General features: G+C 37.2%; 1 protein-coding gene across 1 annotated transcript; it reads right to left on the bottom strand.

Annotated features, from left to right (window-relative positions):
• Positions 1-2106: 2106 nt before the first annotated feature.
• slc35a2 (solute carrier family 35 member 2) lies at positions 2107-57941 on the bottom strand. The gene is made up of 5 exons (XM_028813339.2): positions 57609-57941; positions 33917-34099; positions 33558-33709; positions 13422-14131; positions 2107-3903 (listed from the first exon to the last, which is right to left on the bottom strand). The coding sequence occupies exons 1-5, from the start codon at positions 57688-57690 to the stop codon at positions 3876-3878; spliced, it is 1155 nt and encodes a 384-aa protein (XP_028669172.1). The 5' UTR covers positions 57691-57941; the 3' UTR covers positions 2107-3875.
• Positions 57942-60948: the final 3007 nt, after the last annotated feature.

The raw sequence follows: 60948 nt of genomic DNA, 5'->3' as shown, positions 1-60948 counted from the left end.
TTCTCATTTTGTCTCTCATAGTTGAGGTATACCTATGATGAAAATTACAGGCCTCTCTCATCTTTTTAAGTGGGAGAACTTGCACAATTGGTGGCTGACTAAATACTTTTTTGCCCCACTGTATGTATGTGTGTATATTATATTATATTATATATATATTATATATATACACACACACACACACACATACATAAACTGTATTAAAATGTAAGTAGATTTACTTTTTTAACTGCAGTTCTAAAATCTTCAATTTTTTAAAATTACAGACTGCCCATGTATAAACTTTTAAAGGACAGCCAGCCAATCAAATGTGTGCAAGCTCAAATATCCCAAAGCCAAACACAAATTTTTACCTTAAATATGACTCGTCTATGGGACTGGAGGAGGCGATGAAAGTGGATCATAAGAAGCAAAGTCAGCGATCAAGATATGAGACCATAACATCTGGACATCAGAGAATGTAAATACATTTTGTAAGCCTAACATATCCCATGAAAACAAATTTCTCCGGAATGCAGTGTGGGTACTACCCATCTCTCTGCTCTGAAACCACACCACTGAATAATTTCAGATCAACCAATCTGAAAGTTTTTTGCCAGTTTCAGCCAAACTTCTTTACATTGTTTAGTTGGTCATGGACTGTGGCACTTTAGCATGCAGTTGTACTTTACTTCTACTTACAGTGACTAATTCATTTGTCCAACTTTGTATTATTGTCTTTTTTTTTTTTTTTTAAGATGCAACAGAGAATCAAGAACCTAAAGGTTTTGAGCAATGATCTACTGAACAATGATTTAATGAATCTTAGCCTACAGTAAGATTGGTAACAGTTAATGATGCACAGATTTTAGATGTTAATAGCAAATGCAGAATATCATGTTAAAATTTTTTTTTATATATATCAAATATATTTCCTTGAATAAAATCTTTTCACTATATTTTTTATTTACTCATTTAGAAAAATTAATTAAAACACTGGTGTTTGTGCATTGCTCAAGGGCAAATTAACTGGACTGTAGTCACACCAAATTGCAAAATAGCTGTTAACATATTCACTCTTTTTTAGTACCACTTTAGACACAATTTTATTTAATAATCCTCTTCATGTGTAGTGCTATATGAATACACTAAGTAATAACCATAGTTTTGCCTGCAAATTAAGTTTCCGTATCCATTATAGAGGAGTGAATTAATCTTCAGTTCATAAGGAAAATAAACTAGCATACAATTTCACAAAGGCTCCCATCTCCTTGACCATAAAACAGGGTTAAGATTGATCAGCTAATGGATGGATAGAGGATTACATATTAAAACTAAAACATTACACAGTTAAAACTGCAAACTTACAGGGTTTACACATAAATTATTTCTTCCAGAAATAATACATTACAATGAGTTTATACTATGCAACTATGCAAGTAGTGTAAACATTACTGTATTATTCAAAACAATTAGAACAAATTTAAACTGATCTCTCTAAAAATGCTGAAATGTAGGGAAAATTTAGTAACTGTTGAGAATGCTCAGTTGTTTGTCCGCCAGTCAATAAAGAACTTTTTCACTGCTTCGTGTTAGGCAAATGTGGGGTTTTTATGTAACAATTTTTTCATTGTGTTATAGTAGGTGAATTAAGATACTTTCAGTCGAGCATGATAACATAATGTGTACAAGCTCTCAAAATAGATACTGAAGGTCATTAAGCAGTATTTCCTTACACCACACTATAAACATAGTGGGGCTTTTTTCCTGATAAAGGATAAACAATAAAACAACGAGTTCTGCAATAGCTGGTTTAGATTCTACAGGAGGTTGTCATAATTGAATTGCACCTCGAAGACATGCTTGCTGAGTGCTCTGAAGACCTAAATAAATCTGGTATGAGTGAGTATGACCTGCAATGGTTAGTAGTCCAATCCAATTGATTCTTTTCTTGCCCTTTATGCAATGCCGAAATGGGATTGATTGGTCCAGAAAAGGAGCTTTGATAAGTTCTTCTTCTGGAAGACTGTAGGATTTATGCTTGCATTGTCTTATTGTAAAAGAAAGGAAATTCAGATATTTTCTGTAGATGATTAATGAGGGCTAGTTTGAAATCCAACAAAAGAACCAACTCTTATTTTCATAAAACAATGCTGATTTAATTTATTAACCTTACTCATTGCAATTTAATAGATCCAAAGTTCAAAGAGCAGAAGGCTACTTTTAGTTAGACAAATACATTAAAAAGAGACAACATCCGCAAAAATGAAGACTCAATTCACATGGCACTAGACAGTTAATGAAATTTTTAAACATTAAATTTTGAGGTAATATTGAAGTTGTATCATACACATGATAAATAAAGCAATATAAAAATATCTAACATACAGTATAAAAAGCCTCCATAACAAGAAATAATATCTAGCTGCTAAGGTAGTAAATCACCCTTGTAAGAGGTGTTGCACAGTTTTGTTAAACATTTGAATACATATTTTTAGGCAAACTGTTACATGCACATGAAACTATGCCTTATACTCAGGCGTACAGTAAAGGTAATAAGAGTTCTACTTGTTGTCAGAGTACTTGGGACTTTTATCCAGATGCTGTATATTGCCTGTATTGCAACTCTACTTTACTGGAGAAAAAATGCGTTAGCAATTAATGCCTGTAACAGAAAATAAATAGCACCCTCATATTAACGGAAGTATAAGAATTTAAAAATTCATCTTTACTCCAATATGCATTGTACAGGACATGAATGGAACAGTAACTTTCAAATTTACTTTGATCAATCATGTTGTCAGATGATACATACACTTTAGTATATTAAAGACAGATCTTTAAAGCAGTCTATACAAGCAATGTAATGCATGGCAGAAAGTTTTGTTTGAATAGAATTCTGATCATAGTCCCTATTTCACTCCAAAATTTCTTCACAGTGCTGCTGATACCACGTGCTGCCACACCCATCCCACGGACAAACCACCTCAGCATCCCAAATTCGATGCACACCTTATACATTGGAGAACTTTGGTCTTTCCAAGAGAGATGCAATATTAACTGGGGGACAATGTGGGGGCTGCTAACGTTTAGCTTGACCTCACTGTTGCAAACTGTTAGTTAATTTGAAATGAGTTGCTGTAGCACCAGAATTACAAAATAAACTTTGTTACTTCCAAGTGATTTGCAATTGGCCTGGGTGTTTTTCTATCTTTTTAAATCTGTGGCCACTCCAAACAAATGGATCACAATCTACTAATCATTTTCAATTTTCACGGACTCTACGCCTCAGGAAAACCTTCATCTCTTCTAAATATTTTTTTTCCTAATCTGGGAGGTCACAGGTCACTATTTTAACATAATTTTATTATGATGCAAGGGCCAACTAAAGCTCTCCAACATTTGGCATTGAAATAAGAATTACATTTTACTTATTTTCTATAACTTTGCACAACTTCCTTAGTGAAACAACCTCTAAAACTGCCAAGCTCTACAGTCCATAAAGCATTACTGTCAGTAAAAAAAAAAAAAAAGTTAAAAGTACAAATTCTAAGGTAGCTAAATTTATTAACAAGAGACCATAAAAAAGATAAAGCTTCTCTGTTCATGGAAGACATTTCATTATAAAAATGACACTTTTGTAGAATATTAAAAGTACCTTGCATTCACTTACAACTTTAGAAACTTCATATAATACGTAACCTCTGGATGCCGTTTTGTCAGCTAAAATAAAAAAGACATTCAGAAATGCTTGACCATATATGAGACCACATATTCTGAAGTAGAACCACATATGACAGAATCCAAATGTATATTCCTGAAATATCTTTGACAATGATCACTTAATGAAGGCATTTTCCATTGACAGATGTTGCCTCTAACCTCCTGGCCAAGTTCTAGCATCCTTTTTCCTTGGTTGGATTTCTAAAAGGAAAAAAAAATAGTAATAGGGAAAAATAATTAATTTCTTTTATAAACAAAATACAATTTATACTGGCTAGCTGTTAGATTTGTATTTATTTTTTTTGGCATGGCTCAAAATTCTACATGTAAGCTAATGACACCCAACTAAACATAAAAATGACTCCAGGATGGACAATTGTAATGGAAAAGTTTATAGTTAGCCTTTAAGTTATCACAACATAGCTGTTTACTTAATTTGCATAGCTCAGAATTAATAAACCTGGACTCTTTAACTGATTCTTATATCTGAATCTCTGCTACACTTAATGCCTCCTTGCATTGACTATGATTGAATCCAAACTGCAAATCTCACTAATAGATATCCACAATTTCTCTTGAATTCTCCCCTGCATAAAGTATTAATAGACTGCTACCAATTCAAAAGTGAATTTTTCTTAACAAGTTTTCTGAATGTGCTATCACACAGGCTTAGAATGAAAATGTGCAGTATGTACATGTTAATTAATGCATGCTGATAAAATGTATGACATATGGTGATGTGTTTTAGTAGCAATTGATAGTTTGAACTAATCAAGACAGAGGTAAACTAGGTTTATAAAAATGTTACCCTATACCCGTGAATAATCAAAGTAGTTTTATCTGAGCTCAGAAAAAAAATATTTATATGCAAGTTTGTAATTACTGATAAAAGTATTTTGATAAAAGAACCTTATAGAACAATAAACTTCACAAAAACATGTAAAGAATAGCATGACTGAGAAGTATTAAGTAAACATGGTTTAGAAGATTATTCCAAGGTTGTAGAATATCAATCATTTCATTATTAATTACAGGAATGTGTCTGAAAGAAAATAGTCAATATAGAAGGAAACTTGCCAAATGTGCTACAGAGAAAATCAGCAAGAACATTAGAAGATCTGCAGAGTAAAATGTCTTAAATATTTACCCAAATGACTGTCAAAAAAAACAAAAAAAAACATGCAGTCACCGTTTCATTGCAGGGCCATGGGGTGCTGAAGCCCATCAGCAAGACAAAAGCAGACTTGGATGGACCTCTAGTTCATCACAGGGAACACTTGCATGCACATTTCCACTCCAGGACAATCCACCATATCATACTATTCTCAAACAAACAATACAATTCAGGATTAATGGGGGCGCTTGAGTCTATAGGAGGCAGCACTGGGCGCAAGGCAAGAAAACAACCCTAGATAGTTTTTCAAGTCAATTGCAATGGCCAACTCAGCACTGACCCACACTCTCAATCATGCAGGGACTACACAGTTTCCAATAAGTCTAATGTGTGCATCTTTGAGAATGTGGGAAGAAGATCAGACGGTCCAAAGTTGAACCCACACAGACAAGGGAATACCTTGCAAATGGCACACAGACAACAACCAGATATGCTTTCAAAAACAAGATGCAGGATCTATGAAGTGGCAGCATTAACTACTGTGCTATTGTGCCATCCAATTGGACAATTTAGCTGCCAATTAATATAACATACAGTGTAATCACATGTAGAAGTAATGCTGCATATCTGATGAGACACTGAATGAACTATCTGAAAACAAAACATTTATACTGGTGATCACCAGCATAAAACAACAGCCAATTAAGTTTGGCAAGCTTCTCTCAATTAATAAGACGATGTAAAGCAGACGCCAAAGCTACAGGAAAGACTCACTGACACAGCAACAAATGCAAAAAAAAATCTCACCTTTAGTAGTACAATTATCAGTACAATTAAACAATTAAAAAATAAATACTGTCTAATGTTGATCCATCAGAAACAGTTTGTGTCATTTTGGCTGAAGGAGGGGGGGGGGGGGGGATATCACACAGTCTTAGGGTTAAAATTTGGAAGACAATGATTCAAGATGACTCTCAACAGTAATTCTTAAAGTTACTTCCCCCAAGTAAGGATATATTGAGAAAAATATATTTATTTAGGACATCACTGTATTTAACTTTACAGATTTTCTTAAAATAAACTGGTAATATCCTTTTATGTATAGAAAAACTATTATTCTTCTATCAAAAATGACACTAAAGGTTAATTACAAGTTTGCAAAGCACTGTAATTATCATTTATCTTTTAAATATCCAAAGCATTATAATCTAGAAGAGTGGCTTTCTTAATGATTCGGTTTAAAGTAGAAACTTGGACTTCCTAAAATACTTTACTTACTTGAAGTAGTCCACCATTGTGCACTTTGCACCGATTTTCTAAAGCAAAATCATTTGTCACTGCATTTATCATAAGAAAATGTAACTACAGATTTTACCTGCTATTCTAGATAATGCAAAGAGAAAAAACAATGATTTTTGGGGAGAATTTTTGTAAATTAAAAATATATCTTCAAACTATGAAATCAAGCAAATAAACTGTTATATCCAAGAGTTTACATTTCTTTCTTTATAATTAAACTTCATATACCTAAAAATGAGCCAAAAACAGTAACCTTACTCCCTGTCAAAAAGTCAAAGTGAATGGCATTATCACAGAAAAACTTGGAAGTCAAAAGAATTTATCGCTTACCTGGGAAGCATTCACCATGAGCTTTCATTGTCAAAATTGATAAACTCCAGGAAAAAGACAATGTGATATTCCATGATAGAGAGAAAGGTGAAATCTTTTTTGACAGTAATTTACTTTATATCTTTCCAAACTTTACGGTAGAAACCGCTTAAAAGAGGACCTCTTATAACAAAAGTGGTGCATGCTCGCTTCACCTACACCTTTAGCTCTTCTGAAGAAGACAGGTGGGAAATGAAAAAACTCTATCTTCAAAACCTGTACAGCATTTAGCAATGAACTGGAATGTGGATATAATGGATTTACTCATAAAGCTTGCCAGGTTTTAAGTAATATGTGCCATAATCATTTAGATACAACATTCATTTGAGTAAGTTAAACCTGACTGGTGGAAAATAGCTTTTAAAGTAAACTTACTTTCTTCTATTTTTAGGTGAGTTCATATATAATTCAAAAAGCACCTACTGTTACCATTATATATGATTTACCCCATGAAACAAGTCATCTTCCAGTGGACCAATTTTGCTTGAAATTTTGGACACTTATTCTTCAAGGAAATTTTTAAAGAAACTTCTATTTTCACTGAGATATGTGTAGTACTAGGGTGTTGTACCGTGTTAGCCATTATGAATGTAGTGAGAAGTCAAGCAAACGACACCTTTTATTGGCTAAATAAAAAGATTACAATATGCAAGCTTTTGAGGCAACTCAGGACCAATAATAATGGAAAACAGATCCTCAATACAAACTGGTGAAATGCCAGGAGAGTTGCATGTAAATCGGTAGGGCTCAAGGGAACCTGTCATGCCAGCACAGTTATCATTCTGCTTGAGGAAAGTTACCCCAAAACAGATGTAAATAAATAAAAACTCGCTTATCTAGACGTGAATAGAAGAGTGAATAAACATGTGGTCAGTATTTAATTCACACCAACAACAACTTCAAAGCTGTTTTTTCTGACGATTATAATGATTTAATATTTCTCTGACACTATAGCCTATAAATAAACTACCACAATGGCATGCTATCCCTCATGGTTCATTGCAGACAACAATTTTATCTGTAGACTTCAACACAGATTTTCTCTCTTCATCGAGTGTTTCTTTAAAAATGTTTATGTTTAAGAAATATGAACTACAATTGTCCATAAACTATGCAGAAACAACAACAACAACAGAACAAAATATTGCATTTTGACATAACTTGAGTTGCACACTGGTGTCTGTCTCATAAAAAATAAATTGAAAATTAGACATCAATGGGTTGATAAAGAATATGCAATCTCACCCATAGCAACACTACATAAAAAGACTGTCACTATAAATAGAATTTAATCTTCTAATTACTGGGGTATTAGAGAAATTAATCTATAAGTCCTAACATTTTAATTATGAACATGGAGAAAAAGCTGGTAAGAGCTTAACTGAACAAATACATAAAGAATAGCATAAAACACAATAGTAGACATTAAAAATGTACATAGGGTCAAATTTGGGGTCTATAAAGCAATAATAAATGTATTTCAGGAATATTGTAAGATTTACTTATACATAAGAGTGTAATAAAGTAGAAGGCCATGTTAATCCTTCCTTTGATAAATTAGAACTCCAACTTAATGCACTACTCGCAGAAGAACTACACAAACCACTAAGGTTCATCAAAATTCAGAATGCTATGACTGTCTTACGAAGTGGGAATGCTACAGGCCTGGATTGTTATACAATGGAATTTTACAAAAGGATGCTTACTTATGTTGGAAACAGCTAATGCAGACAATCTTTTACCCCACACTTTACACTACTTTCAAAGAAGAATAAAGACCCCTGGAATTTGCACCTTATACCAATTTCATTACTGATTAATGACATTAAGGTACTGGCAAAGGTTCTAGCCAAAAGTAATGAGAAAGTGCTCCCTATAATAATATCACAAGATTAAACTGAATTTGTTAAAGGCAGTCAGCTATTATCAAACATTCACCGCTTGTTGACATACAATACACTTCCTCAGGAAATCCACTTCCAAAAAAGCATTTGACATAGTAGAATCTCGTAAAAGTATTGCACAAATTTGGATTTGGTCCATATATTTGTGCCTGGATCAAAATATTGTACTCAAGCCCAGAAGCCCCTGTATTGGTAAACAATATAAATTCACATTATTTTTGATCAGAATGTAATCCAGTGAGGCTGTCCACAGATTAACAAGGCTGACTGCAATTACATTCAAACTCCTGGTCATTTGGTTGGATGGATATTACAACATAAGGAATTTAATAAAAATAATCTCTCTTTATGTGGACGAAATGGTCCTGTTCATCACTGCCACAAATGCGTCATTGCTGATGAAATTAAACATCCTTACATCACTTCTTACAAATTCTGTGTACTTAAAATTAATTTGGAAAAAAATATGCATTTTCCAGTAAACTTACTGGTTCGACATGGTATGTTTAAATGCTGTCTGCTGACCATTACAGAACATTTGAACTGTTTTGGAGTTACTGTAACAAGGAAATTTAAAGATCTTTTTAAAGTTATTTTTTGGTTATATCTCTAGCAGGTAAAATATATTTAGTTAAAATAAATATCGTCTCGTAAGTTTATACACATGGAGGACATAAAGACCTCATATTAAAAAGAAGAAATTACACTGATCGAAAGCAGAAAGTGGCGTGGTGCTACCGAACTTCCAGCCATACTACCGGCATTTGAATATTTGAAATTTAAAATACTGGAAAGAAGTAAAAAGTGCTGAAAATGCTCCTGCTTGTTTAGACTTCGAAAGAAAATCTTGTAAGTACTCCACTTTGTGCTCCAGTCAACAGTAATTATCACCAATTTAATACTACTTGGACAAAAGTTTAAAGAAGTGAAACTTCCGTCTCCTGCTTCGTTTTGAACTAACTCTGCATTCGACTTCACATATTTGACTTGTAGAAGTCACTTGGTATATCAACCTTTAGAAACCTTTATAATGATCAACATTTGCACCTTTTGATCAACTCAGGGGAATTCCATATTTACAACCAACACACATATCTATCAATCAATCAATCAATCATGACCAATTGCTTGGTGGGACCAGACAGACAGATGTACACACACACACAGAGTTGTGTTTTACTATATAGTCGATATGCTTGTGAATAATTGCAATCTGGCTGTTGGAAGTCTTCTACTAGCTCACTAGTCTTGAAAAAAATGTAACTGTTATTAAAGTATTTCATACTAAATACACCTCTCCTCTATATACTCCTGTGTTCTGACATTTAAGTGTCCATACATTTTTATCATTATTACTGCAAACTATATTTCTATGGCATAAAATGTCATTATATTTTAAAAAAAATTTAAATTTCACAGATTTTGGGAATAAAAAAGGCCTTGTATAGTATTTGAATCTTGTTACACAATAAATAATGAAATATCTGTTTTAACAGGAGCAATGTCCAGTGCTTTGGACAGGCATAAAACTGTTGCATTTTCAATGGCTGGTAGTCTATGGCAAGGGTGGGCAATGTCGGTCTTGGCGAGCCGCAGTGCCTGCAGGTTTTTGTTCCAACCCAGTTTCTTAATGAGAAGTCAATTATTGCTGATGATGCACATATTGCTTAAGTGACATTTTGATGCTTCATTTTAGTGGTCTCATTTGCTAAGGTTCCCCGCCCTTAATTGCTTATTTCAATCTTAAACAGCTGCATTCACTGTTTTAATGGCTCCTTATTAGCAATAAGATGTAAATGGCAAAGCAGTCAGCAGTTCACCATCTAGCTTGTTTCGATTTACATCTCTGTGTGTACATCATACACAGTTTGATTTATTAAAACACTTAATTGAAAATGTGACAGGCTTCAAATCATTTTGATGATATCCTTGGAAAGGAAAAAAATCTACGATATAAGAACCTTACATTGCAGACTAACAAGCTATAAAATTAAATAAGGTCTGAGATTGGAAAGGATTGGTTTATAATTAAGCAATTGGGTTGGAATGAAAACCTGTAGCCAGAACGGCTCTCCAGGACCGACACTGCTCACTCCTGGTCTATAGCAATTATTCATGACTAGCCCCCACAAAAACATTGAAAGCAATTTAACAAACCTCTGAAGATTCAGGCTGCTAAAAAACAGGTGAACACTCATCCTTCTCTCTCTCGCTCTCTCTCTCTTTTTAAACAGATTCCTGTGCCCATTCAGACCAATTAAGCAGATAAAGCTTTATTTGAGAATGAAGCTTGTTAGAGTTGACATGCAGTTAGTTTGAATTGTAAATAAAAGTTTTAAAATTATTTTCACATAAAAGCGCTGTTCCTGCTGTTCCACTGTTGAGCTTAAAGATCAAGTAGAATTGAAATATTGCTTTCAGGAAACACATTCTATTGATACTCATTCTCAGATCTGATAGCAGCAAACCCACATTCCACCAGAGCAAAAAATTAAAAAAAAAAAAAAAAAACTAAATAAAGGCTATATCACTGAATGTTATACAAATGATTTGTGTATCTTTCTATGATTGATAAAGACTGCTTTGTAAACCAACTACGCATGAGGAAGGAATACAAAATTGCACAGAAAAACTGCAAATCATGCTTGTATTAAGTTTAGACAATAGCTTACATCAAAATGTGTAAGGTTCCACCTATATGTGATTAGTGATATTTTTATGCTGAAAAATTATATTAAGTGTAAGCACACAAATAGTGTCAGCATATAGGAGAGAAAACCACAAGGATCTTAAAAGAACTTGGAAAACATAAAATGTGCTAATTAAATAATTATCTTATTATATGGTACTTTCTAGATAAATGTGCCATGTGATTTGCTTTGTAACTCTACATGGCTTTTCCAGTTTTTTCCACTCGTAACCTTTATTTACATAATCTTAGCGAGTTATGGACAGTCACAGCACATGTCCATGACTGGCAGATGTGTAGTGGGATATCCTTAGTGATTTAGTCATGGTGCTTTGTGATGAGCCATGAAAATAAATCAAACAGGGCCAAGACTGAGGCAGAACTCACCATACCGTGATTAACTTCAAATAGCCCCCAGTACTGTCAGGCAAAAAGTTAATTGGCTTTAAAAATGCAGTGAGCTTGTGATAATTTCCAGTAAACATTAATTTCATCCAACAATTGTTTCTAGTGTTTATTGTGCTCATGATGCTGTATGAATATAATAAAACTATATAGGTACACGGTAAGTGCTCAAAATATATAGGGGTGATTAACTAATGAAAATCATTAGGCAAAATGGCACAAAAATGCTGCAACACTCGAAGCATCCAGATATTATAAAAATAAACAAGTTTAGTGCTTCAACAAGAAAATTATGTAATAATTTTGCTTGAAAATGTATACGAATAAGAAGCATAAATAATAATGAACAAACAATGTGAATTATTATATAAATATGAAACAGTGGTGCAGCATTTAACAATCGGGTATAATTTCATTTTATTGTAGATCACAGGTAGGACAAATTTTAAGACTTTCATGTGACTTCAATGATTTAATACAGAGATACAGTACTAGTAGACAGCAAGATGATCAACACGTACCATACAACTGTACTTTTTCAGGTTGGCACTTTTTGGAAAGTCTTAATCTGACTGATGAAATTGTCAACTGACATTAAAAGCTGCATAATTTGCAGCTAGTGAACTTATAAATTTTCTATACAGTATTCCCATAAATATGCAATTCCTGTTTAATAAATCAGCTTCCAAGAAGCTCATAATTATTGTTAATAATTTCTTTACATATATATTATATATATTTATATAAAAAAATAAAAAACAAGTCACTGAAAACCCACTACTTTTGACACTTGACCTTTAAACTCATAGCAGTAAAAATCAGGACCATAAAAGGTCTAATGATTTAAGTTTTTCACCCCATCCCCTCCCCTTGCTTTCATGAAACTATTTACAAGTTAGTATTTTATTCAAACAATGGTAACTTCTAAAAGGCAAAGCATCCCATTTTTGTGAACAAGAAAGCTTTCATGTTTGAGAATTCTGTTACAATTGCTAAACTCTTGCAAAGATAATTCTGAATGGAACTGCAGAATTAATAACTACTGTAAATTCCATCTAACAAGGCATAAAATGATGTGAACCATTCAACCCCAGAAGAACCTGATGATTATAGAAATATGACCTTCATGTTATGCATCAGTAACCATTAAGGCATTGTACTTCTTAGTATATTAAATGTAAAATGTGAAAGCTAAAATGAAATGCTGCTACAATTATTCTAATTACTGTATGGCAGTATACTCTTAAGTCAATATACAACTAGAAGGTTTTATTCCATAAAACAAATTCACATCTTTCAAAATCTTCTGATCATCAGCCTTCAAATGTTTACAGTTATTTACAGTTTGCTCCCCCAAACATTGTTTCCTCAATGAATTTCTTACTATAAAGTTTTAAGGCTCTCTACTACATTTCATTAAAGCAATTAATTATTCTCACACACACAAAAATGTAAAAATGTGATGCAAACTATATATATTAGTATCATTTACCAACTCAGAAAAAGGTAGGGATTTCAGAGAGTTGATGTTCATTTCTAAATGTAGGAACAGAGAGCCAACATTAATGTTAGAAGTGTTGGTGCAAGTAAACATGCAGTATAGAAAAGGCAGAGCTCTTTCTGTTTCAATTATTAATGCATAATCTCACATGTACATTCAGAGTGTTTGCAGCAGACATTTTAAATCACAAAAAAGAGCATCTTGATTATGAAGTGTGTGCGTAGGAATATTCCACACTAATAAAATGAGGTATATGCCATTTGGTTGCAGAGTAAAAAGGTCACAAAAAAAGGATGCTGTGGCTTTATGCTTAACAGGAAAATAAGTTAATAAAATTAAGCATGTTGGGGGGGAAAAAAAAAAAACAAAAAAAAAAAACAGCAGAAATTTTAGACAGACAGGCTATAAAGTAGGAAGTCTCATTTCACCAGAACTGACTTGGGAAGGAAAGGATCTGTTTCTGGGTCTTTATCTGATGTCTGGTTCCTTACGCTGCCTGAAGGATTAGATGAAGATGATGACGACGAAGATCCAGAGGCTTTGGGCAAACTATACATGTAGACAGCTCCAATCACTAAGCCAGCTCCTAAAGTAAACAGCAGGTCCACATGAAATCCAAATGCGTAAACTGAAGCAACTGTTGATACAATAATAGAAAAGGATGTAGCAAAGCCCTTCAGGATGTTATCGGCATATTTGACAACCACAGCAACTAAAAGGCCTCCAAAAGCTTGGTTTAAGATGACACACCACACCCAAGGGGTATAACCAAAGAAGAACCCTTTCTCAGTAACTGCCACCCCATCATTCCACCACAGGATTATCAGTCCAAGAAGAGTGCCAAATATTCCAAGCTGGATGTTCCTCATCCAGACTGAGGCAGAACTTCCTTTAAGTATTCTTTCAAAGTAAACACCAGCAAAGCCAGAAGACACACATGACATAATAACTGCTGCTAGGCCCACTTTGTAGTTCTGACTTTCACTGGAGATGGATGCCTCCTTTTGACCTCCTTCCTGTTGTACCTGCACAATGGCTACACCTGTAAACAGGAGCAGCAGAGACACCCACTGAAGGCGAGACAGGCTCTTCCGTAACATTAGGACGGAGAATATAGCTGTAGTGAGGATTTTCAATTGGTATGTCACCTGGAAAACATAAATAACACTATTGAAAACAAAAAACAGTTTCTAAAGTTTACAGCTGTCAGTTTATCTGTGATTTGAAGCATCACTCTCAATAAGTAGATGAGTTAGGGTAATAAAGTTTAGAGGTTTAGCTAAATTAACCCATACAGCAATACCTGAGGAGATTTGGTGTGACATGGAAATTATACAATATTACAGAACAAAATAACTAATATTTGATACTTTTAAAGTTTTATAAGTCAACAAATTTCAACATAATGACTTGAGCTCCAGACTAGAAGCATGGTGAGAGACAATAATATTGTGCTTACAGAATTTAACAAAGGTTATTAAGCTACTGATAAAAAAATTATAATCAATTCCTGAGTAAATATGATGTACAATACACCCCCAAAATTCGCTGGGGTTACGTTCCTAGAGCACCCACGAATTCTGAATAACCGCGTATTTTGGATGTGGTTAAAAAATGCCTATTTTTATAATTTAAACCCTAAACATGCCCCCAAAACACTTTAATTTCAAACTCAGCTTAATACATTACCTAAAAAAAGAATGTAAAGGTAAACCTGTATACTGTACTGCTATGTCTCCCGCAGTGCTACAATGTTACCGCTATATGTACTGTAGTTCATGCAAGCGCGTTTTCATTGCCAGAAGCCTTAGAAGGTGCAGGGCATTTCGACGGCATCTTGGGGCTTTAACCTTAAACTGCCACATACTTGGGGGTTAAGGCATCCATCCATCCATTTTCGAATCCGAATACAGGGTCACGGGGGTCTGCTGGAGCCAATCCCAGCCCACACAGCAGGAACCAATCCTGGGCAGGGTGCCAACCCAGCGCAAGGGTTAATGCATCCCTGGACGCCAAATACTTTTTTGCTGCACTTTAAGTAAACGTCACAATTCACAAAGAAAAAGTGAAATTTTAATAGAACACATTTTTTTCCATGCAAAGAGCATCACAATTACTGCAACACTGATCATTTTACACACTGCTAATGAACTGTAAAAACTATTTAAAAAAATCACTGGAACAATATGTACTAAGTGCAACTGACGCCATGGATGATATTAAGTAAATCACAGAGCCAACTGTGCTTGAACTGGCAGCACGCAAACACACAGAGGTAAACGCTGATGCTGTCTCAATCCCAGAGACAGTGAGGCTGCAGTGTGTCACGCTTGGGTCACAGAATTGCACAGAAACACAGGAGATTGTAGACAGGAACTTTATTCAAACACTTCAAACAAACAAACATGTCTCTTTCAGAAGTAAAATGAGCTCCGTATGCAGTTAGTTATCGATTAAAGAATAGACAAACATCATAGGGGAGCACAACCCCCAACTGGAGCAGAGGATATCTGGGGGAGGAGAGAGAAACAAAGCAATCAGCCAAAAAGGACAGATGCTGTTCAGGCTTTTAAGTCAGCTCCTGCGTGCTCGCAAATGGCACTGGGAAACGACTATATCTGGTTGTGGCGGTTTAAGGGTTAAGAGGAACAAAACGGAAAGCACAAGAACACTCAGCTGGCGATACATCACAGTCAATCAGCAGCAAGGAGAAATGAATAACGCTGTAGAGGTCCGGTGCCACCAAGATTCACAACGTCGAGAAGATGGCGATTTATTTTTATGGTGGAGATTCCAGGGATGCACCCAGCCTTGACCCGACCCACACGCACTCACAGAGATAAAAACAAAGCAATTCTGGTAATCAAACAGCAAATAAAGAATGTAATGAAAACAAATGAAATAAATTAAACAAACGATACCACCCCTGCTCCACTTATAGCGATTACACATTAAATACAACACAGCACCAACAAAACACACACAGTAAATCATGAAAAAAATGCAACGGATGAAATGTAATGATGAAAACAGATAGTCCTACTGTTAGTTCCTGGAAAGGTGAAAACGGGAGTATAAATGATGAGTGAAGATTTGCAAAACAACAATAAAGTTTATCAGTTTGAACATTCGATATAGGTTGAAAAGGATTTGCAAATCATTGTATTCTGTTTTTATTTACGTTTTACACAACGTCCCAACTTCATTGGAATTGGGGTTGTACTTTGTAAACAAAAAGCACTTTCATTCAATCAATATACAACACATATGTGATGCTCAAATGTATCTGACGAATGTTATTGCAAGGTGTCCCAGGTTAAACCTTGAATCTTTTATTATTATCAAATAGTAGCATAGGAAATAGACTTCAGGGTAATGTGTGACAGTTGACTTCTTAATAAGTAAGCCTAACTGATAGGATTGCAATTAAGTTTAGCACATTATAAAGATTTCTTTCATACGATAGTGGGTAACCTCTCATGGAACAGCCCTTTGCATCACACACTAGCCCACAAACACCACAACAGAGGTCATGTAATGAAATAAGCTCCTGCAAACAGCCAGTGACAGAATGAACCAATAGTTTATTAACCTCCTTAGCGTTGCATGTTATTACAAAAAAACATGTAAACACCACTGAATTTTTTTGCCATGAAAAATTACATTTTTATTAAATCTCAAAAGAATAATAATGCTACAAATATAAATGATGAATTAAAAATTATATGAAATGAACAACAACAACAATAATAATGATAATACTATTAATGATGCCAAAACAGTATAAAATTCCAAAATGAGTCCTTTGTGTGGTAAATCTTAAAGCACGGTGAAAAACACAACTCGGCATCACAGTCGGGACAATAACCGTGTTTTATGGATTTTCTTTCCAAATTTATCAGTTTTTGAACATCACACTGCACAGGTATGAGTTGGATTGGTTTTTTTTCTGTTGGGGGTATACGATCAATAAAATGTCTACTGATAAGACAGTCTGGATTGATCTGTGATGTGCTAGGTCGACCATGTCTCTTTAGCAGTAGTGTGGATGGTGGATGTTAGGCAGTTATTTGTTCTACAAGCTTACATGTAAAGTTTGCATGAGATACAGCTATGCCAGCTTTTTGTTTATATAACACAAATGCATTGTTCCACCAGATGACAAAATATCTTTTTGTAGAATTTCTTTCGTTGCCTCCACATAAAAAGGATAGAAAGTCAATTCTTGATCCACACAATTTACGCTGCCCATCATGCTATTGTAGTCGACCACAGCACAAGGCTTCGTAACCTTATTGTTGCCTTTTGCCTGTACAGTGACTGTAGCTGCACTGTGTACAGCGCTAAGACAAACATCTTCCATTTCAGCACAAGCACCCTTTTGTGAAGCAACTAGCACACTTCCCTGTAATTTAGGTCTGCCACGATGGTTAGGACACACTGTTCCATATGCGTTAGTCTTTGCAGCAAGATGTCAAATAGCTCCGGGGGTGGGATGTATAAAAATTGTCCATGGGTTACACAGTAACCTTGATCCAGCAGAGCATCTATCATAGTCAGCACTGATGATGTAGCAATGCCATACTGATAATATTTTGGGTCAAACATTGCCCCTTTCCCTGTGTACAGAACCAAATGTATCCTGTTTTAGATTCACAAGGTTAGTGAAGCTTTATGCCAAATCTTGCACTTTTTGACGCAATGTTCTATATCCATGACTGTCTGCCCTTATAAGCCATGAGACTTTCATCGATGCTGACATCACGGTCTGGAATGTAAACACTCCAAAATTGTACTACAATTGCCTGGTATATGTCCCAAATTTTCTTCAATTTGGGTGCTGGATGGATATTCTCATCAAACTCTTCATTGTTGGTAAAGTGCAGCTATTTCATAATTAGTGAAAACTTGAACTCAGACAATTTCTCCAAAGAATGACAGCACTTTTACAGCCCAAGTGATTCTCAATTCTGACGCTTATGCAAGACACATCTGTACGGTTGCCCGAGTAACACTCGGGACTAACGCTTTAGCATGGTTTTCACAGCCCAATTAACACTCAGGTCTAACGCTAAAGAGGCTACAAGTTGATGATGTGTTTGAGTTTTGTCGAGTGGCACACTGCTGTATAGCCCTAAAAAGGTTTGTCACATTCGGATGGCACGTGAAATACTGCAAAACATAGTGCAGAAAGATGGACTTCTTCTGCCACTTAAAACAGTCCAAGATGAGCACATGGATGGCCCAGACTTGTCCTTCAGGACATCAGCACAATCACAATTCAACTTGTTGAAGTAGAGAGATTTGTATGTATTGCAACACTGATATTCACTTGGCAACATTTTTTATAATAATTTATAATTTTTTTATATTTTATTTTAATTTAATTTAATTTTTTAATTTATATTTTTTTACAATAACAGCCTGAATCAATTGTTTTTGTGTCTACAAAACTTCACCTGTCAGCACTGCTAGTGTTCTGGGTACTGCTTAGAAGCACTCTGCTATTGCTGTGTACATTCAGCAAATTGCAATCAATGAAATGATAAAATATGTAAGGGCAAATGTTGGCCAAGTATGTTCATTGGAAACTTATACAACAGAGCTGTGCTCCATATAGATTTGATAAGTGCAGAAGATATTAAACACTTTAAAAATGTTCACACCCAATTAATCTACATCAGAATCCTCATTACATTCTAGCAAAAAGCCACCAAAGGCCATTTTTCCAATGACCGCTGCAACTCATTGGTCAAAGGGACTAAGGTCAAGTGTACCAGTGTCCCAACCAGTAGCATGCACACTTTGTTTTGTTATTCTCTTTTTAACACTGACCTTGTTATCGGACCATTTTTTTCACCTCTGCAATTGAAAATTGCTCAGATTTTGCTGCAATTACAACTGCTGTTACTTACTCCCACTTTTTTTTTTTTTTAATTTCATTTGTGACTCCTGAAGAGAGACCAGCAAAAATACCTCAAGTTCACATTCACTGAAGCTTCATTTTTCTGCCTTTTTCCATCTATTCTCCCATGGTTTGTAGTAAAGACATACCTCAGGAACATGGACAAATTTATATGGTGATTAGACCATAAATGTTCAAAAATTCAAAAAAGGCATTTTAGCCATACATGGTTACTGGCAGGTGGTGTTGGGGGAGTCACTGACAGCATAGTTTTAAGTTGATCTTAAATTTATACTAGGGGGCTTCGCTCGCCAACCCCCGTGTTTGGTTTTCCAGATACACACTTTTAAGATTTTTTTTTCTTTGAATTGTTGCTATTTCATTAGTTTCACTTTTATTTCAGAACTTCTGTAAAAACAATATTTGTAATCTTGTGAGTCCCAATATGCTGAATCTTTTTAATGAGGTCAGGACAGGTTTCTCAGTTTGGAATTTCAGCACAGACAAAACGATCTACATCATCAGCAGTTAATAATTTTTAAGTAAAAAAGTAAGTAGAGTTCTGCATTGGACTCCTGTCTGTAAAGTCGTGCTATTTTCCTCTCACAGTTCCAAAAGTACATGGGGTTACCAAGGTGATACCCCAGCTTTTGTCTAGGATTTTGTACAAGGCCTAGACAGAACGTTTTTGACTCCTGGGGTAAATTTAGCTTTTTAAATAAGCAGACAGATAAATATATATACACTAACAAAGTAACCAATAAATGCATGTGCGGTAAACTCCGTTTTTGAAATTCTCAAGATTCTTAATTTGTCACATGCATAGTTATACAGGACAACACGCAGTGAAATGCATCCTGATCCGCTTATCAAAAACTGTGCAAAGTTAGAAAAATATCAGTTAGATTAACAAAAAGTCATAGATTGAAAGATAACAGTATAGTAGAACATAATAAATAAATAAAATTATATGAATAAAGTAAAATTAAGTGTTAAGGTGCAATAGTGTAGTAATTATTGTGCAAACCCAAAGTTAGACTGGTGCATAGTTAAATGAGGCAGTTTGTTTGTTTGCACTACTGCGATCTTTACTTTCTTTTTTTATATTTTCTAATTTTCCTACTTTCATATCCTTTAACTTTCTCCACGTGTATAGCGCCAGTTTTTTTTTGTTTTGGGCATTTCTAATTTCAGTGGTTTCATAGTCTCTAACCTGCTCTGCATGTGTTTAGCGTCAACGTTTGTAAACGTCTTTATGAAGTTCTACTTTGTCATTTTACTCATTGTCTTTTAATTCTGAGCTGTACAGTACAATACATAGAACAGAATAAATCCTCAATACAATATAAAAATAAAAATTCTAGAAGAACGGAGTAGAATTTCACATTAGATGATATCACATAATATGATTGGATTTGTTTTAAGTCCTGGAGACCTCATTCATCAAGCTGCCTCCCCCATTTTGCCATTCCACATCTGAAATAGCGCTAATCAAATGAAAGGACCCCTCAGTCCCACGTCCCCATTCATCTGGGAGGACTTTACCTTAGGCAGGCAATCTACAATTTAAAGAGATTGTTATTTTCTTGTGAATTGTTACATATGCATTATTTTCACTTTTACTTTAAAAACTTTTGTAAATACAATACTTGTCCTTTATTTTCGGCCACGTGCCTGGTTACATCTCTTTCTTCCCAGACGTATAATACTGCTTGTGTTGTGAAGGGTGTTGTGGCTGAAGTGTATGCTAAGGATATGCCTTTGGATCATTTGCTGTCTTTTTGCTGCTTGCTAGCTGCCTCTTCTGCCTGTCACATGTCGTTGTTTTAAGAGCTCGGAGCACATGATGCTTGCCTGCCAAAAGCAATCCAACAACTGCTAGCTTAGGTCTGTTGACTTGTGTTAATTGATGGCTCGTTGCCTGGTCTCGCGTGACGTTGTAAAAGCAATACCTGTCTTTTATTACTGGCCCCGGGCGTGTTTGAATTCTTTCTTGCAGGATGTATAACGCTGCTCGCATGTGGGGGGGGGGGGGGGGATAATGGTTATAGCTGCTGTTGCGCTGCCCTTCAATCTGTTTAAAGCCTGTATAGCCGCTGTCCTTTTTGCTATGGCCCTGGGACAATCTCTTGGCACCAAGTCTCATGTTTACGGTCCCCGCGAGACACACCGAGGCAAGTCTCCTTGGTCTCGCGGGTCTTTTAAATGTCTTTCGAGATTATCATGTATCGTAGCCTTGCATTTGCTTTCCATTCCAGGATTTCCTTTTATATATAGAGAGAAAGGAACTTGGTGTGTCATGTGCCACGGTTTTATAAATTCGATTTTTTTTGTGCATACATCATTTTTGCCTTTCAAGCATAACCAAAATTTTAGTATGGATTCTAAGTAAGGTTTTATGCAAGAGGACTGGCTATTTTAGATGCAAATGCTCCATGAAGGACACTTCTAATAAGACTTCTTTGGACTATAGATGAGTATACAGTGTCTCAGCAGTTCCTGCCAATTCTGAACGATTAGACATCTTCTGAATTCAAAGGGAAGTAAGCTTTACCATTTCTCATTTGCTGTACTGCATTTCTGTGGCTGACCACTTTCTTTCCATTCTTCAACCTTGCCCATTTGATTGTGCTTTTGCAGAAGAGCACAAAATTTCTGCTTGGGAGAGACCTTGATTATGCAGGATGACCACTTTCTGTCTTGTCATTGTGCTCATTTTCCCATGGTTTCTGATTTACAGTGCATCCGGAAAGTATTCACAGCACATCATTTTTTCCACATCATGTTACAGCCTTATTCCAAAATGGATTAATTTTTTTCCTCGGAATTCTACACACAACACTCCATAATGACAATGTGAAAAAGGTTTACTTGAGATTTTTGCAAATTTATTAAAAATAAAAAAAATTGAGAAAGCACATGTACATTTAAGTATTCACAGCCATGAATCTCAAAATTGGGCTGAGGTGCATCCCGTTTCCCCTGTCATCCTTGAGATGTTTCTGCAGCTTAACTGGAGTCCACCTGTGGTAAATTCAGTTGATTGGACATGATTTGGAAAGGCACACACCTGTCTATATAAGGCCCCACAGTTGACAGTTCATGTCAGAGCACAAACCAAGCATGAAGTCAAAGGAATTAGTCAAAGGAATTGTCTGTAGACCTCCGAGACAGGATTGTCTCGAGGCACAAATCTGGGGAAGGTTACACAAAAAATTCTGCTGCTTTGAAGGTCCCAATGAGCACAGTGGCCTCCATCATCCACAAGTGGAAGAAGTTCGAAACCACGAGGACTCTTCCTAGAGTTGGCCGACCATCTAAACTGAGCGATCAGGGGAGAAGAGCCTTAGTCAGGGAGGTGACCAAGAACCCGATGGTCACTCTGTCAGAGCTCCAGAGGTCCTCTGTGGAGAGAGGAGAACCTTCCAGAAGGACAACCATCTCTGCAGCAATCCTCCAATCAGGCCTGCATGGTAGAGTGGCCAGACGGAAGTCACTCCTTAGTAAAAGGCACATGGCAGCCCGCCTGGAGTTTGCCAAAAGGCACCTGAAGGACTCTCAGACCATGAGAAAGAAAAGTCTCTGGTCTGATGAGACAAAGATTGAACTCTTTGGTGTGAATGCCAGGCATCACGTTTGGAGGAAACCAGGCCAATACGACCCCTACAGTGAAGTATGGTGGTGTCAGCATCATGCTGTGGGGATGTTTTTCAGCGGCAGGAACTGGGAGACTAGTCAGGATAAAGGGAAAGATGGCTGCAGCAATGTACAGAGACATCCTGGACGAAAACCTGCTCTAGAGCGCTCTTGACCTCAGACTGGAGCGACGGTTCATCTTTCAGCAGGACAACGACCCTAAGCACACAGCCAAGATATCAAAGGAGTGGCTTCAGGACAACTCTGTGAATGTCCTTGAGTGGCCCAGCCAGAGCCCAAACTTGAATCTGATTCAACATCTCTGGAGAGATCTTAAAATGGCTGTGCACCGACACTTCCCATCCAACCTGATGGAGCTTGAGAGGTGCTGCAAAGAGGAATGGGTGAAACTGGCCAAGGATAGGTGTGCCAAGCTGGTGGCATCATACTCAAAAAGACTTGAGGCTGTAATTGCTGCCAAAGGTGCATCGACAAAGTATTGAGCAAAGGCTGTGAATACTTATGTTCATGTGATTTCTCAGTTTTTTATTTTTAATAAATTTGCAAAAACCTCAAGTAAACTTTTTTCACATTGTCATTATGGGGTGTTGTGTGCAGAATTCTGAGGAAAAAAATGAATTTAATCCATTTTGGAATAAGGCTGTAACATAACAAAATGTGGAAAAAGTGATGCACTGTGAATACTTTCTGGATGCACTGTATAGGTTAAACCGCTACATCTACAGCAACCTCACCTTTTTAGTACGGTTGTAATTTGCCCACTTTTACTTCCTTTACACAGCTGTTTCACTTTCAGTTAATCTACTTTGGTTCAACCTACACATTATGTCACTGATCATACGTACCTGTATTATTTGCACATTATATATTAATGACATTCAAATATCTTATTGTATTGCTTCACCTTTTGCAAACTAAATATTTGAAACTCCGAAATATGCACATTTACATTGTCATACTAATCCAAAAGACATAAAATAACTTTCTAAGACAAATATTTTTCTGAACAATTTAAAGTGCCTAAGACTTTTAACAGTACTGTATATTAGACAGAAATACACAAGATCAGGGTGGCAAACTCCAGGCTTAGAGTGCCGCAGTGGCTGCAGGTTTTCAATCTTACCATCTTCTTAATTAGTGACCAGTTTTTGCTGCTGATTACTTCTTTTAATTAACTTGACTCAGGCCCCATAGTTGTTTCTTTTTCTTTCATTAGCAGCCAAACAATAATGAGACACAAAACAAGCCACCACATGACCAGCTCCCCTGTGCCCATTACACAATATCTGAAATTAAAGACAGGTGATGGTCTTGGTAAGGTTGATCTCTCAGGTCACCAAAACATTTTGACGGTACTCTTAGAAAGAACAGGAAAACAACAGTTTTCGAAATGTGTGCTGTGGCAAAATGAGAGCAGCAACAAGCCATGGAATTAAATAACGTGTTTAATTAACAGCAAGAATTGGCTTCTCATTAAGAATGTAATTGGAGTGAAATTGGTTGGAGTTTGAAGTCCCAGTTTAGCTGGTCATCTGTTAGCTCGTTTCACATCTCATTTCTGCTTGGCTGTCATTTAATGAAGAAGGGAATCAATTCAGAGGGCTGAACTCTTCAAACAGGGCTAATAAATTGATGGGGAAAAAGTTAATTAGCAGTGAAAACTGGTCACTGATCAGGAAAAGGGTTAGAATGAAAACCTGTAGTCACTGCAGCACTCCAGGCCTGGAGTTCGCCACCCCTGCACTAGATGAATACAGACTCCCTACCACCATAATAAAATAACCTCTATGAGACAAAACTCTGCATTAGTGGCCACAAAGTAACTATTTAGTGAATTTAAATTCCCACACTCTTGGCCTTCTTATCGTGAAAGTTAAAGTGAAAATTGGTACCACCAAAGTCTCATTTTTAAGTGAAACACAGATCCTTACTTTTTAACTGAATCTCCTGCAAACATCATCTCTGCCCTCAAAGAGGTCAGATGTATGAGAAGTTTTCCTCTTAAGATTGTGTTTGACATCTTTACCGCTCCAACTTGTAAAACTGATTGATTAATCAGAATTTTATTGTATTTATACTCTGGGAAACACTTCCAAAAACTTGAGAATTTTAGCTTTATCATGAATTTCACACCTCTTCATACAAGGGCTTTACAACTAAAACATCAATGCATTGCAAAACAACCAACATAACTCAGAAAAAAAATGTCAAAAAATAACTAGTAGTATTATTTAATTTACTTTATCATGAATTTCATATCTATTGGTATCTAGCCTTACAACAGCTAAAACATTAAAGAATTGCAGAACAGCCAAATGAACTCAGAAAAAACAGGCAAAAAAAACTAGTAGCATTTAACATACGTAAATGATTACAACATCACAAAACGTATAAAAATTTAGATGCCAGTGTTTTTAAGCTTGTTAATCAATGCTTTCATTGGACTTGGATTAAAGAAAGACTCAAGTTAAGAGCAGTATTTCTTGCAGCATCAGGTGCCTTAAGATGTGCAGTGGCTTTATATAATTTGTGTATACTGAAAATGATTGTAACCAATTAAATTTTTCCAGCAGAATGCCAACAGGGAATAAATTCTACTTTTCCTCCGTGCTAGCTCACTCTTTTGGGGCCCACACTACAGCTTCAACACAACAAGATTTAGCACACACTGAAATGTTGATGTGACTACACCCATACTCGTATAATAAGAAAAACAGAAACATACACAGAGCACCGAAACACCATGCAGAAAATTCTGGGTCAAAATTTGAATGCTAACTATTTCACCAACACACTGCCCTCTTACTTTTCAAAGATTTTTCTTTTTAATTTGAATTCCTGTAAATAACTTTTGTGGTTTACATTGTACTTGTTCAGTTATAGCTTTGTGATAATTATAGGATGTTGGAATAGATTTTGCTATGATTTTATTTCTTTTATATGGTATATGACTCCTTCTTGTGTATCGGTTCACACGTTAGTTACAGCCTTCACTCTCCAATTAATTTAAATAACTAGAGATGCAATGCTAATTATTTCTATTGCTAAATAAGACTGCAGACTTTGTGACTGAAAGTCAAATGATTCCGAATCTGCTTGGTGATTTCAAAGAGCTATACGAGGGGTGCCTGATGGAAAGTGAGCCTATCTATGAAGGAGTAACAGAGGTGTGTGAAATGTCTTTTTTAATTAGATCAGACCTTGTTTGTAATTCCCGCTATTTTTAACACTAGAATTACCAGAGCCTACGAAAAAACTCGTATATCCCGCCCACCTTAAATCGCTTCTTAAAACCTTTCTCACCTCTCCGCCAGCGTCTTTTGTCATCTAAATGTACTGATAAAGACAAGCTGCCAGCAGCTGGCTATTCCATCCCCCCCAACGACTTAGAACGTAAACAGGCTTTTCCCAGCTCTTGCCTTGATTGATTACCTGGGAGTGAAGTGGAGTTTTAGAGTAGAAATAATAAGATTGTTATTTGAAACACACGCATTTCATATGTGTTGCATTTCTACAGTAATCTGTGTAAACACATTGTTAAAACAGAAACGTGTTATATATTCTAGTAGCAATTGACAAAATGTAGGCATAAACTATATAATGTATGAAGCCTGAAGTCCAAATATCAAAGAAACACTTTCACAAAAGGTACAAAAAAAAGCCACCGCCAAAAAAACCCGCCTTAGTGTGAGACATTGATATGAATTAACTATCGCTGCTTCCGTGGCGTAACAGTATCAGTTGCTGACTGGGAATCAGAAGGTCATGAGTTCGATCCTGCACAACTCCCATTTGAGAAGTGTTCTTATTTTCACTATTTTAGAATAAAAAGATACATTTGATTTCAGTCTGTAACAGCTGGTGTAATTTATGATATTTGTAAAGGTTAGCTTTATTTTTTTTAAATTCACTTTTCATTGTCTCAGTCGCGTTCAGGATCCATCCCTACCGCCCCCCACCTGACACTGCTGTTTTTACATAAAGACGCGCTATAGTTCTGCAGTGTATCACAATACATACGACCGCGTGTTTTTTTCCCCCAGTATTGCCAGTCCCCACATGTTGCTGTATGCTGTTTCTTTTGTACTCCAGGACATGCAGAGGAAAGCATAGTAAAGAGCAGTAACTTCAGCGCTATATGCAATCATCAGACACTCCCCATCTGATGCTGTTTTCACATAAAGACGCGCTAAAGCCCTGCAGTGTACTTGTGACTGCATTGTCGTACCAATGCTTGCGAACTGAAGTGTCTGCATGCACTTTTCGTGGCATTATACGTGCATTTTTTGAGCATGCCCATGTAGCTCAAACACAGGAACATATGTTGATGTAAAAGTATAACAAAACAAGTGCACTTTTATTCAAGACTATAACCGAAGAAAAAAGAAAGCAAGTTACAGTAGGCAGTTGATATGACAGCTTGCATGGTGGAATGCTAAGAACTGCTGATTTCCATTCTGTGCTATATAACTTAACATTTGAATCTGATGATTGCATATAGCGCTGTCTTGTTTAGTGTGCGCAAGAACATGCAGGTGGCCAGTTGCTGAGTGCTATAACGCACATTTTAAAAAAAGAAAGAGACAAATAGATGTGACGTTTTGAAGAAATCATTTTATGACGCGAATAGTACCAATCAGAAAACATCGTCGAAGTAATGCAATATTATTTGAAAACGAACAGCGTCAGGTTGGGTGTGAAGTTATACTGGCGCTGTTTGAGTCAGATCAGAAGCTGAATAAGCTGAAAAAGCTCCTGTTCTGACTCCAAGTAAAAAAGCATGAATTAATCAACAGAAATAACCGCGATTGACATTTTAAAGTTAACGATTTACAGTGCATACCAATTTATAAATTCAATGTCCGTTTGAGGAAAAAAAAAAACACTTTCTTCAAAGCTGGGAATCGAACTCGCGTCTCTGTGGCACAGTAAGGCAGTGGTGCTCCAAGTCAGCAAACCGTACTTATAACTTATTTTTTTCAAGATCCATAACACACAGACAGACAGAGCACTGCGTAATACAGAGACAGACAGGCAGAGATATACAAACAAACAGGGAAGGCACATGTACTGAAAGAAAAAGCACTGAATAAGCTCACCCGCTCTAACATCACCCCTCCCCCGATCTGACTCTCTAAGTAACAGCGCAAGTACAGACACAAATCAAGTGCATGTGTGTACTGTATAATATTAACAAAAAGAGCAGCTTACTACTGAAAACGGCAAATATAGGAGTGAGTGGGGATCGAACCAGTACTCCTGATCACACTTGGTTTGCGTCTGTACTTGCGCTGTTACTTAGAGAGCCAGATCGGGGGGAGGGGTGATGTTAGAGCGGGTGAGCTTATTCAGTGCTTTTTCTTTCAGTACATGTGCCTTCCCTGTTTGTATATCTCTGCCTGTCTGTCTCTGTATTACGCAGTGCTCTGTCTGTCTGTGTGTTATGGATCTTGAAAAAAATAAGTTATAAGGACAGTTGTTCATGTTAATTGCAGTCTCAATTGTTAAAAAAATATTTTAAAAGGAGCATCCCACATGAAAATATAACGATCTCATTAACTGACAGTGCATACCAATTTACAAATTTTATGTCCATTTGAGGTTAAAAACAAAAAAAAGAAGTAACACTTTATCCCCAGCGGGGAATTGAACTCATGTTTGTGAGGCAAAGAAAAGCTACTCGGTCTGAGAAGCAAATCTTAGCGCACTACGCCACGGAAACTGTTATATGGTGTGTGAAGCTTTTGTGGAAGTGTTTATTTGATCTTAGGAACTCGGGCTTTACACATTCTACATTTTGTAACATTTATTACTAAAATATGAAAAAGTTTCTGTTTTAGCAATGTGTTTACACAGATTACTGTAGAAACAGAACACGCATGAAATGCAAGTATTCCAAATAGCGATCTATTATTTCTATTCTAAAACTCCAGCAGTTCAGTCACTCCCAGATAATCAAACAAGCCATGAGCTGGGAAAACTTAGTGAACGTTCTGCGACGGTGGGGGATGGAATAGCCGGCTGCTCGCTGCTCCTCTTAATCGGCACATTTAGAAGACAAAAGAGAGGTGAGAACGGTTTTAAGGTGGGCCGGATCTATGAGTTTTTTCGTAGACTCTGGCAATTCTAGTGTTAAACCCCGCAAATGATTCTCATGCCAACATTTGCTAAGAAAAAAGTACTAAAAACTGTCTTAGTCCTCTTTCATCACAATAAAGTAATCCCTCGCTATATTGCGCTTCGCCTTTCGCGGCTTCACTCCATCGCGGATTTTATATGTAAGCATATTTAAATATATATCGCGGATTTTTCGCTGCTTCGCGGGTTTCTGCGGACAATGGGTCTTTTAATTTCTGGTACATGCTTCCTCAGTTGGTTTGCCCAGTTGATTTCATACAAGGGACGCTATTGGCAGATGGCTGAGAAGCTACCCAGCTTACATTTCTCTTTCTCTTGCGCTGACTTTCTCTGATCCTGACATAGGGGGATTGAGCAGGGGGGCTGTTCGCACACCTAGACGATACAGACGCTAGTCTAAAAATGCTGAAAGATTATCTTCACGTTGCTATCTTTTGTGCAGCTGCTTCCTGAAACGACATGCTGCACCGTGCTTCGCATACTTAAAAGCTCGAAGGGCACGTATTGATTTTTGCTTGCTTGTTTTTCTCTGTCTCTCTCTCTCTCTCTCTTTCTGTGCTCTTGACGGAGGGGGTGTGAGCTGCCGCCTTCAACAGCTTTGTGCCGCGGTGCTTCGCATACTTAAAAGCCACACAGCCCTATTGATTTTCCTCTGCCTTTATGACAGTCTCTGCTCCTGACTCCTTTGAAGAGGAAGATATATTTGCATTCTTTTAATTGTGAGACGGAACTGTCATCTCTGTCTTGTCATGGAGCACAGTTTAAACTTTTGAAAAAGAGACAAATGTTTGTTTGCAGTGTTTGAATAACGTTCCTGTCTCTCTACAACCTCCTGTGTTTGTGCGCAAATCTGTGACCCAAGCATGACAATATAAAAATAACCATACAAACATATGGTTTCTACTTCGCGGATTTTCTTATTTCGCGGGTGGCTCTGGAACGCAACCCCCGCGATGGAGGAGGGATTACTGTAATGCTCTACCACACAAAGTACACATGACAATAGGAACATTGCAAGAATGCAACTTTGAGCTGTTGACCCAGCCTCCTTATTAGCCAGATTTAGCACCTACCGATTTTCCTCTTTTTCTCTCTCCTAAGAGATGAAGAAATTCCTATGTGGTTGACATTTTGGCACAAATGATGCTTTCATTGATGAGGTGCTGCAGTGGTGTGACTCACAAGAAGTTTCATTTTTTTCTAAGGGCACCCAAAGTTTGGAACACCAGTGAGAGAATACATTCACATTAAAAGATGAGTACATTGGAAAATCCTAAATCGGCACTTCCTTCCCATGAGAAATTCCTTGTACTATCTTCAACTGTCAGGTGGACAATGTATATCAGGATAACACTAACATTCAGTATTTCATGCATTGATTGAAACAATAAAAACTTTGCAGGACTAAAGAAACAAGCCACTGTAAATGACATTTTTCCCATCATAGCATCAATTTTCTTCCCTGCTTAGTTCAATTGTTTTTCACAGAATGCTACAGCCAATCTCTCCATCTTCATTTGCTATTCAAGAAACTGTCGAAAACATAACATAGCAAACAAGCCAGGATGCACTGTTGAATTCACACAAATTTGATTAATCTCTCACATATATACTGTATTATATACTGTATTATACATATATATATATATATATATATATATATATATATATATATATATATATACATATATATATATATATATATATATATATATATATATATATATATATATATATATATATTATATACATATACATACACACACACACACACACACACATATATACAGTGGAACCTCGGTTTGCGAGTAACTTGGTTCACGAGTGTTTTGCAAGACGAGCAAAAATTTTTTATAAATTTTGACTTGATAAACGAGCGAGGTCTTGCAATACGAGTAGTATGTATACGCTTTGTCATGTGATCACAACTGAGCTGATGGTTCTCTCTCTCGCTGCGGGATTGTGGGCAATCATCTCATATTCTCTGTCTGAGTCGGCGTGCCTCACTCATATAGTCAACATCCATACGAGTGTATACTGTTTACTACAGCATTGTGACTGTGTGTGTGTGTGTGTGTGCTGTGACGTGCGAGTCCCTGTCTTGCACCCCAAAACACGAAGCTGAGTCTCAGTACTTTAGCAACACCAGCTTTATTCAGCCTGAAACAGCAACAGCACAGTTATTTATTGTAGCGGGATCTGCCATTCTCCTATACACAGACACAGCAGTCAGGCAGGGTCGTGGCCAAGTAGTACTGTGCCCTGCGCATTTATAATGTTCATTGTTCCTTGTATCACCCATTGACGGCAGGCGCTTATAGCATGTCCGTGATCTTTTCGGATTCGCTTTTACGGCGAACTGCTACAGCGCTGGGAGACTGCGATTGCTTTGGGACACTCTTCCGTGTGTCATCCCGTTGGGTAAAATCCCACAAGAGTTTAGAAACTCACTCACACCAGCCATGATTCTTTTCAAAGGTAAAGTGCAGGTTAATTTGCTTTATGTATTTTTACTTTATATTTTGTATTAATCATTTTTATATGAATAGTTTTGGGTTGTGGTACAAGTTTTTTTTGTAGGCTTCAGGAATTCTAGTGTTAAGTAGTTTATTTAGGATGACCAGATCGAAACAAATGACAACTCATGTTCAAATGGCATAGCATTTTCAAATACAGGCAGTCCCCGGGTTACGTACGAGATAGGGACTGTAGGTTTGTACTTAAGTTGAATTTGTATGTAAGTCGGAACAGGTACATTACTTTAATAAATGTTATTGTTGACCAACTGTAACCAAGTGCTCTGCCAATGAATGATGGAGTTTCACCTCTTTCTGACCTTTTTTATTATTTCTACTTTATTTTCAATGGACCTTTTTATTATTTCTACTTTATTTTCAATGGTGATGGTTTTTCTCTTCTTTACTGTAGCACCAGCACTTGCATCAGGTTTGTGTTTCAGGGACATTCTTGAAGGATGAAGACAAAAGGTTAAGATGAGCTCTTCTGCACAGCACTGTACACGCTATCACAGCAGATTATGCACCAGTCAACACGTCTGATGTATAGGGTGGTCCAGATCTAATTATGCAATTTTCATTACACTATAACTTATTCAGTTTATTACATAGAAAATCACCCGAAAAATCACGGACCATCAAGAAGTGTGCGAACTGACAACACGAAGAATCGTCTTTGCGCCGAACTAGAATTATCCCCGTATAAATCAAAGTCATCCAGATGATCTGGATCTGCAGAATTAGATCAGGACCACCCTGTACTGACAAGAGACAACTTCCTGCTATGTGCATAACAGTACAAGCAGGCTTGCTATTGAGAATGAATGGGGTCAGCGAGGGGCGGTTCATCACCAGCCCACATCACAGTCACCTCCACTACAGTATGCTGCCTGCAGTGTCCCGCCGCACCACCACCCCCATTCAACACGCAGCCATCCGAGGCACACTACAATGCTACCCCCCGCCTCCCTGTTCACCCTCAATGGCCTCCGTTCAGCCACGACAGGGTCACCACTTGCAGCGGGGGGCGGGCAGTGAAACCGCTTGCCGCCGGGAGCTGCCCGACGGACACTATACGAGCAGCGAAATCGACCCCCTCTAGCCTCCCTCCAGCCACTGCTTGCAGCGTCCCCGGGCCAAAGATGACGGAGCAGCAGTTACTGAGGCACATGCATCACAGCTGCGGCGCCGTTCGTATGTTGTATGTCGGGTGTCCGTAACCTGGGGACTACCTGTAGTGTTCTTCCTTCTCAGTGAGGTATCTGTTTTACTTAGGAGAAAGCATTTTCATTAACTTATATTCCACTATTTAAAAAGGTGTACATTTAACAAGATCAAAACACGTGCTCTTGACGTCTAAGTATAGAAAAAATAAGATATATTTAACATGCATTTTTTTGGTTTATAATGTGTTGTAACATTAAATTACCCATAAATAACAATTAGTAAAAAAAAAAATTGTACTGGCCAAAGCAATGGCTGCAGTATAAGGTGAAGTTTGAATTTTGATAAAAATAATTTATTTTATAGAGTTATTAATTAATGCAGGACCAGATACACTACAATGAAATAGACCAGAAAATATTTACAGAGAAAACAAGATCTCTTAACCAGTATTATAGTAAATATAATCAGGAATTTGACCTGCATATGAACTCCTCTTATATACAATATTCATTTCAACAACCTTGTGCCATCTATTTTTAAATTTTTTTTTACCCAGCTGATTAATGAGTTATCCTTAACTCTTTTAGGGTGGGTGTCGACTTTTGTCGACAGGAGGGGTTGAGGGCGTCGACATCCAGGGATAGAGGGCGACAATCAGCTGTTAATAGCGACAAAACACACTGTTGCATCACAGGCATTCCCTCTCTGCTCGGAGGAATGTTAGACTCATTGACTCGGCATCTAATCCTTGCGTGTGCGTGAGTTGCGAAATGTAAACAAAGGCAAGATGGCATCGACATCTCACGAGGGAGCGAAGCGAGTGCAGAAAAGAAAATACTCAGCAGACGTGTTTTAATGAATCTGACAATTTCAACTCAGTTTACTCTTTACACTAACAAGGCTGCATTTCATGATGCAGTGCTTGAATGAAAGGAAGCAGCTGTACATGCTAGAGAATACATTCTTATTACTTTAAAATTGTCTAATTATAAATTAGCATACACTTAATTATTTAAATACTTGAATAAAAAAACAATATTACCCCTAATTGTTCATATATTTGAACATATTCGCACCAAAAACAAACAATTCTAATTACTTCAAAATGAATAGAAAAATAAACACAAATTGAAAAAATGCTGAGGCACTACAGGTTAAATCATATAAACATGACTAATTGCTGTTACCCACCTGAAATATGGCAGCTGGCAAGTTAGATATAGCTACATATTGCAGATTGTTCTGAAACGTGTAAATTAAAGAAGGTACAGCAAGTTTAAGAGTGTCCAGGTACTGGCAGATAATGGAGTCATAAAGCAGCAGGGAAAATTCCTTCACATTGCCTGTAATAAACATTCAAACATAAGTATATTTAAAAAAAATAAAAAAAAACTAATATCATTACTGTTATTTCATATGACAGATAATAATATAGCCAATTTTTAACAATTGGGGAGTCAAAAAGACTTTACATAGCTGAAAATCCATAGAGATGCCTCATGAGATGTATTTCTCATTTGACTAAATACTGAATTTGCTTAACGACTAACCTCTTTTCTGTATCATGATGAGTACCAAGCAGGTGAGTAATTTCAGTATCTCAGCCATGACAACTGCAGAAGTAGCAAAGAATTTATCTCCAGGTAATGTGCGTACATATCGAATACTAAGAATGAGGAAAGCATTCTGAAACACCAAAAATGCTAAGCTGATGTATTTCAACTTCTTGTTTCCTACAGGGGGTAAAAAAAAAAAAAAAAAAAAAAAAAAAAAAAAAAAAAAAGAAAACATCATTTGGGACATGGACTAGGATATTCCAACACTTTCAGGCAACATCTATGATTCTAAGATTACCAGCAACACAGATATAAACAGTAAAACAATTCATTGTTGGAACTGTTTGCATTCTGATCAACCTTCGTACTGTAGCAGCGCTACAGATTAACAGACTCCATTTCCCAGCTGCCCCAAGGGTATTGCCCTGATGGGATGTCTGCAACAGGCGCAGGGGCTACTGGGGACAAGAGGGGCCAGCAAGTTGGCCAAGCAGCAAAGGATTTGTTTGTATTCACCCATTTGTCTCTTCTGCAATACCACCTGTGGAATGTCGGTTTTATCCTGGATCATCGAACATGTAAGGATGTATGGACTATCTTGTGCCTGTCTGTCATGTGAGTAGTGCTAGATTGGTCATCATATTTCATCTGAGGGAGCACTCCCCAGATCTCTTCACCCCTCACTGCATCAGGATAACATTACTTACAGAAAGCTGTTTTCCTGGATCAACATCTTTTCCTCCATTCCAGTTCATCCGCTACCATTGCATTTGGACTGTTTATGGACTCGGCCATTAGTGTTTATTTTTAGATATTTACTGTAGTTTTCATATTTAGTATTGTCTTGGGGAAAAGGGAGGGTTAGCTGTTTATTTGTTGTTTGTGTTTTTGTTTCATTCAATATTCCGCATCGTTATTCATTTGAGTTACTGTTAATTCGTGTCTCTGTGTGTGAGTGATGCGAGTCAGACCAAGGTTCCTGGGATCCTCACAAAAAAAATAAATCACCATCCCTACAACAGTGTGAAACAGAGCGGCACCAGACCACTATACCCTAATAACGAGCAACTAAGAATACCTTAAAATACACCAATATTTACACATTTATAGGATCATTACTATCACATACATTTATATCTGCATCCCATTAATGCTTAATTACAGTACTGTTCACTTGGAATTTTACAGTATCTCAATGGTCTACATTTTAACAAACCTATTAATATTTATGTCACCATTAAAAACTGCACTACATTGTTTTAAAACACATACAATGAAACACTGTTAAATTCTGTTTTACTTCATAGTAGGTGAAAGTGGATATTGTCTGTACCTTAGTCTCATTTGACACACTACTTTTGAAAGCTCTGCCAAGAAGCAATTTAAATTACAGTGAATTAAAGACTAAAATGGCACAAAATCATAAATAAAAAATAATTCTGTGAACTTCATCTATTAATAATCACCTACGGAACATGAAGCCAGATTACTGGATTGGCGATTTAAAATTTTACATTAGTCAATTAATCTTCTTTCGGCTACTTACATTAGGGGTTGCCACAGCAGATCATCTTTTTCCATATCTTCCTGTCCTCTGTATCTTGCTCTGTTACATCCATCACCTGCATGTCCTCTCTCACCACATCCATAAATCTTCTCTTAGGCCTTCCTCTTGCCTGGCAGCTCTATCCTTAGCATCCTTTTCCCAATATACCCAGCATCTTTCTTCTGCATGTGTCTCGCCTCTCGGACTGTCTCCAAACTGTCCAACTTAAGATGACCCTCTAATGTACTCATTTCTAATCCGGTCCATCCTTGTCACACCCAATGCAAATCTTAACATCTTTAACTCTGCCACCTCCAGCTCTGTCTCCTATTTTTTGGTCAGATCACAATTTCATCAGCAAACATCACAGTCCACGGGGACTCCTGTCCAATCTCATCTGTCAACCTGTCTATCACCATTGCAAATAATATCCCTGCCACGCCTGACTTCCTCACACAATACCAAAACTACTCAAGGCACCCTGTCATATGTTTTCTCCAGGTCCACAAAGACGCAATGCAACTCCTTCTGGCCTTCTCTATACTTCTCCTTCAACACCCTCTGAGCAAACATCACATCTGTGGTGCTCTTTCTTGGCATGAAACCACATTGCTGCTCACTAATCATCACCTCCCTTCTTAACCTAGCTTCCACTACTTTTTCCCCATAACTTCATGTTGTGGCTCATCAATTTTATCCCCCTGTAGTTACTACAGCTCTGTACATCCCCCTTATTCTTAAAAATAGGTACCAGTACACTTCTCCACTCTTCAGGCATCCTCTCACTTTCCAAGATTCAATTAAACAATCTGATTCAAAACTCCACTGCCATCTCTCCAAAATAACCTCCATGCTTCCACTGGTATGCCATCTGGATCAACGGCCTTTCCATTCTTAATCCTCTTCATAGCTGTCCTTCCTTCCTCCTTGCTAATCCGCTGCACTTCCTGATTCACTAACACCATATCATCCAACATTCTCTCTCTCTCTTCATTCATCAGCCTCTCAAAGTACTCTTTCCATTTGCTCAACCCACCCTTCTCACTTGTGAGTATGTTTCCATCTTTATCCTTTATTACCCTAACCTGCTGCACATTTTTCCCAGCTGTTTCTCTGTCTAGCCAATCAGTACAGATCCTTTTCTCCCTCCTTAGTGTCCAACCTCTCATACAGCTCATCATACACCTTTTCTTTAGCCTTCGCAACCCCTCTCTACACCTTACACCTTATCTCCTTGTACTTTTATCTATTTTCTGCATCTCTCTAACTATCCCACTTTTTCTTCGCCAACCTCTTCCTCTATATATTCTCCTGTACTTCCTGATTCCACCACCAGGTTTCCTTTTATTCCTTCCTCTGTCCAGATGTCACGCCAAGCACCCTCCTTGCTGTCACCCTTACTACTTAGCTGTAGTTGCCCAGCTATCTGGCAACTCTTCACTGCCACCCAGTGCCAGTCGTACCTTCTCCCTGAACTCAACATTGCAGCCTTCCTTTTTCAACTTCCACCATTTGATTCTTGGCTCTGCCCTCACTTTCATTAGGCAATTAATAAGGGAGAAATTATATGTAATATTAAACAGAATCTACAATCACAATATTAAATATTTTAAAACATCACAATAGTCTTGTATTGCATTCATATTCAATTCATTTTGAATACTAGGATAAGTGTTTGTGTCTCTGTGTGTGTCCATTCGGTTACTAGGTTTTCGTCACTCCAACAGATGGCGCATCACAAACATTAACAGTACTTTTATGAATCCAATACCAAATAGCATATTACAGAGACCTATGCATTGCATGGCACACTGCAAAAATTAACGTGAAGATCTACACTGATTATTTTGACGTTCACTTGTCTTAGATAAGTAGCATAGCTAGTTTATGCTATAATCAGATCCACATCCATCTATAAGTGGGCCTGGGAATTTACAGAAATAATATATTCTACAGGAGAACTGCTAAACAATGCAGTTTAATTTTAAATGAAAAAACACAATCAACACTTGACCTACAGCCTTTAGTACAGAAAACGGAATCCATGAGAGTCTGAGGACTCTGTTTTTAAGTGAGTTAACATATAATGCAAAAAGCACCTACTGTCACTCTCTAGTCTAACAACATAAAACAACCCTGCTTCCTGTGGAATGATTTTATTGAAATTTGGCATACTTGCTCTTCAAGGAAATTTACTGGGAAAAATATTAAATGAGAGCAACATTTAAAAATGGATTGCACAATATAATCACAGTCAATACAGTTTAAATAAAAGTACTCCCAATGATACCCAGCCCCTAAACTGTGGTCACACAGAAATATGCGTTGTTAACAGCAATATTTAGGTACACAGTGGCATTCAAATACCTACTCAATTAGTATTAAGAGATCTAATGTGTAACAACAAAAAACAAAAACAGACATGAACAAGTCTGCCCATTTTCCTCAGACTTCATTACTAAGGTGCCTTCAGCCAAAGAAATGCCAGTCAGCAGCAAATGCTTTGTTTTTTCACACCATTCTCTGTTAACTCTAAACACTAGAGTGTGCTAAAACCCTAGGATTGAGAAGCTGCCTAAAAATATTCAGACCACTGTATCTTGTGTCAAAATTTCAATCTAAGTCAAAGATGCTTAGATCTTACCCTTCTATTGGTTAATCAATCAACAACTAAACTTATTAGCCATGTCTACATGGTGTACTTATTTATTTAATATACACACAACTTACTATGACAGCACATTATTTGGTTTGGCACAGATAACTAAGTCACTTGGTAAAAGGAGCTTGTATTATCATGAAGTCTGAGAGACAGGAACATATATTGGGTTCTTCAACTCCCACCTTTGAAAATTAACACACACACACAGACAATAGCCTTGATAAACCCTGCAGAAAAGTAACTGGCAATTTTGCTCTCTCTTTGCCTCCTCTTATTATTTCAATCACTCTACATAAAAGACAAAAGTATCCATCCATCCTCCAACCCGCTATATCCTAACACAGGGTCACGGGGGTCTGCTGGAGCCAATCCCAGCCAACACAGTGTACAAGGCAGGAACAAACCCTGGGCAGGGCATAGACGATATAAAAGTAATGTATTTAACATACTAAATACAAAATAGAAAAAATCTAATAGGAAATAAAATAGCAAAGTCTGGCTATAAATAGTCTTGGTAAATCTTACAGAAAATCAGAAATGTCAAGGGGTGGATGTTGTGCAGGGTGGCTTTTGATTTAGCAATCAGTGTTATTCAAAGATTAAGTTCCCTTACGTCCAGATGAAATGTTCAAATGTTTCTCGATTTCTGACATTGCATCCTCTCCTCTATTGCCCTTCTGTAGTTCTGCCCACTCTAGTCCCTTGGACAAGCCGTATTTATGTTAAAATGCACACGTGGGGTTTTGGGACATGTAATATTATACACTTTCAACTAGCTATCTTGACCTGTTGTCAAATGGCTTTGACCAAAGTGTTTGATCTTTTAAGTACCTCCTCACTTTCTTCCTTTCTCAAGCTTTCTCAAGTCCTGTAAATTCAGTTCGCCCTGGCTTGTCTGATTTAAGTTTTAATTATTTTGCTCAGTATACAGTTTTAAAATTGTAGATATTGCATTACAGGACATAGCCCATGCATAGGGAATCCTCTAAAATGAGTTTAAGAGCTCAGAATGCTTGTGGAGTTTGTTCTGTTCTCTTTTCAGAAGGATTCCAGAAGTATGCCTAAAATGACTCTCGCAGATGTAAGACAGGGTGCATCAGCAGGCCACCCTGATGAAGAAGGTTGGGAACAGAAAACACAAAAACAGTCTTTCTGGTCACTTGATTCCAAAGGTAGATAACAGGGGGTGGGGGAGAACATAATTACAGTTTACCTATGATATCAACAAGGGAAAAGAAATCACTGAGAGGCTGCTCTGGGCAATATAATGTATATATAGAACCCTAATATACAAAATATGAATGGATAGCAGACACTTTGCCTTCTAGGCATATTCTTGATTTTTTGTTTATATAATTTACAAATATAACAAATTAACATCTTTGCCTTGCCTTCCATACTGCACAAAAAAGTAATCTGGGAAGTAAAATACTAGGTACAGAAAACAAATAAAATGCACCTTTTAAACAGATTTCACTAAGATAACAGGCATTAATGACTGTTTATCATTTTTCTTCCTTTTTTTTAATTAGTTCTGATTATTAGTTGCTGGTGATTTTTTTATTAATCATGGAGTTTCCGATTTTTTTATTAATCGTGTAGTTTCCAGTGGTACCATTGAGGTTTAGTATGTCCTGTGTTATGGTTGGGATTTACTGTTAAACAAAAAAGTTGCTGTCTACAACTTCAAAGGTGTTTTCATACTTATTATGCTTGTTTTGTGCTAGATCAAAAGAAGATTTGTTACTTTGCTTCAATCTTGTTAGTTCTGTGGCATCTCACACAGCACATTTTTAGGCAACACCATTAGCGTGTGTTGGACTTTATTTGGACAAAAAACGTTTTATTCCTGGGAAAAAATCATCATGAGTTATTGAATTGTATGATGCTACATATTATTCTCCACTAGTCAACTATATGAAAATAATTTCTACATGTATTTAGTTAATCTCAACTCACGTGTCTATTATCATTACACCTGTAAAAATGTGTTAATAATGCTAATTTTGTAATGCTTATTTAACAACGTAATAAATGTTAATGTGCATCTTGTGCAGAGGTGGGTAGTAATGAGTTACATTTACTCCGTTACATTTACTTGAGTAACTTTTTTAAAAAATTGTGCTTCTAAGAGTAGTTTTACTGCACTTTTACCTGAGTACATTTGTGAAGAAGAAACGCTACTCTCACTCCGCTACATTGGGCAAAACTCGACTCGTTACTTTGTTCCATTTACATATGAGATACACTGGCGACTTCTCTCTGGCAAAAATATAAGCATATCTACTGCATGACTATTTCACCAATCAGACATAGCAATAATAATCACATGACTCCATTTCACCAATCAGACATAGCAACAATAATCACATGACTCTGTTTCACCAATCAGACGTAGCCGTGCAGTCACATGACCACACACAAACGTCCTGCATCTGCAGCCTGTGAGAGACTTTTAGTCATGTGGGGCTCCTGTTCACTGCTAAACAGTCAGAGCTTCACTGCAAGAACCTTGAGAACCAACTCCTGCTGATGCTTAACCATCACTTCACTGAGTGAAGAATAAACATGTTTTAACCAAACACGCACAGACACAGACAGTCATGGTAAAGTGAGACTTCTTGTACATGCACAAGCTGCCTTGTTCTAATGTTATTTTCTATCAGCTGTGCCATTTGGAGGGCAAGTGTGTGACGATGCCAGTCCCCTACAGACTCTTCTTTTCTTTGATTCCCCCTTCTTTTTTTTGTGCCGACCCGTATATATACACTCCCGTCTCCGTGGGCCTTAATCACACGCCACAGAAAGCCAATGACGCAATTGAGAACGATCGCACCCGCACGTGTGACTCACTCCAACTACCTCATTAACTCCTTGTGGTCGTGCAATTCCGTCTACGGAAAGTGACATGGCTTTATGGATTTGAAACTGGACTTTTTTTTTTTTTGGACAAAGTGAATATACAGTATTATATGGTCAGTGTACAGCATATCTTGTCACTGTAAGTAGTTTGCACTGTTCAAACATACATGTTACCTACTGTAGGTATTGGCTTCAAAAGCTTTGCTGTGAAAACCTGAGATTTGGAACTTTGTGTTATTTGTGCATCTTTATTTTGTAAAGATGTTATTTATTTTCACACATTTTTTATTTTATTATTTGGAAATAGCAGAATTTGCAAATTATTTAACATTTTTTTATTACAACATTTCTAAAAAATAAATCATTTATTATGTTCAAACAGTTACTCAGTACTTGAGTAGTCTTTTCACCAAATACTTTTTTACTCTTACTTGAGTAATTTTTTGGATGACTACTTTTTACTTCTACTTGAGTAATATTATTTTGAAGTAACGCTATTCTTACTTGAGTACAATTTTTGGCTACTCTACCCACCTCTGATCCTGTGTCCGCATTGTGCCTAAAGAGCAACTGCACTGAGACGACCCCCACCTGCACACATCACTTTAGCAGTGTAAGATTAGGAAGGTTACACAGGGTATTGCCGTTTATTTTTCACCATCTTTTTGTTTCTGGCTTACCATTATCTAATCGCTACAGAGACAGAGAAGGTCTGAGCAGAATCAGGTGCTAGGGTTATTCCAATTGACTGGTATTTGTGCCAGATATTTTATGCTATACAGTAATCCCTCCTCGATCGCGGGGGTTGCATTCCAGAACCCCCCGCGAAAGGTGAAAATCCGCGAAGTAGAAACCATATGTTTATATGGTTATTTTTATATTGTCATGCTTCGGTCACAGATTTGCACAGAAACACAGGAGGTTGTAGAGAGACAGGAACGTTATTCAAACACTGCAAACAAACATTTGTCTCTTTTTCAAAAGTTTAAACGTGCTCCATGACAAGACAGAGATGACAGTTCCGTCTCACAATTAAAAGAATGCAAACATATCTTCCTCTTCAAAGGAGTGCGCGTCAGGAGCAGAGAATGTCAGAGAGAGAGAGAGAGAGAGAGAGAGAGAGAGAGAGAGAGAGAGAGAGAGAGAGAAAAGCAAACAATCAAAATCGGACAAAGCAGCTGCAAGGAAGAGAGCAACGTGAAGGTAGTCTTTCAGCATTTTTTAGAGAAGCGTCCATATCCTCTAGGCCAGTGTGCGAACAGCCCCTCTGCTCACACCCCCTCCGTCAGGAGCAGAGAGACAGAAAAGCAAACAATCAAAAATCAATACGTGCCATTTGAGCTTTTAAGTATGCGAAGCACTCATGTCGCTTGACAAAGCAGCTGCAAGGAAGGGAGCAATGTGAAAGTCATCTTTCAGCATTTTTTGACGAGCATCCATATCGTCTAGGGGTGCGAACAGCCCCCCTATTCACACCCCCTCCATCAGTAGCAGAGAATGTCAGAGCAAGAGAGAGAAGCAAACAATCAAAAATCAATACGTGCTGTTTGATCTTTTAAGTATGCAAAGCACAGTGCGGGAAGCATATCACTTGACAAAGCAGCCACAAGTAAGCCCAGCAAGGAAGGGAGTAATGTGAAGATAGTCTTTCAGCATTTTTTGAGTAGTGGCCGTATCCTCTAGGGGTGCGAACAGCCCCCGTGCTCACAATATATTTGAGTTTTATTTAATACGTAATACGCGCTCTGGTTGTGTAGCTTCTCAGCCATCTGCCAATAGCGTCCCTTGTATGAAATCAACTGGGCAAACCAACTGAGGAAGCATGTACCAGAAATTAAAAGACCCATTGTCCACTGAAACCCACGAACCAGCGAAAAATCCGTGATATATATTTAAATATGCTTACATATAAAATCCGCGATAGAGTGAAGCCGCGAAAGTCGAAGCGTGATATAGCGAGGGATTACTGTATTTGTATGTCTGCATGTTTATGTTGAGTCTGATTAAGTACCGGCAGCAACAGTGCACCATGACTACTACAGCATGCAAATATTGTACCCCTAATGCACAATATTTAATGTAGTTAGATCAGTTCTTTGTCAGACAACATTAATACCACAAGAGTCGCTACTGGGTTCACTTGGTATCAGGTACAGACCAAAACAAGTACACTTGCACCAATGAGAACAAAGGGGTAAGAGCTTAAGTCACTGTAATTACACCTTTCTGTGCATCCCTGCAGCAGGGCATAAATTTAATTTTTGATAGTTGAAGATTTCAAACTGAACTGATCATCAGAGATTACTTTTCTTTAAATGGACATTTACAAAATTTATTTTGTTTTCATTATTTGAAAAGGAATGGATCATGACAGTATTTATGAAACAAACATCATTATATCATTGCTACACAAACTAATTCACAATGAGACATATAATCTAAAGGATTCTGAATAATCACTTTTTAAGTTATAGACAAACCAGATTTGAAATGTTAAAAGTCACTTTGGTGGGGTATCTAACATTGCTGTTTTGCCATTTGTATTCAAACATTACCGGATTAATAGGACTAACCAAAAATGGTCTCAGCCTGCACATCCATTATTTCAAAAACTTTGAATAATGGTCTTTTGTATCTTCTACCTGTCTCACATATGTAATAATATATACCTGATCACTTATGTCTATGGGCATATCTAGAACTATAGCTAAAATGGGACTGGCTTGAAACTCAGCAATTAGATCATCCATCAACATTCTTGTAAATTAGGTATGGATTCAAATTGTTGCCATCCCATTTAAATATATGCTGTATGTCCTATCAGCGCTTTCATAACATTTTTGATGTTGCTCTAACTAGAGCTGCAACAACTAATTAATATTGTCAATAATATTTGTCACTGAAAAGTGTCAAATTTTGTTATCACTTAGGTGGCTGGTTACCTATTATGCACATCACTTCATTGACTAACAGCAATGTTAAGCATACTTCAAGACATTGAATAGACAGACATTTCAGCTTTACACCTGGTAAGAAATTCTTGTCTTGCAAGATCTGTAAAAATTAGCTCACTCAGTACAGGAGCACCTAAAAAGAAAACACAGGAGTAATGGTGAGCCTAAGATCCTGTGACTATGATGCTGCTACTGCATTATATTTCATACCAGTAACAGCACACTGCATGATAACGTGCAGTGAATACACTTAACTTCAGCATTCATAGTCTTCATACTCTTTCTCTGTACGTTTAGCATTCGTTTGCTCAGAGGTTGATGTGCTTGCTGCTTCCTGAGCAGCTCTTCTTTTCTCCACCGTAGCAACCCACTAATTCTCTTCTTTCGTCGGCATCTTTTCACGTTAAATCAGATTGTAAGTCAGTGTTTGCGTTGTAATCACTTAGTACGTTTTCCTTAATTTTTCACTTAAGCTGGCACTCAAGTTTTCAATCTGCCTCGAGAGTGATTTAAGATATAAAGAGGTAGGGGAAGTGACAGCGAACATGGTGGAGAAAGTGGTAGAGATGAGAATGGCGCCCTTACGCATGCACCGCACCGCCGTTGCCGAAAACTGATTGTACAATAAAATGAAAATAAAAAAAGGAATAACTTTGGAGGTCAATCATCACCCCAAAAGCGGATAGTAGATGTCACATAGTATATGTGTACCAAATTTCAGGTCAATAAATCAAGCGATTTTGCGAGCTGCAGGTGATTTAAAATCCAGGACAGACAAATGAATAGCTACGGTAGCATATCTCTCTATTATAAAAAAAAAATCTTGGTAGAAAGAAGACGAGACATGATCTTCTCGGAAGACACTTAAAAGACCGGCGAGATGAAAGAGATTGGCCACGAAGCGTCTCGCAGGGACCTTAAACATGAGACTTGGTGTCAAAGGATTGCAATTTGACGTCCCGCAAGAGACACTGTAATGTCACGCGAGACAAGGCAGTGAGACAACATTTAAAACAAGTTCACGGACATCTAACCAAGCAGTTGTTGGAATGCTTTTGGTAGTCAGACATCATGTGCTCCCAGCTCTTAAAACAACGACAAGCAGAACACGCAGCTTGCCAGCAGCAGCAGGAAACCAGCAGATGAACCAACCGCAACTCCTTGGCGTGCGTTAAGCCCCCCGCCCCCCCCCTTCACAACGCGCGCGGCAGAGACACGAAGTGGCAAAAGGACAGCTGCTGTACACGCTTTTAAATGATCGATGCGCAGCGCAACAAACGTAACAGGCAGCTTGCCAGCAGCAGCAGCAAGACAACATGATCCGACTGCATCTCTTTAGCATGCATTCAGCCACCCCCCCCTTTCACAACGCGAGTAGCCTTATATGTCCTGCGAGAAAGAGATTTAGCCACGCCCAGGGTTGGAAATAAAGGACAAGTATTGTTTTTACAAAAGTTTTAAAGTAAAAGTGAAAATAATGCATATGTAACAATTCCCATTGTATATCCGGTAAACCAAACCTGGGGGTGGGCAAGCGAAGCGAGCAGGGGCGGATCACCCTAGTTATATATAAAGATCATTACACTAGCCTGCCTTGCGCAGCATCATTGGCAGAAGCAGAATCATTAGCGGACTCATGAAAGATTCACGGAAATACAGTGGGGCAAAAAAGTATTTAGTCAGCCACCAATTGTGCAAGTTCTCCCACTTAAAAAGATGAGAGAGGCCTGTAATTTTCATCATAGGTATACCTCAACTATGAGAGACAAAATGAGAAAAAAAGATCCAGAAAATCACATTGTCTGGTTTTAAAGAATTTATTTGCAAATTATGGTGGAAAATAAGTATTTGGTCACCTACAAACAAGCAAGATTTCTGGCTCTCACAGACCTGTAACTTCTTCTGTAAGAGGCTCCTCTGTCCTCCACTCGTTACCTGTATTAATGGCACCTGTTTGAACTCGTTATCAATATAAAAGACACCTGTCCACAACCTCAAACAGTCACACTCCAAACTCCACTATGGCCAAGACCAAAGAGCTGTCAAAGGACACCAGAAACAAAATTGTAGACCTGCACCAGGCTGGGAAGACTGAATTTGCAATAGGTAAGCAGCTTGGTGTGAAGAAATCAACTGTGGGAGCAATTATTAGAAAATGGAAGACATACAAGACCACTGATAATCTCCCTCGATCTGGGGCTCCACGCAAGATCTCACCCCGTGGGGTCAAAATGATCACAAGAACGGTGAGCAAAAATCCCAGAACCACACGGGGGGACCTAGTGAATGACCTGCAGAGAGCTGGGACCAAAGTAACAAAGGCTACCATCAGTAACACACTACGCCGCCAGGGACTCAAATCCTGCAGTGCCAGACATGTCCCCCTGCTTAAGCCAGTACATGTGCAGGCCCGTCTGAAGTTTGCTAGAGAGCATTTGGATGATCCAGAAGAGGATTGGGAGAATGTCATATGGTCAGATGAAAAAGCTCTACTCATCGTGTTTGGAGGAGAAAGAATGCTGAGTTGCATCCAAAGAACACCATACCTACTGTAAAGCATGGGGGTGGAGACATCATGCTTTGGGGCTGTTTTTCTGCAAAGGGACCAGGACGACTGATCCGTGTAAAGGAAAGAATGAATGGGGCCATGTATCGTCAGATTTTGAGTGAAAACCTCCTTCCATCAGCAAGGACATTGAAGATGAAATGTGGCTGGGTCTTTCAGCATGACAATGATCCCAAACACACCTCCCGGGTAACGAAGGAGTGGCTTCGTAAGAAGCATTTCAAGGTCCTGGAGTGGCCTAGCCAGTCTCCAGATCTCAACCCCATAGAAAATCTTTGTAGGGAGTTGAAAGTCCGTGTTGCCCAGCGACAGCCCCAAAACATCACTGTTCTAAAGGAGATCTACATGGAGGAATGGGCCAAAATACCAGCAATAGTGTGTGAAAACCTTGTGAAGACTTACAGAAAACGTTTGACCTCTGTCATTGCCAACAAAGGGTATATAACAAAGTATTGAGATGAACTTTTGTTATTGACCAAATACTTTTTTTCCACCTTAATTTGCAAATAAATTCTTCAAAAATCAGACACTGTGATTTTCTGGATTTTTTTTCTCATTTTGTCTCTCATAGTTGAGGTATACCTATGATGAAAATTACAGGCCTCTCTCATCTTTTTAAGTGGGAGAACTTGCACAATTGGTGGCTGACTAAATACTTTTTTGCCCCACTATATACTGTAAAAGTCTAGTTTTGATAATTTAACTTCTAATTGAGTCATTCCATTTTAATTCAACAAATGGCCTTTGCATCACCATTTTTGATTTTGATGAAACTTGGCATACTAATTACATTTACCTCCAGAAAAGGTTTTATTTATTATAAAATAAAAAACCCTCTTAACATATATGAGCCAATCCAATGCGTTTTAACTGAACCATGTAGTTTGGACAGGAAAAAAAAAAGTTACAGCTCAAAAAAACACTCTAAATCATCATTTTTACACTGCCCATGGTGAAGAAAACTCCTTATTATCTCAAGGAATATTTTTTTAATATTTCCAAGCTATGGAAGGCAATGTGTATGCCAAGTTTCATCAAAATCAAAAACTGTGATGTAAAAACTTTTTAAAAAGTTTCTCAGAATAACTGAATGACCAGATTTTTATTCAGAAATGAACATAATAATGAGCCAGTAATGTTATCATTAACTAAGCTACGAATAAAAATAGAATCTGTGAAAATTGTCTCAGCATTTAACTGCCACAACTGTAAATCCATAACAATCAGAGATAGCCTAGTACAATTATGCAAATTATAATTATTATTATTAATGAAATTGAAAAAGTACAAGCATAATCTAGAGCGTAACCCAAGAGATATACAAGACAAATTGGCAGCTTGGGCTGAAGTCACAGAGACTTTTTTTTTTTTTTTTTTTAATTTTGTCTATTAAGGTTTCTCTCATTACCTGTGCCTTATTTTTTCTAACTAAATAGCCCATTACCTCATAACTGTTACCTTTGTAGCTGCCCATACCTGAAAATAAGTTCAACAGGATTTTTTTATTTTATTTTTTTTTAAATAAGTGATATTGTAGTAGAATTTGAGGATTATCCCAGGAAAGGGCATTGTTGTAACCAGATTTAGGGATTTTTGGATCCATCAGTTTCAGGTTCTGAAGAATACTATAGAAACTGCAGGAACAGCTAGATATTCAGCAAATGAATGGTGGGTGTTTAGCAAAAGGGAAGCTTCAGTGCCTGTCCCTGACTTTTTCATTTCTCTAAACATGTGAACACATTATTTTGTTTCTCTTCGTTAATAGGTGATTAATGATTCTGTCAAATGGATCCCATATGGAAATTTTTGTGATTCCTATAACACCTCAAGCGAAAAAGAAAGTAAATAAATCAAGCTCAGTAACTAAAGAAACCAATTACACCATTTCTAAAGTAAAAAGAAAAGGGTGACGGGGGAGAAGTGTCCTTCAATAATTAAAAAGAAAAATACAAAGAAAACTAACCCTATAGCCTATGACATGAGCATAGAGTTTAAAAGACCGAATCCTGTAACATTTTCTCCATCATTCTGTCAAAAACAACCTGAGATAATATTTAGGCTTAAATGAAATGTGATATAATCAGTAACAAATTATTGTCCCATAAGTAATTGAACCCCATTGCTCATGTAACTGAAAGCGTTTTGCATGCCCTTTTCTACTGTGCAGACGTGTGTACATTTTGCCTAAAACAACAACTTCTCTTCAAAGATATTTGTCTAAATTATGTTCATTTAGTGCACTTCCAAAATACGTGGCCCAGTGAGGCTGGAGAAAGACTGCAACATTCACAGGTTGAATCTTGCCCTGGGTACATTTTGGACAGTTTTAAACAACATAAATATGGTTGATAGATTTAAGTTCAATAATTGAATGCTTTACGCGTATGGAGCTAGAGATTATTCTATGTGTGGCTGCCTTCTACTCTTATTCTGAGATATTAAGTAAAAGATCCTATCCCAACTGTTCTCTACAATCTTTGAAAGGTAGAGACTTTAATATGTTTTTATAAATTATTGAGATGCTTTCTGAGTCAAGACTGATCAGTATTTCTTCTGGAATAGAAATAAGTGGGAGGTGTGGAAAATTAGGCAGGTTTTGTTTAGCGAAGTTTCTAATTTGGAAATAGTGGAAAAATTGTGTTAATGGGAAGTTAAATTTGAAACCTAATTGTTCATAAGATGCAAAGTCATTATCCACCAGTATATACAATTCTGTAAGTGTTTTAATCCCAGACGTTTTGCAAGCATTAAATACTGTATAGGTTTGAGAGGAAAGAAAAAGATGAGGTGCAACAGGTTAAAGTTTCTCTGTCTTAAAGTGCTTCTTGCATTGGTTCCATATTCTGAGTGACTGATGGACAAAATGAAGTATTGGTATGTTGACGATAATTTGTATTTACTAGAGCACAAAGCAGGGCACACAAAGAAGTACATCAGGATTTTATTTATATCACAGATGAGGCTCATGTACATTATATTCATCAATTTGTGCCAACGTCCAGGTCTTAATAGCTTGTATATTTGCTGTTCAGTAATAAAATTGAAAGTTAGGTAGTGCCATGCCACCTTCTGCTTTAGGCCTTTGTAGAGTCACCCTTTGTATGCGTAGATGTTTCAAATTCCAAATAAATGGTTATAAATGAGTCTAATTTCTAAATTAACAATTTGTTAATATATACAATCTTTGAACGCCTATCAGACAACCTTGGTGATACAATTGTGTACTCACAGATGGCCTTAAAGTGGAGAAGGATAAATTGATTTTAATGGCGTATACCACACTACTAGCACACAGACTTGTGCTCAACTGGAAGAATCCCAGCCCACCTACCGGTATTATAAGTCAATAGGTAACTGATGTTCTATACATGTATAAAGGATCTGTTAAAAACTTTTTAAAAATAGGGCAATATCTAAATACTAGATAGAAACTATTTTGAAATAAGGGAAAAGGACATTCTCCCATTTTTAGATTTTTAAGGATTTGCACACACTGTTGGCTCTCTTCTGTTTCTCTTGGGTGGGGGTTGAATTTTGGTTTGTTACGTTCAACTTCACTGTATATAATGTTACCTTCTTCGCTCTATAAGTTAGACATGATGATACGAAATGATACTTTATTCAAATAAAATAAAAAATAGAAAAAACAGCATTTCTTACTATGCTGTATTCAAACTAATATAAAAGCATGTAAAATAATACAGTTTTGGCAAATATTTTAATAGTTACAAATGTTACCAACTTTGCATGTTTACTTCTCTACTGTGTCTAGAAGCAATGGTGGGCTAGTACTTTCACTTCTGACATTTCTGGGGCTTATGTCTGAGCCTGTGATGTTTCACCAGGTAGTAACAAGCAATTATTAACTTGTGGCTTGGAAAAGGCTCTTTCTTTCTTCAGTATGCTTCTTGTTAATATATTAAATCATTAAGCATTGCCATACAGTATCACAAATCACCATACAAGGAGCAAAAGTACATCAAAACTAAGAAATGTCCAAACTAGGCACAAACAATGCAATAAAATCATATGGGTCGCTTTAATTACAATTTTATACAATTTTGCACTTTGTTTTTTTCAAGATTATTCATTTGACAATAATAACATCTACCACAAGTAGATCTAAAATAATCCAACTTAATTTTATGACCTGTAGCTTCACCACTGATTTTTATTTTGTCTTCAAAGACTATTGGGATTTCCTGCTTTATTAAACTGGAGAGAATTTTAAAATGCACAATTCTTAATAAGTCTACAGTTTTCAAATCTGTCTTATCTACAGGAGATATAGCCACCACATGATGTCTGTCTGCACCTCTTTCATCTGCACTGTCAAACCATCATAATAAACTGAAAAACATACCTTTTAGCAACAGAAATGGACACGAGCTTCCTAAGTTTTAAACTGAGTAAGTAAATAAACAAATCCAGAACAGCACAACAGACCATGTCTTTATCGTTGTTAGCAAACCCTTTGAAATTGTGGCTAGAAAGGTCTATAGCCACCTGCTAATAAAAGAAGATGCATACTAGAGCTGTTAGATTGAATGTCATTATTTGAATGTAATTCAAAATTATTTGAAAAAGATGTTACTTGATTACAAAAGCTGACTGGCAAACAATGGTTGTTTGTTTTTCTGTGCACTGTGTTAGTCCATACTCACCATCCAATGTTACTGTATTTTGCAGGTCTGTTTGCACTTCCACAGTTAGCCTTTTAATTTTTAGTGGCTAGTTTGTTTTAATTAGTAAAACTTATACCTCTTCACAATGTAGTTTAGGAGAGTTTTTTTCTACCCATCTCCACTGCTCTATTTTTTTGATATACAGGTGATTTTAGAGTAGATTTTTAAACACTTCTCTAGTACATTTAAAAGTATTGTTCTGCATCTTATCCTCTTCTAATTCAGTTTTAAACCTGACATCCTTGACTGTTATGCCAAGAGGTTTTCATCAATGCAAATGGAAAACAACTGAAATAATCCCAATTTCCTTTTATTATTATGTTTTAAATACCCATTTTAAAGAGCCTTCTCAGTTTCAGACAATTAATTAGTCTCAGTCTTATGTGACCGCTAGCTTGATCCATCTATCAAACAATTAGGAACAGTCAAAATATTCAGGCCACCATTCTTATATTTTACTGCATCTGTAAAGAATAAAAATTTATTTTAATACTGTTTGTTGTTCATTGAGCATACTGGATCTGTGTTCTTTTACATATTGCCTTATGTAGTATTTAAAGTATGTGGTTGTATTAATGCCTGCTGTAGGTACCATATTATTGACAGTAGTGTGAGGGACACATGCAAGTAAACCCATTGTACTGTAACAATATGTCTCCTAAATGTTTAATAATTAATATTTAATTGCTTAATAATAAAAACAATGCACACATTAAATAACAATAGTACAGACCCACTGCTACTATTCCGTCATACACCTTTCGTCCTCCCTGTCCGTTTCCTCTGGTACTTTGACACTCTAGAGAACGTTTTCACCTGAAACTGTTAGTCCCAACTGTGAACAAAGTGCCACTCCATATCCTTACACCTACATGTGCAACTTTGCCAATTAACCTAGCAAGCACCTAATACCTTTGGTATCTGGGGGAAAAACAGCAATCACCAAAGCAAATTCCAAGCACACACAGAGGAAATATAGCAACTCCATAAATTCAATGCCCAAGCCAGGAGTAAAACACTGTTTTTGTAGTTATTAAATAGTAGCAATATCCACTATGTAGGGTCCATTAGACTGGACTCAAATATCAAAGAACTAAGGCTGCAAATAACTATTCTGCTAATCAATTTGTTAGTCAAGTATTATTTCAAGTAATCAATTAAAAAGGGGTTCTGTAATATTTGCGCTAACATGCAAGCATTTGATTAAAAAGTTATATGTGATTAATCTGGGTTTTAAAAATGCAACACACGCACTAAAGTGCAAGTAATTTTACAAAGTAAATTAAAGTTTTATTCCTTTCACTATGCACTCCTTCACAGAATGCTGTAAAGTTACAAGTCTTGTTACTCACTTAAAGGCTGTGGTTAACATTTTCAAGGCTGCTGTCAATTTCAAGTGGTAGAAGGCTGAAACCAATGTTGAGTCTCGACAAAGGTTTCCTACCATGTATTGTTTAATTTAATTCACTAGATGGCAGCAAAAAGATGAACCAAGTGTCCAACACCTGAGCATTTATTTTTCTTTACAGCACCAGATCAAATCTTGACAGTTACTGTTACCAAAAGAATTACACTGCAAAACAGGTTTTGCATATTGTTGATCACTCTGATATTGCACTGTCAGATAACAAAATGACACAGAGTGCTGCTGGATTTGCCCTAGGCATAAGTGAGAAAGAGAGAATCATTACTTTAGTGTGTTTTCTTTTTAGGTGCTCTCATATTACCGCTCTGTTTCTGTACAAGGTGAGCTCATTTTTACAGATCTTCAAGACAAGGATTTCTTAGCACATGTGAAGCTGAAGTGACTCCAATCCTTTTTGAAATTAGACTCGCCACTGTAAATAGACCCTCTGTTTCTACCATATTTCAAAAAATAATTAACATTACAATTAGTCAATCAAGTAACACACATAATATTTAACAAGGCAACTAATTGATAACAAAATTAATTGACAACACTTTTCTCAATCGATTTTTATCTGGGACATTGATTAGAGTTGCCAGTAGGGCTCCAACACCTAAACTAGCCAACAAACAAGTGTGGCTGTGAGAATTTCCTGTGAAGGACTGATGCCTCATCAATGCATAACAGGTTTCGATTCCTTATCTCACCTTGAATTTAAACTTGACTCTTAATTGCACAAAACAGAGTTTGACCATATACATCAACATGATACTCTTCTCCTGCAAGATACACCATAGTTAGAAGGAAAACTATATTTACAAGGTTCATGACATCAAATCATTAAGACAACAATTTAATCATTTTTCCTCACAAGACAAAATTTTTGTAATGGGTGAAAATATTTCATTATAATTCTTTCCAGGAAAATATCAGTTGCTAGATTTCTATTCGTAATCAACAGCAGGTGAACCAAATGTTAATTGCTGGCTGTGTTTCCCATCATGTTCAAATGACATTACTCCTGTTGTCTAAAGAAACACTGTCAGATTGAGTGGGGAATCAAAACTGTCTAGGTATAAGTGAATGTTGGTGTATTCACCAAAGCATCCTGCATGGACTGGTAGCTCACCCAAGTTTCTTCCTTGCTTCCAGTGATGCTGACATGATTCTTACAACACAGCACTGGCTAAAGCATGTTCACTTAACGAATGGGCTGATATCCATTTACAGTATACAGGTGGAATCCTGTTGTAACGAAACTCATGGGTCCATAAAAATACTTTGTTGTAACGGAAATTTAATTATAAAGAAAATGGGGAAAATACGTATTCTGTTGTGATTGAGGTCACCACCGATTTGCCATCTCTAATGGCAGCAGTGCAAGGATGGCTCCATGGTTGTTGTGCCTCATTTGGTACACAGTAAACCAAACGCAAAGCAATTGATTGTCCTCTCTAGGATCAGGCTTACCACGCAACACGCTTGTCACATGATGTTCAGAACATTTAACACCAGATTTTGATGTGCTCTTCTTCGCATTCTCCTGGTTTGCCACTGTGGTGATTCTGAGCCACTCGTGTTCTTCTAATCTGAAGATGGGAGCTAAAGCAAGACTATTGTCCCCATGTCCCAGTTCCTATCTCGTGAGCTCAAGTGCTGAAGTAACAGCTCCTATTTTGAATTAAGTCTTGAGACTGTACCTGCCTTATCTATACAGTAACAAAGTACCTGTGTTTTCCTTGGAAACCTGGACTCGCCTTCCTGTCAACTCTGTGACCCAAGCTTGACAATACCTGTATGAAAAATAGTGCTTCTTAAGCTGCAAAAAATTGTATTTGAAAATGAGATGCTAGATGTAACTTTTTTTTTTTCAGCGTAAACTGACACCGTTTCTCATTTTTTTGATCATCACAAAGAAAACTTTTGAGAAGCTATGAAACTTGAACAGTACAGCATCCACACACGACACAATGACACCCGTGGACGCTCAGTGGAGCACTGACTCAGATTTCGGCTGTACCTGTATGATGTCACGCCCCACTGAGACTGCCCAAGACTGGAAATTTTGCAGCAGACTAATACTTTCTTTTGGTCTAACAAGAAAGACAGCTTATTGCAAGTCTCCCAAGACTTGCTGAAAGTATAGGCACAGCATTAAGTATTTTTTCATCACATTATTATCTTCGGTGGCCATTTCTGGTGGAAAAAAACATTTGTTATACTTAAATATAATATATTTTGTTAAAATGGAATCCATCAAACATGATGTTGTATGAACGTTTGTCCAGGCCAACAAAAAGTATTCATTGTTCTGAAAATTTTGTTACTTCGGTATTTGCTTTAATGGGATTTGACCTGTAGTATGTACTATATTTGAGTAAATGTTTATGAGCACTACAAATTTAATAATGCAACAACATTTTATGAACATCCATGTAACAACTTTAACAGTAACCATTTGACACCCAGCAGTTCTGAAAATTCATAAAGGTGTGAAGGAAACAAATTTCTGTGTGAAGTCCATGAGTTGCCCTACCACGCCGCTGAAGTTTCCAGCCCCATATTACAGTACTTAACTCCAAAGACTAGGTCAAAAATGACTTAACTGGCATTTCATCTGGTACATTCTGCTGACATTTTCCTCATGCTTTCTACCCAATCCTTAATTTATAAAACACATTCCATACTAAACACCACCCTAAGTACAAAGCAAAGACACATTTTTAATAATCTAGAGAACAAAGAGCTTAAGGGAATAGTTCAGGATCACTTTGATCAAGTAGTAGGGACTGAACTGGTAAATTTACACCACAAAGATTAGCACTTTGGTGGGTTCTGAGTCATTCTACCTGACTTGTATCTTTGATACTTTACTATATTCTGATTCATCACATGTACAGTGCCCTCTATAATGTTTGGGACAAAGACACATTTTTCCTTGATTTACCCTTCTGCTTAACAGTTTAGAATTACAAAACAAACAATGCACTGCCAAGCCTCTAATGCAGCCATCCTCAGCTTGTTTCAGGTGCTCGTTCCCGTAAGCTTTCTCTTCAGTATATGAAAGTTCTGCTCAATTAGATTTCAATCGGGTGACTGGTTTGATCATGCAAGAATTTTCTATTTTTTTAGCTTTGGAAAACTCCTGTGTTGCCATAGCTGTAGGTTTGGGATCATTATCTTGTTGTAGGATGAAAAGCCCTAATGATTTTGGGAGGCATTTACTGGAACTTAGGCAGATGTTTCTATACACTTCATAGTGCAACTGCCTTTAGCAGTTTCATTGTCAATGAAGTATGCCAGTACCTTAGACAGCCATACTTGTCTAAACCTTAAACCCCACCCCCAAACGAAGTGGTATACTCTTGTCATACAGGTTCATTTTTATCTCAACTGTTCATAAGACCTTTTTCCAGATTTCTGCTGGCTTTTTAAGTACCTTTTCATAAACTGTAATCTGGCCATACTATTTTTGTGGCTAACTTGTGGTTTATATCTTGCAGTGTGGCCTATGTATTTCTGTTGATGAAGTCTTCTGCGGGTTGTCATCTCGGACACATACCTAAGTAATCTGGCCATACTATTTTTGTGGCTAATTTGTGGTTTATATCTTGCAGTGTGGCCTATGTATTTCTGTTGATGAAGTCTTCTTCGGGTTGTCATCTCGGACACATACCTAAGACTGTTTCTGATCTGTTGGACAGGTGTTTGAGCTTTTTCTTTACCAGAATGAGGATGCTTCTCTCATCAGCAGTGGCGATATTCTTTGGCCTACTAGTCCCTTTGTGATTACTGAGCTCACCAGTTCGTTCTTTCTTCTTAATGATATTACAGATAGTTGATTCACGTAATCCTAAGGTTTTGCCAATGTCTTTAATGGTTTTATTCTTGTTTTTTAGCCTCATGGCTTCTTTGACTTAAATTGGCACAGCTCTTGTCCTCAAGTTGAACAACAGCAAGTACCGACTCCAAAAGGTAGATGTAAGCCTAGGTATCTTAGGCCTGCACTAATGAAGCAATGAAACAAACCTGAGTAACCACAAATGCCTCCAATGCCAATATTGTCCAAAACATTATTGTGCCCTAAAATGGAAAGACTATGTATGAAAAATGTTGTCATTTCTACATAGTTTAACTGAAATGTATGCAAATAACCATAAATAAAAATCTGCAATATGAACTTTAATCATGTCTAAATTGTGTAATTTGTAGTTTTAAACTGTAGAGTTCACAGGTAAATCAAGGAAAAATGTGTCTTACCCAAAACATTATGGAAGGCACTGATCACTGATTTTATCGATAGTTTCTAACACTAAGCTGCTACAATTTCACAGGCTTTATGACACGTTTCCTCAAGAACGTAGTAAATATATTTAACCATTAGCATGCCACTGTGCTTTATGTCTTAATTGGTTATGCAAATACATATACTTTTAGCCTCAGCTTTACATTTTATACACAGATTAAGCTTGCTTTAAAACACACATATAAAAAAAGTATTCTAGCTTGAACTGAGAATATGAGACATTATATGCCCTGCAGAATAAAGAAGTCTGAGACTCCTACAAAATCCTTTATTCATTACCTATTTTAACAGTAAACAATACCAGGGAATAATATGCATTGGTATACAATGGCATTTAGCTAAAATGTAGGTTCCTACTTTACATTACATACCAAGATGCAACACCTCGTACTTTACTATGAGTGGCTGCTTTTTGCCACTGTTTTTACTATTATATTTTTTAGTTCATACCATCATATCTTTACTAGATAAATACAACTTATATGTAACGTATTTTCTAGGTATCCATTACTAACATTTAACTTCCTTTAGTGCTGAACGTATGCGTTTATTTATTAATATATTTTTTACTACTCGGTGAACCAACTACGGACAAGACGCACCTGCCATGCCCAAAGCTTCCCTGGCAGTCATTTTCAACTAGACATGGATAAGTACTTTTGAAATCCACAGTGCTACTCTTCCAGTCCTTGCTTACCTTCCGCATTTCTGCGAGATCCGAGGCTCTCTGTCTTCTCTTCTACCAGACCAACGTGGCTCACCTGGCTGCTCCCTGCCATGTTGGCACTGACCTCCGCTTCCGTACTCAGGCGCTCCCACCTCCTTTCCTTTACCTTCTTCTTTCCTTTAACGTTTTGTCTTCTCCTCGTTATCACTTCCAGCTCCTTTCTTATTCATTGCTCCTGCATCGTTAAACCAACCCCACCACCTCACCCTAGAAAACAAAACTATCGCAACAGACACCTCCTTATCCCTGTAACCAGAGTGCCTCGCAACAGCAACACAAAAGTGCCTAGTAACGACGCGCGGACGCCACCATGCGGCGCGGAGGATTTCCATCGCAGACGTGAAAGACTAGAAGTGACTCCGTGCAGTTTCGATAAGACTATTGTACGTGTAAATCAACAGACGCGGGAAGGTTGGATGCTGAGTATGCTACAGTACACGATGGTGGCTATTGTCAATCAATCTGACTTTGTAGAATAAGATAGATAGATAGATAGATAGATAGATAGATAGATAGATAGATAGATAGATAGATAGATAGATAGATAGATAGATAGATAGATAGATAGATACTTTATTAATCCCAAGGGGAAATTCATAAATATAGAATAAGACAGGAAAAGACAGCAGATGGTACATCTGAGCGAGACTCGATCAGAAATCCTTCCACTGAGCACGAGGGGTGTGATGTATCTCAACTACTTTTCTTCCCCTTCAGTAATAACTCTTCTTTCTGTGGAACTTCTGTATAACTGATGACGTTTGCTGATGCCTGATCTCAAATGGGAGGATGTGTCATACTGGAGGAAAGTGAATGAGCTGGAAACTTGATGTGCTCTCAACAGTCTTGCATTAAACACTAAGTATCTGGTTTGTTTTAGCTAACACCTAATTATATAAGCTGTCACTGTCTAAAGGGCTGTATTATTTACATTTCTGGGTAACACTATTACTCACAATCTAATATGAAATAAAAAGTTTCTTATAAAATAAGCTCAGGTTCTAGACAGTGCTCTTCTAGTTGCATTGGGAAGTCACTGAAAGTACCATCACTTCCTACATAACTGCCTAGTTTGATAGTGTGACACCTCATTGATAAACAGCAGCATGTAGCTTGAACAGAAGGGACGATTGTAGGTATGTAGCTTTGTACAACTAAAGGCATAAGAGGACAGGGATACCCAACCCTCTCATAAAGGAATGAGGTAGGCAAAGATAACACCTTGTGGCTACTAAAAGGCACACCATTTATGAAGGGAACAGAGTTAGTCAGTCAGTCTCTTCCTTGGAGGCCTGCCCCTTTAAGGACATCAGAAACCTCAGGGGCTGTATGTAGCTGAATGTCCATGGAACAAATGCAGGACTGCTGCTGACCTCAGAGGTGACTGTGAGAGAGGACCATGTCATAGACAGAGTTACTGTAACTGACTGCAGAGTCAGTAAAGTGGAGCAAATGTTGAGTGAACCAGAGGAAGGGACCCCAATTCCTGAAGAAAAAACAGAGAAAGAGGGAAATAACAATGAGAGTGCTTAGGGAGGATCCTGCAGTAAGTAACTGCAATCCATCGATAATTATTTTACATATAACCATAATAACTTTACAACACAGATCACTTTATCCATTCATTTGTTTACTTGTTTGTGCATTTATAAGTATTCAAAAAACAAGCAAGCTTGAGTCATATATTTTCCTCTTATATAGATGCTGGGTATTTGTGGAAAGTAACAGTTAAAATCTTTGCACTTAACAAAATAGAAAAATGTCTGTAGAAGTTTAAAAGCTATTGAATGACCTATTCTGCATGAAGTGTCTTTACTATATTGTTTACTTAATGCATAAGTATTAAAATAGATTAGATTTCAGGAATCATGTCTTGACTTAACCAGTCAGTTAATTAGGTAATTGCTTAATTCACAAAAGCCATATTGGATAGATTAATAGATAGATAGATAGATAGATAGATAGATAGATAGATAGATAGATAGATAGATAGATAGATAGATAGATAGATAGATAGATAGATAGATTGTAAAGGCACTCTACCTTTTATGACTAGTAGAGGGTGTTGCAGCACCACAAACTTCAGACACAACCACCACGACAAAAGTCCAGGGTTCAAATACAAGTTTTATTACAATAAAGTAGCTTACAAAAGGCTTTGAAGTAACAAAACACTCATATTTGTTTCCTTCTCTTTTTCTCTCTGCTTCCACTCCTCCAGGTGAGCATTGTCCTTCTTCCATCTGACTCCAACTTGCCTGGATGAGGTCGAGCAGCTTCTTTTATTTTATCCCAGGCCCATAGCCTGAAGCACTTCCTGGTCGAGTGTAAGTCCCACAAAGTAAGAATTATGAATTCCTGCAGTACCTCTTGGTGGCACCCATGGAACCTGCCAAGGCTGCCCTACAAGACAACAGTTCTCAACATGCATTGCGGGTGTCTGCACAAGTCGCGTCAACCAGGGAGGCTTGTCAGGTTGTCTCCTCCCTGTCTTTCTACCATTCTGGCCTCCCACCTGGGTGTTGTTCCTCAGTCTATCCCTTCTGGGATGCCAATGTACCCACTGCCACACTGATATCTTCTGCCTGTCCCCTGGCTGAGGCAGAAATTTCTTTGCCCTCCTTTTTGTGCCTCTGAAGGGCTGACCTCCCATGCAGATAAGGACCCATGCCCCATCCTGGCCAGGATGTCCACCAGTGCTTGCTGTCCATCACACTTGTCATGATGGCAGAAATTTCCAAAATATGTTAATGAATGTGGTGACAAAAAAAAACATTCAATTGGAATGGAAGATGCTTTCAGTCTTTGGAAAGGGATCATACTGCTCAACAATAGGTGTTTGTTTTTTTTTGACTGCTTAATGGTGGAGAACACCGACTTTTACAATTTTTGATATTTTCATTCTAGATACATGTTTTTATTTTAAAGAAATATGAGAAAGAAAGATGTGTTTCGCATTTGATTCCGTGAAAATGTATTTTTATTTTCCTGGTAGGACAAGTAGGAATGTTGGTTACTCAACACCAAGGGAGGTTTCTTATCACACCCTTTTTTCATTTGCTCTGAAATGACGTTAGGTTTTCTAAGAATACTGTTAAGCCACTGACTGAGTTTCAGGGTTAAAATATTTCTTTGTGTCAGTCTTTGTGAGTTCTCGTGCACACACTGATTGTCACTGAAACTTGAGTTCAACTCATTTGTAGAAATGTAAGCTGTATTAAAAGAAAAATGAGAAATACATCATCCCAATAACAATAATTATAATAATAATTCTATACTTTTATATAGTGCTTTTCTTGGTACTCAAACC

The sequence above is a fragment of the Erpetoichthys calabaricus genome, chromosome 11, assembly GCF_900747795.2.
Source record: "Erpetoichthys calabaricus chromosome 11, fErpCal1.3, whole genome shotgun sequence".
Lineage (NCBI taxonomy): Eukaryota > Metazoa > Chordata > Cladistia > Polypteriformes > Polypteridae > Erpetoichthys > Erpetoichthys calabaricus.
Note: the sequence above shows the minus strand (reverse complement) of the source record. Positions and strands in the feature narration are given on the sequence as shown.

What these genes read in the sequence shown, in the direction of transcription:
- slc35a2 (XM_028813339.2), bottom strand. Translation starts at nt 57,690, where the DNA reads ATGGCAGGGAGCAGCCAGGTGAGCCACGTTGGTCTGGTAGAAGAGAAG. An exon ending in ATCTCGCAGAAATGCGGAAG is followed by an intron (nt 34,100 to 57,608) that starts GTAAGCAAGGAC and finishes TACCCCCTGTAG; the next exon opens with GAAACAAGAAGTTGAAATAC. An exon ending in CATCATGATACAGAAAAGAG is followed by an intron (nt 33,710 to 33,916) that starts GTTAGTCGTTAA and finishes TGTTTATTACAG; the next exon opens with GCAATGTGAAGGAATTTTCC.